At 37.4% G+C, this 72,089-nt stretch overlaps 4 gene segments (V, D, J or C); all 4 read right to left on the bottom strand.

The window, feature by feature from the left end:
- Positions 1–5,913: 5,913 nt before the first annotated feature.
- On the bottom strand, positions 5,914–6,359 carry LOC120529523. The segment is given in 2 exon segments: positions 5,914–6,230; positions 6,311–6,359. Coding segments are annotated over 2 exon segments (366 nt in total).
- A 20,638-nt stretch (positions 6,360–26,997) lies between these two features.
- Positions 26,998–27,590, bottom strand: LOC120536525. The segment is given in 2 exon segments: positions 26,998–27,314; positions 27,498–27,590. Coding segments are annotated over 2 exon segments (366 nt in total).
- A 27,462-nt stretch (positions 27,591–55,052) lies between these two features.
- On the bottom strand, positions 55,053–55,550 carry LOC120514185. The segment is given in 2 exon segments: positions 55,053–55,369; positions 55,479–55,550. Coding segments are annotated over 2 exon segments (363 nt in total).
- Positions 55,551–66,351: 10,801 nt separating this feature from the next.
- LOC120522842 lies at positions 66,352–67,685 on the bottom strand. The segment is given in 3 exon segments: positions 66,352–66,593; positions 67,139–67,507; positions 67,616–67,685. Coding segments are annotated over 3 exon segments (657 nt in total).
- Positions 67,686–72,089: the final 4,404 nt, after the last annotated feature.

Consider the following 72,089-nt stretch of genomic DNA (forward strand, 5'->3'; position numbering starts at 1 on the left):
CTTATTAAACATTCTCTTTTAGATGGGGGGAAATCCTGGATGGATTTTCACTGTGTATGCATTTTCCGAGATTTTGGGACTTAAGGATTACAAATTTAACCTTACTATTTGTCTTCAGAGCATTCTGAGAAAGTGTAATGCCATCTTTAATTTTCTATGGGCTCCACCATTTTGCATTTCCTAGTTGTAATTTTCACTGTTAAAGTGTCATGTGCTACTTACTTTTATCAAGAATAAATATTATGTTCAGGTCGGAGACCCCATTCCAGAGCTTTCAATTCACCAAAGAAGCTGCAGCAGCCACCAATGGCAGCAAAGACTCCACATGGTACTCACAGAGAAATCTCCCTCTTAGACATACTTAATACACCTTAAGAACAATATGATATCAGGCCCACTACAGCTTTAAACATTGTGTAAGACACACACAAATCTTCAAGACCAAGCAAGTGAAAAAAACGTGGGAGAGATAAATATCATGTCTATTGATGTCACCCATAGTCACTCAGGAAGGAGGAATTTGAAACCAAACTGTCTCTGGTCACTTTTACATCCTTTAAAACCTTTAAAACATCACAACCCAATGGGTGAAATCCTTTTGAAATCTCAACTTCCACAGATCCACAGATATGACTCCAACTACAAATAAATAAATGGGATTTTGCTAGAAACTCAAACATTTTCTTACATTATTTTGTCTTATTTTGCCATATGCTTCATCTAAGGACTATGAATTGACTGAATCCATTCATTGAATAACACAAATATTTGAAAATTTTTCAGAAGGAAATCTCACTCTGTACTTACCCAAACCCTTTAATCCAGTAGATCATCCACTTGTCAGAAAACAAAACTTCCGGGAAGAAGGGAAATCCTTAGAAATGTTCTGTAGATTTTGCTTTTTCTTTCCTTTATTTAAATAGATCTTAAGTTTTTAAACTTTTATTTGGTAAGGGTATGTAGCCACAAGCAGTGCTTTTCCAAGGGTTTTCTTTTACAACCACAAGGTCAACCATCCAAGTGCAATGTAAGATACTGTATTTTGCTGGAGACATCAAAATCCTAATTTGTTTGTACCTACAGCTGTTATTCTATTTCTTCTACAACCAAACACATATCACAACAGGTAGCAAAGGGAAAAATATTCAGACATTACAGATAAAAAGTTGTTAAGGTGTAGGAAGGCATCATGAGTTTGTACTCTCAGGGCAAATTTGACACCCACACTCAGTCTTGGTCTCATTCTGTACTCATCAAAGTGTTACCTGAATGGCTTCTGATGGCCCAGCTTAGGAAGAAATTATGCAAAGACTGGATGGTGAATAGACACTAATGAAATATTAAATCCTAGAAACTATCAAAAAGCCATGTGTCATAGCTGCTTTTTTATCACCTGTCTTTACTTACCTGTATAAACTGTGAGCATTAAGAATTTGCCCTCACTTTCACCTTGTCACATGTGTGTGTTTGGAGAATAACTTACAGGTTTAGATGATGACAATGTTACCCTGGATCAACTGAGGGTGCTAAGCAATAACGGTATCTCTTCTTCTTTCTCCACTACAGAGAGGACGAAATGTATCCATCTTTTCCTCCCAGAAACCATCATAAACGGAACCACCGCCATTTTGGGGCAGACTCAATGTCTTCAGTTTCAATACTACAGTAAAACATAGCAGAAGTAGTTTTGGTAAGTACAAACAGTACTGAAGGGATTGATTGTTAGAGACTGAATATGATACTGTATTTTTATACTGTTCTTTACTGTATTGTACAGAAATTTGTTACAGTAACATAGTTATAAAGAAAAAAATGCCATTTACAACAAAAAAATAGCATAAAGTTAAAAGTGCAAATGAACAGAGGAAACACTCCATAGAACGTAGTAATGTAGGCATAACTGCACATTTTTTTACAAATCCTGACATTCTTGTCTATCAGGCCACAATTTTTCATCCACATCACAGCAGATACTCTCTCTATCAATATTGATGATGGGATGTACTTTTTTGCATGTTGGCTTATTTTAGTTGAGCAAATAATAAAAAAAATATCTGTTATGTATTGTTAGCTGCCTACACTTATATTCGGTGTGGAGGAAATGATTGTTAGGTGTGCCAAGACAGTACATTGATTAGGGGCTGCTGCATCATGGATTCTGGGCTTAAATCCCATACTTGTTCGCTGTTCATCTGGAGTCTGTGCTGTCACACATGCAAAGGGTTACACAGGGAAGGATTCTGAGGTTGTACCACAGCTTTTGAGTTTTCCTATTACACCTGTAGTTAAGAATACATCCAGTTTGGAAGTCATCTAGAAGACTAGCAATGCTTTCATAAGTCCCACTCCCCTGCCCTCCTCTTCCGGGGCCCTCATGCATAATGCCGTGTGTAGAATTCACACTAAAACATGGTGTATGGACAAAAACGGAAATGTAGGTACGCACAAAAAATCCAAATGCATAAATCTGTGAGTACGCCAACTTCCACATTCTTCCACTACATTAATCCTGGTCTGCATGAAAAGTAAAGCACGTGTGCGCACCTGCCGCCACTCCCCAACTCCTCCCAGAATTCCACCTCTTTGAATATACAAATCAATATAAATAGCACCTTATGTTTTGCATGGGGGGAAAAAAGAATTTCAGCGAATACCAAATAGAGGCAAGGAAAAACGTACTAAATGTTGGTTTAAGCAGCGATATAATCAACAAAAGGAAGTTGATCGAGTGACAGAGTCCCAGAGAAACTCGAAATTTCAAGTTCAGAATGTCACGTAGTGTCCGAAATAAAAAGAAATGAAGTGGTCAGATATCAAAGTCACTGTGAAAAGGTGAGTTGTAGCCCACCATCTGAGTGTCATATGGAAGCGTATTAGGGTACAGAGAAAAGAATAACAAAATAGGGACACAGTTGAAAAAAATGTCCAAATGTCAACTTTAATCTCAAAATTTCCACTTTAATCACATAGTTTATTTTGTCACTAAAGTAGAACGTCATAAACATCATCTTTAAAAAGTTTAATTAACTAGTTTCTCAAACCCCATTGTAACTAAAGTAGCATGTTAAATGCTTCATATTGTATGTGTTCTTCTATTTGTGTGAATCACTACGTGCTTCTTAAACGGGTTTTCTCTTCCACCGACAGGACACAGAAAACATTACATTCACAATATTATAACTCTCTGAACAATTTAAATACTAAGATGTATATTTGATTCTTTCATAATGATAGGAATTAAAGCATGTATTAAACATGGGGACACGGTGGAGCAGCATTAGCAATTAGCTGGCGCCCTGTCCAGAAATTGTTCCTGCCTCTTGAAAGATGCTTGCTGCGCTGTGCGCGACCTTCGATTAAATAATTTATTGCAACAGCACTATCTCTTTCAAACGTACTTACCTCCAATGCCTGTCCTTCCTTTTCTTTCTTAAAGTAACCAATCGCCACACAATCAGCTCTGTAATAGATGCCAAGCCACCTGTAAGCTTAGAACGCCAATTCTTCTAAACTTTAATGGAACATTTAAACATCTTCATAGTACATGTTTAAGTATTCTATCCATCCATCCATCCATCCAGGGTCGCGCCAGTCCCAGCAAGCATACAGCGCGAGGAAGGTACAGTCCCTGAATGGGGCGCCAGCTAATCGCTACCGCTGTCCACCATGTCCTCATATTTTTAATTATTAACAATATACATTATTTTAATGAAGTTTAAAGCATATCTGTATAATGTAATACACATGCATTTCATCTTTAAAATGATATCAACAGATCCAAGAAGATAGCGCTTGGAAATTTAAATCGACTTAGAAGCCAGTTCCTATCATACATAAATACGCAATTTATAAAGTGGTTCACGCTGTGCAATATTACAACTGTAGTGCAAGTTTGTACTTATAAGTACAAACAGTTCTACTAGGAGCACTTGATGGACTGATTGAGTGTGTTTAGATTTCTTGGAATGAAACTGCTTCTTAACTACTAGGTCCCTACAGGAAAGGTGCTGAAGCATTTGCCGTATTGGGCAGTTCAAATAGCTCATGGCTGAGGCAGCGTGTGCTAGATGCTGTATACCGATCTTCCAATCAGCTACTGTACAGCTGTGATTCCACACTCAGATACAGTGGGTTAAATACTCTGAGTGGTGAACTGACACTGATAACGCTAAAGCAGCTATACTATTTGGAATAGTTTGGCCATTTTGTGCACCATTATATGGTTACAAGTTGATTACAATCAAATGTCTTAAACTAATAAATGATATGCGGTTAATTTCAGTGTATTTGATTAAGCCGCGTCAGGGATGTGAATCTAAAAAATAAAGGGAAACCACACAGGAACAGTAGCACTGCTTTGACGCTGGGTGCCGCCAGTTTCCCAAACTGAGTGGAGAGGTTGCATACGCCAGGGATTGAGCTAGCATGAAAATTTGTGTGGCTTTACGCCAATTGTAGTTATTATACTGTACATCGCTATGTGAGCGTGGAAACGGGCGTACACAACATTTTTGTGCGTACGCACTGTTTATACATGAGGCCCCTGGTCTGCCATCTTTAAAACATTGTCACAGTACATTTTCCTTCTGTCTCTGCTGCTTTTCCTCCCATTTCCCCAAGTTGCGCTGGTCTACTTGGTAATTCCAGATTCGCTTGCGGATGTGTGCATGAATGGACCCTATCAGAACTGGCATCCCATTAATGGTTGCTTGCTGCTATGCACCTGCCATTTTCTTTGCTGACCTCCATGTCCCAAAAAAAAAGAATTATATTAAATTGGCTTTAGAATATTATGTTTTTCACATTACTCTATGCTGAGAGCAGGTAGTGCAGCCGGCCTGTAAATTTACACTCAATTGTCATAGTCTGGCCTTGTCTGGACAATCTTTTCAGTGTCCTCAAGATACAGGGAATGATCAGCTGGTTTATATCTTATAGGCATTACTGCTACAGGAGTTCATCTGACTTCTGCCATTGGAAATTTAGTTTTTTAATTTTCCAATTTTGGAATTTATTGTCCCTTTTTAAGTTTTATTTATATCATTTTCTTTTTCTATAACTCTAGATTATTAGTAATGTTCATATCCATCTAGACTGGGGTATGTTTTCACTTTTACTGATGAATAATTTTAATTTTTCTTGGAGTATTAAATAGATTAAGTTACATCAGAAAGAAAATGGGATTAATTCATAAACTAATTAATAAATTAATAAACACATTTGATGTTTATGGGTACAAGTACAGATGTACACATGTAACACAAGAAACTTAAATGGCCTGATCAGAATTACAAAGTGAGTCAGATGTTGCAACTGAATAGGCAATATTATTTTTTAATGTGCCATTCTTTAGCAATACACAACAGTACGGGTCTATTACTTTGCAGCGTGGAGTCAGAGTTTATTTTCAAAGCCCTAGAATGAATGCAGGAATGACCCTTGGACAGGATACAGTTATAAACACACATTCACCAAGCTGATCTTCAGGTATCAATCAAGGTGTCAATCAGTCTAAAGTGGTCATCTTTGGGAGTGAATGTGTGAACTCCAACCAGCAGTAACCAGGCCAGAAACTCAACCAGAATTCTTGGAGTTACAAGGCAATAGTGCTAACCACTGCACTGCCATGCTGGTTTAGGAAGCAAAGCATTACTAAAACAAACATCTGTAAAACAATACTGTTATCTGTGTTTTCCCTGATGTAAAAGAAATCATTATAAAGATTGTGAAATTCCTAATTTTGAATTTCAGAACATACAGTAGTTATGAATAAATAAATAGAACTTTATGTATTTTGCTTGAGAAAAGCATAATCATGTGGTTTTCTGTTTTTCTTTTAGCTGATAAAAACAACTCTTGGTGATAGAAAAGACAAAAACAAGAGCTTTTGTAATGACAGACACTTCCCTTTGCTCACTGTGCATCTCTAGTACAGTAATACATAGCTGTGTCTGTAGTCTGCAGGCTGTTCATCTTTAAGTAGACCATGTTGTTGGAATTGTCTCTGGTGATGGTAAATCGTCCCTCAACAGATTTTGCATACCACTGGCTGCTGCCACCAGTATTGATTGCTGCCACCCATTCCAGTCCTTTACCAGGAGGTTGACGAAACCAGTGCATGTAGTAGCTACTGAAAGTGAACCCTGAGGCTTTACACGACAACTGGTGTGACTGTCCGGGCTGTAGAGTTACAGGATCAGATTCCTGCAGCTTAATTTCTGCAGAAACATCTAAAAAAATAATGAAGAAATGTAAAGACTGTTCAAACTCAAAACAAAGTTGTTGTAGACTTATTATATGAAGCACTTACCAAAGATATACAGTGTCATTAAAATCAGCATCAGGTCTATGAGCCCCATTTTGAAATAAGCTTTTGATTGTTAGACTAACATTTTTTTTTTTTTATTATTATTATTTATTAATTTTATTACAATCAATACATAGCAATCAAGTTTTACAAAAAAAAAAGAATTATGCTAAGAACAGATCGATCCCCACCCTTGAGAGAGAGAGCAAGCCAAACGTGTAAAATTTAAGGCTTTTAAAAATACCTAAATCAACAAATTCTCTGTGCTTTATAAAATCATTTCAAAATATTACTGATTAGATCCTGCCATGTTTTGAAAAAGTCTGCACAGATCCTCTAACTGAGTATTTGATTTTTTCCAATTTTAAATAATATAACACATCAGTTTCCCACTGACTTAAAAGAGGAGAGTTTGGGTTCTTCCAGTTTATCAGAATAAGTCTGCGTGCCAACAGTGTAGTGAATGCAATCACAATTTGTTTGTCTTTCTCCACTTTAAGACCCTCTGGAAGAACCCCAAACACAGCTGTTAATGGGTTAGGAGGGATTGTGAGTCCAAGACTGTCTGAGAGGTAATTAAAAATTTTTGTCCAGAATAATGTTAATTTGGAGCAGGCCCAGAACATGTGACCTAGTGAGGCTGGGGCTTGGTTGCAACGTTCGCAGGTTGGATCATGCCCTGGAAACATTTTGGAGAGTTTTAGTCGAGACAGATGTGCTCGATATATAATTTTGAGTTGTATAATTGTATGCTTTGCATATGGAGCTTGAGTGAATTCTCTGCATTGCTACTTTCCACTCCTTTTCTGATATATTAATTGAGAGGTCATTTTCCCAGTGTCCTCTTGGATCTTTGAAAGGAAGGGATTGTAAAAGGATTTTATATATTGTAGAGATGGAGTCTAACTCCTTGAAATTGAGCAATAATTTTTCCAGCGTGGATGAGGGTGCAAGATGAGGAAAATCTGGAAGGTTCTGTTTAACAAAGTTCCTGATTTGAAGATAGTGAAAGAAATTTGTAGCTGGAATGTTAAATTTGGAATGTAATTGTTCATAGGATGCAAAGACGTTGTCTATATAAAGATCTCTAAGCAAGTTAATTCCAAATTTTTCCAGATATTAAAACTGCATATGTTTGTGAGGGTTGAAAGAGGTGGTTCTTTTGCAGGGGTGCCACAGAAAGAAGCTTCTCCGTCTTAAAATGCTTTCTACATTGGTTCCAGATTCTAAGTGAGTGGAGCACAATTGGGTTATTAGTGTATTGCCGATAACGTGTGTTTATTGGAGCACAAAGCAAGGAATACAAAGAAGTACTGCAGGATTTTACTTCTATTGCGGTCCATGCCTGTGTATGTTCTTCTATTTGTGTCCAGGTTCTTATCGACTGTATATTTGCGCCCAGTAATAAAACTGGAAGTTAGGTAGAGCCATGCCGCCTTCTGCCTTTTGTCTTTGTAGGGTCGCTCTTTTGATGCGTGGATGTTTAGAATTCCAAATAAATGAGGTTATTGTTGAATCTAATTGCTTAAAGAACGATTTATTAATGTATATTGGTATGTTTTGAAATAAAAAGGAGCTTAGGAAGAATATTCATCTTAACAGTGTTAATTCTTCCAGCTAGTGTGAGATGAAGGGTTGACCATCTATGCAAGTCTTGTTTAATTTTTTCCATACAGACGACGAAATTTTGTTGATAAAGAGCTTTATGTTTACTTGTGATGTTTACCCGAGGTATTTAAACTGTTCTGCAATGATAAAAGGAAGGGTGTCTAATCTAATATTATATGCTTGCGAATTCACGGAAAGAGTACACTTTTATTCAGATTAATTCTGAGACCAGAGAGCTTTTGAAATTCTGTGAGTGCTGCTAAGACTGCAGGCACAGAATTTTCTGGGTCCGATATATACAGTACCATGTCATCTGCATATAATGAGATTTTCTGTTCCAGTCCTTCTCTGCTAATCCCCTTTATCTGATCAGTATTTCGACAATGTATTGCCAGTGGTTCAATGGCAATTGCAAACAGCAGTGGTGACAAAGGGCATCCTTGTCTTGTGCCACGTTCTAGTTTAAAGTAGTCTGAGCAAATGTTATTGATGCAAACTGAAGCTTCTGGGTTAGTATACAGTAATTTAATCCATGCACAAATGTTCGGGCCAAACCCAAACTTCTCCAAAATAGTAAAAGGTATTTCCATTCAATCATGTCGAATGCTTTTTCTGCATCCAATGATAATAATATTTCTGGGGTGTTTGATTTAGTTGGTGAGTATATTACATTAAACAGGCGTCGAAGATTTGAAGATAAGTGTCGGCCCCTAATAAATCCAGTTTGGTCTTGTGATATTACTGAGGGAGCACTTTCTCCATCCTTCTAGCTATGATTTTAGAGAGTATTTTAACGTCGTTATTCAGAAGTGAAATTGGTCTGTATGATGCACATTGTAATAAGTCCTTATTTTGTTTTGGAAAGACAGTGATTAGTGCTTGGCGAAAGGTTTGTGGAAGAGATTGGTTATCTCTGGCTTCTGTAAATGTTGCTAATAGGAGGGAGCTAGCTGAGCGGAGAATTTCTTGTAAAACTCTGCAGGGTAGCCATCAGGGCCTGCTGCTTTTCCACCTTGGAGTGACTTTATAGCATCCAGTAATTCTGATAATGACAGAGGTTTATCGAGCTCCTCCACACTAAAAGCGTCAATTTGTGGTATCTGTAATTTATCCAGAAATGCATTAGATTGTATATTGTCTTCTTTAAACTCAGTAGTATATAGGGATTTATAGTAGTCTCTAAAAGTGTACATTATATTTTTGTGTTCGATGATTTTATCTCCATTCGTGTTAGTAATTACGAGATTGCGTATGCATATCTTGCTTGTGAATTTGTTGCTAAAAGCTTATTAGCTTTCTCTCCATGTTCATAATAATGATGTCTGGATTTGTAAATTAGTTGTTCGGTTTCTTTAGTTGTCAAGAGGTTTAATTCTGAATGTAGAGCCTGCCTCCTCTTATGTAGAGTCTCGCTTGGTAGTCTGGCATGTTCTTCATCTATTTTAGTAATTTCGCTTTTATCTCTGCTACTTTCTTCGCTCGGATTTATTTCTGTGGGAAAGATATGAGATAATCTGTCCTCTTAAGAAGGCCTTAAGAGTTTCCCAGAGTATTCCTGCAGAGATCTCAGGGGATGTATTTGTCTCTAGAAAGAATTCAATTTGTTTGGATATAAATTCAGTACAATTCTCGTCAGCTAATAGAAGCGGATTGAGACGCCATCTGCGGGTGAGTGTATGGGGCTTAGTAATTTCAGCTCCAAGATCATCGGAGCATGGTCTGAAATAACAATAGCATCGTATTTACAAGATTTAATCTTAGGCAAGAAGTTATTATCTATAAAGAAGTAATCAATCCTTGAGTAGCAATGATGTACTGGTGAGTAGAAAGAATATGTTCTTGAATTTGGGTTTAAAACCTCCAGGGATCTGATAAGTTGTGATCAGTTATAAACTTTGTAATTATCTTTGCGGTGTTAGTTGCGTTCCCCTGTGGAGGAAGTCTTATCTAAAAGTGGATTTAGAACACAATTAAAGTCCCCAGCCATTATAAGTTTATGAGTGTTCAGATTGGGAATGGATGCAAATAAATTTTGTATAAATTCCTTATCATCAACATTAGGTGCATAAACATTTATCAAAATCATTTTACAGTTAGATAAGTCTCCCATGACCATCACATATCTCCCTTCAGGATCCAATACTACATCTGATGCTACAAATGGTACTGTTCTATGTATGAGAATTCCCACCCCTCTAGTTTTCTTTGTAAAACTAGAATGGAACATTTGGCCAGTCCAGTCTTTTGCAGCGGAACTGATCCTTACTTAGTAAGTGGGTTTCCTGTAAAAATACTATTTTAGCATTTAGACCTGTTAGGTGAGAAAGTACTTTCTTTCTCTTTAATTCGTGATTCAGGCCTTTAACATTCCAGCTTACGAAGTTAACTGTCCCATCATGGAGACACTGATTCTGAGTTTTTGGTGTCATATTATAGTCTTAACTGGAAGTGAAATAGTTTAGGTCTTAATTTCCTATTCCCCAAGAGTTGTTGCCATGCAGCTTATTATTACGTTGATAGTTATAATTATAAAGATTGAGATGATAGATTAGATATAGATCAAGCCTGCTCTCTTTCTCTTCCCCTTAACCCCCACCCTCCCTTTTTGCCTCCCCAGGTGAGGCTAAAACCCACTTCATGCAGTCCCAGTCCTCTGACATACCCAGAGACAGAGCACGTCCAAAGCACATCAAGCCCCCATGCAGTGGCGCTTTAAGGTTAAAAGATAGAGATATCTGTTACCAATATAGTCTTTAAAAGAGGGAAAAAAAAAAAGAAAAGAATTTTGCACTTAATATATATATATATATATACATACATATATATACATATATATATATATATATATATATATATATATATATATATACATACATATAATCTTCATCAATTTTAGTGCATTAAGATGATATCCCCAGATAATAAACCCAGGTGATGGTGTTAAAGATGTGTCCAAAACAAGCATAACAAGTCTTAATGCAGTAATAGCAATAACAGCAAACCAAGGGTATGATATTGAACAGTCTCATTTAGGGTACACATGAAATAATTAGAAAAAAAAAAGAGGAGGAAAACGTAATTAAGCACAATAAAACATAAACATTTAGCCCTAGTAATACTAAGTAATGATAAGTAATAAGTAAGTAATAATAATATAAGAATATGAGAATATATGCTGATAAAAACCCGTATTTTAAAACAAATAGATCAGACAGTAGATTATTAATCCTAGCTTTATCATTTACCGCCATGACTCACAATTATGTATCAGAATAGTCCCGGGATCAGCTTTCTTAACTCATTTTCTGCCTCCTCCTTGCTAGCGAAAACATAGAAATGACCCTGCCATTCCACTTTCAGTTTTGCGGATACAGGAGGCCGATTTGACATTGGCTTGCCGTAGCCGCTGTTTAATATTATAGAAGGCAGCGCGTTTGATAGCTGTTGCTGGAGAGAAGTCAGGGAAGACGCGAATGTGGCAATCTTCATATATAATATCTTCCTTTTTTCCTGAGGAGTTCCATCACCTCTAACTTAAATGATAATCGTTCAAAACGGACTATAAAAGATCTTGGTCGGGTCTGACGGTGTTTGATCAGCAGACGCTGTAAGCGCTGCTATCTCAGATTCTGCTTTAAAGTCGCCCGATTATTTTAGAAAAAGTTCAGTTGCGAATTTCACCGGGTTTAAACTTTCTCGATTCTCCGGCAAGCCTTCAATTCTGACATTATACCTTCTATTCCCATCTTCTAAAGCAGCCAGTCTGTCTCCAAGTTTTTCTCCGAGTTTTTTACATTCAACTGACATTTACTGCTCTTTCCTCGGCACTGGCAGCTAGATGTTCGGCTATTTAGATCCGATTCGTGAATGTCTCACTAAGAAGCTCCAATCCACGAGCAAGCGCGCTCAGTTTACCGAAGTTTTTCTCAATGCGCTCTTCAATTTTACCCAGCACCTGTCGAAGTTCAAGTTGTACCTCTTGACGCAGCCTTTCATTTGCCTGTTGGATTTCCTGTCGCAGACATTCATTGGCCTGTTTCATCTCCTGTTTTAATTCCTGTTTCAGTCTCTCATGTGCCTTTGCCGTTGCTTTCTCATTAGCCTTCTCGCTTTTCTTTATATCTTGCCTGAGCTCAGCGAGCAACACTTTCAGTTCAGATAGCTCAAATGTGCCTTCTTGTACCGTAGATGAAGCAGCAGACTCTGCTGAAGCGGTGTCCCGCTGCTCCAGTCAGCGTGATTGCGTAACTGAAGCCGCGGACCTCCCGGCCTTTTCCAGTTTCAGGTAATCCTCTCCAATCGGCGAGCTATCCACATCTGCACTCACGATCGCACCTTCGCTCCCCTTTTCGCTCTCAGCCGGCGACGATGTAGCGGACCGTGGTCCCGAGGAGTCTGTACTTTCGCCCATCTGATCCAGGTCGGTCTCTGAGAGGCCGTATCTCGAACTAGGGCTTGCTGATCGCAGCTTGGATGTAGCTTTAGTCTTCGATTCTTTCGGACCCCCCTTCTTGTTGGCCATGTTTATATGTGTTTACATATACTGTAGCGGTCCCTCTCGGGTTGAATAAATACAGGATATCTCAGAATAATAAGCAAATAATATGAAAAATAGCACCACTGCTAGCGGAGCTCCACTTCAGACGTCCATCTCTCGCATCGGACGAGACTAACATTTAAAGCACTGAAATGCGGTACCTATTATAGGAGCTGTTGAGATCAGATAGGAAGAAGCAGTAGAGTCAACTTTGCATAAATCTCAGAATGGGAGGTGCAGATACAGTAAATCACACAGAATTGTTCTTCAGCTGTATAAGCTTTTCAGAGATGCTGTTTAATTTTTGAAAAACTGAATTCACTGGTGTTGAAGATTCTCTACAAATTTACATCACAACAGTCATATCACCACTGAATGTACTTAAATGTGCTAAACTTTTGCTTGATATTTAGTCTGACTTTTGTACTAACTTATGAATCTAAAAAATGCCGCTATTCTGTGTGTCAGTACTGCTAGACATGGATACATTTAGGATATCCATTCTTAGTATTTCTAAAAACATTATCATTACAATTACATCTGCTGATACACATCAAACATTAGAGAATTATTTTAAATTTAAAATCTAACGAGTATTTGTATAATATCCAGCAAGTAATTTTATTAGTTTAATAACAATCATAATAATGTGAAAATGGCTGGTACCCTGTCCAGGGATTGTTCATGCCAAGAACCTAATGCTTGCTGGGTTATGCTCCAACTTCCCCTTGACCCATCTCAGGATAAGCAGGTTTAGAAGATGGATGGACAGATGGGCAGCTGATTTTATGGGGGAATACCATAGAGGATTGCACTGTTCAATGATAAACATAAAATGACATGACTGAACTTTGCCTAGACCTACTGAGAGAAACCAAAATCCTTCTGGAAAAATGTTGATGAAACTAAAGTAGGTCTGTTTAGCAATGCATACCACTAATTAGTTTATAGTATATGAAATTAAGCTTACCAAGTAAAGTATACAATTAAAAATAGTGTGGGATCCATAAAGTAGGAGAGAGTGGGCATTACCCATTCTTTTAAGCTTTAGTGGCACACCAGACATGTTAAGGCAGCAGATATATCAGACATCCAGCTGTGAAAATGCCCCATTTGATTTCCAAACTAAGTGACTAAACTCCAGTTTATACCAGGATCTGTTTATATGTCATTTAATAAGAAAAGTGTACATCAGAGTTGAACAAACATCTTTCTCAAGTCCCCTCTGCAGACTCTGTGAGCCAGAATGTACAAAGTGGACTCAAGCAAGAACAAAGAAATGTAAAACAATGAATGACAACTCGTATATGAGGAAACACTAATTTTGTAACTGGAAGTGAGTCTAATTTAATCAGTACAAGTTATTCATTCCCTTTAAATTCTCTGCACTATCCTGAAGAATCTCTCTGAGGATATTGTCTGATTCTCTCTGGTTGACTTCTCTTGAGAACTCTGAAGGAACTCCCACAGGAGCTCTTCCTTCATTCTCCAAAATGACTGAAAACCTCTGAAACCTACTTTCTTCCTTGGGAGCATGCAATAAGTGTATACGTTTAATATGTCACTGTACTCTGTGCAAATGTAGTTTATAAATCTGCCTTTTTCTACTCACATGTACAGAGCCAGTTTTAGCACAGGGGTTTACCATTTAAGAACTGCTAGGCAAAGTAAAAGACAGCTGGGGAAACGTGCACTATTTTACGTCTGTCAGAGTCAGAATGAAATTGTATCCTCTTTGCACTGTTTGGAATGGCATGATTCACCTAAGTGGGGGGCCTGCACATAAAGAAAGAGTATAAAGCCTTGGAACATTGCCCGGCACACCTTTGAAGCCGACAGACGGATGAGAGATAACATCATCCGATACTGAAAATCCTTTCAAAGCAGCAACGAAAATGGCAGACTCTACATATCGGGCCCCCACTCCCAAAGGTCTTGCTATTGGCTTCCTTCATCTGTTATGCAGCATATGCCGTCATTAAAGAAAGCTAAGTTATTTCTCCTATGTGATTTCTTACTGTCATATCACTAAGGGAGGGGTATTGCCTTTTTATATTATATCTATATAGTTTTGGGTAATGTAACACGCAGCAATTACAAAAGAACTCATTCCCTCTGCTGGATACAAATAGCAACAAGGGTGGGATTGTGGCTAAATTACTAACCACATCATATTTATAATATATCATATATATATAAAATACGCTTCTGATAATGACGGCGCGGAGGGTCTTGATCAAGTACTAAGATTACTGGGATGGTCGCGCACAGTCATGGACTCCCGTGGCCGATTTATACTGCTCCAAATGCCTGGCCCAAATTTGAAGGGAATATTAATCCCATGAACGTGCAAGAGGTGGTCTTGGAACATGGGCTACAGTGCAGGGGCAAGAAAGAACAGATAGCTGCCGCTGAATTATAACTTAAAAGTCCAAAGTATGATTATAGAATGTGAGGACTTAAACAAGAAACAGAAAACTTAGAAGAGAAACAAATTATCTCTTGAGCGTGCATGGAAAATGCCATGTCCTGAGACGAACAAGTGGAAAATAAAATAAAATAAAATCTTAGCAGTATGCTTAGTGCAGGATCAACAAAAAAATAAAAACAACACCCGTGTCCTGAATATGTCTAAACAACTTCTGCCTTAGCCAAGTAAACTACTTGGGCATGATGTGGGATAAAATCTAATAAAGAAAAATAAAAGATTAAATACTGTTGTTCAGAGTCTGGGGTGGCAGATGCTGTCATTTGTCATTATTTGTAAGTCTGTCTATTATTTGTCTGTCAGCTGACTAATCAATAATGTGAAGCAGATCCTAAAAGTGGGGGACACCCCACATAATATAATAATAGGGGATCATATCCAAATTTTATACATTGTAATACATGTGAATGTTTAAAAAAAACTGAGCTTGGAATGTCATTGATGAAGCCTAGAAACAGAGACAGTGATAAATAAAGCCATGACCTACTGACCCTGTCTGAGGTTTTTATGAAACCAGAAGGACAGCTTGTACCATGGTCAGTTAAGAATTGAAACATCTGAATTTCAATAAAGTATTGTAAGCATAAAAATAATGTAACTTCAAAACTATAGTTGTTCTTTTTCTCCAGATTCAGCAAACACCCTGTGATCAATGGATGAAACACACAGGATATTCATATACAAGCTGCAAGAAATAGTTTAACAGCAAGTTTGGGCAGAGAAATTAGATGTAATCTTACCAACGGGTGGTAAATGTTTGCTTATCAATCACAGATTAATGAACAGCAATTATTGGAATTATTTCCTTGCATGCTGATTTGTTGTGCAAGTATAAGGGTATAATATAACATCCTGTATAATAAAATATTTAAATGATAAAATAATTGTAAGGTGCAAACAGGCTAAATGTTGCTATATTAAACTAAAGTAGACTCTTTCTCTAGTCTTATCCAATACAGTAAAGAGGTCTTACTTATTTTGATGTATGGGAAAGGATTATTATTAATACTTCAGTAATAATGAAATGTATTAGAACTGAAATGCATGCATTCATTTGTATCTGTTAGCGATTAATTTTATGAAGATTTGTTGTTACATCAATGTATCAAGGTTAGTGCTCAGTAATAATGCACATAACTGAATGGATTGTTAAGTCAGTTATACATCAGGAAATTTATGTTACATGGAAATAATTCAAATGTTCAATATTAAATATGTAACATCTTGTTATAATTTAAGACACCTGTGATGGATAACTGATGCAATGTGTTTATTTTGAAGAAACTTTTTCACTAGCCGGATTAAAATGTAATAAATTGACATATTCATTTATCTCTAACTGTGGTTGTCTATTTTGTCCAAATTCTTTTCATTCTGATGCTCTGATGCTTTGATTTTTGATAACTAACCTGAATGCTGTTACATGTAATGTAAGCACACTCTCACCTCCTCAGAGACATTTTATTTCACAAGGAAATGCACCTGCTCTTTGTGCAAGAAGCACATTAAGAATTTGTTTGGTGCCTTTTTGAGATGCTGTGTCAAGATTTCTGCTTTTACTATATCCTCAGAGTCGAAAATCATCTTGTGGGGCAATGATGGGGGCTGATTTTGTTATGTGTTGTTAAAGCTGTCTGGCAGGAAAGTTACCTGCCCTTCAACTCCCGACAAAAATGAATTTTATCTCACAATGACAAATAAAATTTTGCCTTCTTTCTGAATATAACCTTATAATTGGTATGGATATGAATGCCTTTATTCATCTATCTTTAGATCAATCCCCTCCCTTGAAAATTCAATGCATCCCTCCATCTTCATCTTCGCTAGTGCAAGTTATGGCTGACCTTAATTTGTTTAATTACTCTTGTTTTTTTAAACAACAATGTAAAGGATTGTTTTTTCTTTTCCTTCTCTCACTACAAATCTTTATCTGGGATTGATTATATTTTTACTGTATATCTAAATATCGTGCATCCTTGTGCGTCAATTCTTTCACATCCTCTTCCATCATTATGACATCACAGACAAACACATCTTCTACTTTATTTACTTACAGTATTTTAATTTTGAAGGCTTGGAATGGCATTATAATCTCTCACTCTTACAAAACAGCAAATTTAAAGATCAGGTATCCACTAAACTGGACAAGTTCACAACCTGTAATGTTAGCTCTGTTCAAGACTCCAGTTTTGTTTGAATGCTCATTAAGGTGTTTATTCTTGGTTTTTCTATTTCTTTCACTTCTAATGTTGCCACATTATGCACAAGGAAGCTTCTGAGTTCAAGTTACAGCTGAATAATTTGGAATCAATCTAGGCCTAGCGTATCATGTTCAGTACATGAAGCTTGTATTTCTCAATCCAGAACAGAAACCAATGGGCCTCATTTATGTGAATTTCACATACTATGGAGCAATATTGTACTTAAGGTCAATTTTTAGCTCTCAGGATGTGCAAATGAGATTCTTCTTCATCTATTTCTAACAAATCAAAATGTTTAAATAATACCAAAACACTCTTGAAATTAGTGATCATTTTGTGAATTTCTATAATGATCTTTCTCTTCTTTAGCTATACCTAAACTTTCTTTGGATGATGCTTTGTGACTGGAAGCTCCAGTTACTATCAGTAAGTTTACTGATGCTCTCAAATCTTTTTCTAAAGGGAAGGAAGTCTCTGGGGACCAAACAGAATTCAATCAGAAGTAATGCAAACCTTTTGGCCTCAACTGGCTCAACGTTTATTTTAGATTCTTTTCTCTGTAGCAAATTCAGAGCTTCACCCTTGTATAAACTCCTTATCTCTCTTATTTTAAAGCAGCCTAAGGACTCAACTGTGTATTTTAATTACTGGTCCCTGTCATTGTTGAATACATATATGAGATTACTAGCAAAAGCGTTAGCTTATTATTTGAAATAGTCATTATTAAACAAATAAATCCTATCCAACAGGTTTTATTCCATTTTTCCACGCTGCTATTTGCACACCTCTTTTTTCTTACTGTTAACAATGATTCTTCTATAGGCCTCCCTGCATTTATATTGTCTGGACAATCTTTTCAGTGTCCTCAAGATACAGGGTATGATCAACTGGTTTATATCTGATAGGCATTACTGCTAATTTTTAAAAAATGATGATCCTGCAGGAGTTCATCTGACTTGTGCACTGGATATTTGCAGTTTTTTCATTTTTCAATTTTGGAATTTATTGTCCCTTTGTACGTTTTACGTATATCATTTCAAAAATAACTTATTTCATTGTGTTTTTCTATATCTTCATATTATTAGTAATGTTCGTATCCATCTAGGCTGGGATGTGTTTTCACTTTTACTGATCAATAATTTTCCTTTTTCTTGGAGTATTAAATAGATTAAGATACATCAGAAAGAAAGTGCGATTAATTCAAACCTTTCACGAACGCGAGTTATAAGAACACATTTGATATTTATGGGTCACATTTTCCAAGCTCAGAGGGCTTTACAAGTACAGATGCACACATGTAGCACAAGAAACTTAACACTAGAATTACCAGAGCCTACGAAAAAACTTGTAGATCCGTCCCAGCTTAAAACACTTCACATCTCTCCGTCACGTCTTTTGTCTTCTAAATTTGTAGCTAAGCAGCAAACAGCAAGCAGCCTGCTATCACATCCCCCACCAGCGCACAGTTTTCTCAGCTCAAGTCTGTTTACCTGCGTGTCAGTTGCTTGGAGTTGTATAAAGTGAGAAGTCAAGCAAAATGACACCTTTTATAAATACTATATCGTTATTTGGAACACTTGCATTTCATGTGTGTTCCGTGTCTACAATGATCTATGTAAACACATCATTAAAAAAGGTACATTTTTCATGTTTTAGTCATAATTGACAAAATGTAGCCATGTAGTTTATAATGTGTGAAGTCTGCAGTCCAAATATCAAAGAAATAGTTTCACAAAAAGTACAAATATAATGGAACAAGTACGCTTTTATTCAAAAATATAATTACAGAAAAACAACCCGCATTAGAATGCGATATTGACATGCATTTGCTAAGAGCGCTGTGGAGGCGCAACGTTATCAGCTCTTGACTAGAAGTCTGAACTTTACGGGTTCGACTCCAGATAATTCCATTTTGAAAAGTGAGCTGCACATATTCTGACTATTTTAAAATAAACACATACATTTGATTCCAGTCTGTAACAGCCAGTGTAATTTATGATACTTGTAAAGGTTCATTTTTTTTTTTAATTTTGTTATTTTCTCAGCCGCATTCACAATCCCAACTCAAACCCAAACCCCAGCCCCAAAAGCCGCCGCATTTGACACTACTACAGTATTTTCTCAGATGGGTAACTTAAATCATGATGACTGTTCTACATTGAATCAAGAATGCACTTTTGCCATCGCTGTATTTTGTATATGTACATGGGAAGCACTGCATTCGTGACTTTATGCTGTAGGAAGTAAGTAAATAAATAATATCTATATAGTAATAACAATAATTTTATTATTATATAGCAGCTTCCCTGTCTGCCTATCATATAGTGCCTTTTCTTCCTATCTATCTATATATCTATCCCCTTAGCTGTTTTTTTATATATCTACTATACAGTGCCCTATGGGGTGCCAAACAGGAAATTGTAATGATTTTCAGAATATATAAATTCATTCCTGAATATATAAATTCAAAACTTGAATATACTGTATAAAGTAATTCCTGAATATATAAAGTCGTCATCAGAATATATAAAGTCATTCCTGAATATATATAGTCAGAGTTAGAATATATAAAGTCACTCCCGAATATGTAAAGTCAAAGCCGGATTATATAAAGTCAGCGTCAGAATATATAAAGTCATTACCGAATATATAAAGTCAGCGTTGGAATATATAACCTTATTCCTGAATATATAAGTTTAAAGTCAGATTATATTGATATTGATTGAAATGACTCAGGCACATTTTTAGTAAACTCAATGAATTCCTACTACAACGCAATGAACTAAGTTAACAAAAACATCTTCAGAAAAATACTTAAAAAAAAACCCACTGTTCAGTTAATTCATTCAAAATGATGTATGTGCCTGACATTTTGAACACTATATTTATTTATTCTTTTTGTATGGGTGCATTTTTGGACGAACCTCACAAGCCCGATCGACTCTGAGTGGCTTCTGTCGAAGTTTACCTTTCACTAGTACAAGTGAAATGACAAGCACGGAAATTTTATAATTATAAATATAAAATAATAAAATAATATTTATTTATAGTATAATAATAATAAAATTACTGTTATTACTATATAAATAGAAAGGGGGTTCAGGCGGGCGGAACGGCAAAAGTTAAAAAAAAAAAAAAAACATTTTCTCCTCAGCGGGGAATCGAACTCTGGTCTCTGAGGTATGGTAAATCTGCTGCGCTCTGAGTGAGAGAATCTTCCTGATACCCCACAGAAGCTGTTGTGACATTCTTGAACCTTTTGTGAAAGTGTTTATTTGATCTTTGGCCTTCAGACTTCTTTTGTAACATTTATTACTAAAATATGAAAAAGTTTCTGTTTTACCAATATGTTTACACAGAATTACTGTAGAAATGGAACAAACATGAAATGTGTGTGTTCCAAATAACGATCTATTATTTCCACTCTAAAACTCCACTTCACTCCCAGATACTCAATCAAGATATGAGCTAGGAGAAGTTCGCGTACGTTCTGTCGGTGGGGGGATGGAATAGCCGGCTGCTTTCGGCTTGTATTTATCAGCACATTTAGATGAACAAAAGACACTGGTGGAGAGGTGAGAACGGTTTTAAAAAGCGATTTGAGGTGGGACGGATCTATTAGTTTTTTCGTAGGCTCTGGTAATTCTAGTGTTAAATGACCTGATCAGAGTTACAAAGTGAGTCAGATGTTGCAACTGAATCGGCAAAAGTATGTTTTAATGTGCCATTCTTTAGCAATGCACAACACTACAGGTCTGTTACTGAACTGTACCGAGTCACAGCTTATCTAGACAGGGTGAATGAAGTAATGACCCTTGGACAGGATACAGTTATGAACACACAGTCACGGAGCTGATCTTCAGGGGCCTCATGTATAAACGGTGTGTACGCACAGAAATGTTGCGTAAGACCTTTTCCATGTTCAAATCGCGATGTATAAAACCTACACTTGGCGTAAAGCCACGCACTTTTCCACGGTACCTCATACCTTGTCGTACGCAAGTTCTCCGCTCGGTTTTGCAGACTGGCGGCACCTAGCGTCAAAGCAATGCTACTGTTCCTGTGTGGTTACACCTTATTTTCCTGACGCGGCTTTATAAATACACAGAAACTAACCGCATATTGTTTATTAATGTAACGCATCTGATTGTAGTTAACTTGTAACAATATAATGGTCCAGGGAATAGCCATAGTAATCCAAATACCATAACTGCTTTAGTGTTGTTACTTTCACTCTCCCTCTTCTTCTTCTTTCAGCTCCTCCTGTTAGGAGTTGCCATAGCGGATCATCTTTTTCCATATTATTCTCACTGCACTACTCGGAGTATTTATATCACTGTATCTGAGTGTGAATCACAGAAGCAGCTGATCAGAAAGAGAATTATCGGTATACAGCTTTAAGGACACGCTGACTCAGCCACGGCAAAACGTTTCAAAGCCTTTCCTGACCTTGCGGTTCAAAAACAGTTTCATCCCAAGAACTATAAACGCACTCAATCAATTGCACCTTGTAGAACTGTTTGTACTTATAAGTACAATTACCCCACTGTAAACTTGCACTACAGTTATAATATCGCACAACCTGAGCCACTTTATAAAGCGCGTATTTACATATGATGACGATATCATATTTAAGGTGAAATGCAGCAAAATATGTTTATTATATTATACAGATAAAACTTTAACTTCATTTAAATCTATACTAATAAACGGCAAAGCCCTCACTGACTCACTTACTGACTGACTGACTGACTCATCACTAATTCTCCAACTTCCCGTGTAAGTAGAAGGCTGAAATTTGGTAGGGTAATTCCTTACAGCTTCCTTACAAAAGTTGGGCAGGTTTCATATCGAAATTCTACGCGTAATGGTCATAACTGGAAGCTGTTTTTCTCATTTACTGTAATGGAGATGAGCTTGAAACCCGTGGGGGCGGAGTTTCGTGTGACATCATCACGCCTTCCACGTAATCACGCAGTACGTAGAAAACCAGGAAGAGGCCCAAAAAGCACTGAAGAAAACATGCATTATATAATTGAGAAGGCTGCGAAACAATAAGAAGCGAGCGAGTGACATATACAACCATATTTATGAGTTCTGCTACTTCGGAAACAAAGCACGATGTAAACCTAAACTTTAAATTAATTTCATAGACAGGCTGCCACTGGCGTTTGTAATTTAGTGCCTACCCATATAAGGCCGTCCGTCAGCGGCAATCCAATAGCAAACTGCCACGGGTAAATATTCACGGGTGAAGGACTGTGCTTATGCAGAGGAAGATGAGATGGTCAGGGTGGTGTTTGGCACAAACTCAGCGAAACTGCAAGAGAAAGTTTTAAGTGCCGGGACTTCGGTAACATTAGATACAGCCATGGACATAGCACGACATGGCACCAGCACAGCTGGGAAACTTCGATGCATGTACACCGAGCGGCTCACGTGAACTGACGCAGTGCACAGACAAAAAGGAACAGTTCCAAAGAGCGCTGAACAAAAAACAAATTACACAATTGAAAAGGCAGCAAAAAAATATGAAGCGTCTGATACATACAAGCATATTCATAAATGCAGCTACTGTGAAAACAAAGCACACGGTGGAAAAAGTCAATGTCCCACTAAAGGAAGACAGTGTAAAAAAAAAACCTGTGCATGCAGTGTGTCGGGTCTCAGATAAAGAAGAAGACGAGCTGTTTATTGATGCAGTAAGAAACGAATCGATGAATGAAACCTGTCATCTTTACAACGATTGACAAACACGGAATGTAACTTGAACACAACACATCCTACAAATACAAACCTGATTGAAAGAAATAATGAGAATCAAATCCTTGATGACAGCAACACTCATTAAAACTCACAAAACAATTACTGTATATTGACAGTCATGTTACGTTATTTTTAAAATGTTCCCTTTTCTTTTTCATAGCTTTTAACACACTACGTCTCACTATGATACGCGGGTATATATATATGTATATATATACCCCAATCTACATACTCGAATAATGGATACTTTATTCGCCATCAATGATTGTTTTGGTAAAGCCATACTCAGTGTATTCATTAGATGAACGGTAAAAAAGTAAGAGCGAGGGGAGGATGACTTATTGAGGCATGCAGGCTGTAGTGCTGCGCCAACTCTATCTGAATTGCGCGATCACATTTGAAAAAATATATCTTTTCAAGTTCTATTTAGTCCATATGTGTCAAACTCAAGGGTCATGGCCACATCCGCCCGGCGGTAATTATATCCGGCCCGAGATCATTTTATATACTGTATTATTGTTACTAATGGCCCGGGTATATGAAGCGCTGGTAACACAATAAACTACAGATCCCATAATGCAGCGCTTCAGCTGCCTTGCCAACACTTACTGCGTTAATCAAGTCTAGCTTATGATGCTGCAAGTTATTGCGAAGCTAGCTCACACGATGCTGAAGAGAAAAGTTGATTCTGAAAATAGAGCCTTTAAAAACCGATGGGAGGCTGAGTATATGTTTAATGAACCTGTGTGTCTCATTTGTGAAGCTAATGTGGCTGTAATTACAGAATTTAATCTAAGACGGCACTATGAGACAAAACATCAGGGTAACCTGAAAGACCTGAATGCAATGCAGAAGATACAGAAAGCAGAAGAATTAAATAAGAATCTGACACTTCAGCGGACGTTTTTACCCGTGCACAATCACAAAGTGATTTCAAGTGAAGCTGCTTTTATGGGAGACACAAATGCAACAGTGCAACTTGCCCCACTTTCCCTGTTGCCAAGTAATGTTGAACCAAGTCGTCACTACGGTGTTCCCAAAATACGCACTTTGCTGATAAACTGAGCGCACTGAGTTTGCACGGCGCTTTGGTGTCTTTGAAGAACAAAAAAAGTCCATCTACATGCGGCTCGAACCTTGTGCATGTTTGGTAGTACATATCTGTGTGAGAAGCTCTTCTCAGTGATAAAAACTAACAAAACAGCACACAGGAGTCGCCTCACTGATGAGCACCTGCAGTCCATCCTGAGAATCTCCACAACACAGAACCTCACACCAAACAGAAACAAACTTGTTGCCAAAAAAAGATGCCAGGCGTCCAGCTCTAAAATGAATTATGTGAGCAAAGACAACTGAATGATTTGATTTGTTATTGCTGAAAGGAACACATTTTATTTATATTTCCAGGTTTTGTTATGCAGCATGTTCATATTTGAATTTGTATAATTTTGACAGGATATATTTTTATGGAGAGCAAAATCTTTTGGGATATTTAAAATCTAAGTTTATTTTTTATATAAAATTACATAAGAGTAAAGAAATTTGAATGTTTGTTCTTTTAACGTTTACTTTATTTCTAACTTGTATAATTTAGACAGGATATATTTTTATGGAGAGCAAAATATTATAAGTTGTTTAAGGTTTGAGTTGATTTATTCAGGAATAATATTCCTGTCTGTTTTTACCATTCCTACCAAAGATATTTCTGTCGACTAAATAAAAATTCCTTCTATTTAAAATTTAAATAGAACTTGAAGAAATACGATAGTTCATAATATCCACGCAGACTTGCACGTAAGAGCGGAGTTATCCGTTTTAACAAGCAGCGTATTGCACTGATACGAAATAGCTGTGTGTGTATATATGTAGATATGTATGTATATGTATATATATGTTTATATATGTGTGTGTGTGTATGTATATATATATATATGTATTTGTGTGTATATATGTGTGTGTATGTATGTATGTGTGTATGTATATGTATGTGTATATGTGTGTTTGTTTATATATGTGTATATGTATAGATATGTATATATATATGTTTATGTGTGTGTGTGTAAATATATATATATATTTATTTATATATATACATATATATATATATATATATATATATATATATATATATATATATATATATATATATGACAGCAACACTCATCACTCACAACAGTGACAAAACAATTACATTGACAATCATGTTACGTTATTTTCAAAATGTTTCCTTTTCTTTTTCATTGCTTCTTTAACACACTACATCTCCTCTGCGAAGCGCGGGTATTTTGCTAGTAATCTATATTCTTCACTGGGAGTGCCGTGAAGGATAGAATAATTAAACATGTACTACGAAGATATTTCAATGTTCCTTAAACGTTTTGAAGAATCGGCGTTAAGCTTACAGATGGCTTAACTTCTATTACAGAGCTGATTGTGTGGTGATTGGGTATTTGGGGAAAGAAAAGCAAGGACTGCAGTGGCGGCTACGCCAATATATACTGAATATAAAACAGAAAGAGAAAATAACAACACAGCTAAAAGCGCAGCGGCAAACTTTGGCAAAAGTTAAATGCTTGTGTCATGAGCCTGAGGCGGCTATGCAGTGTCTGCAACGGACGTGGCCATCCACCGTGCATAAGCTACCTTACTGACATTGGCGGGCAAAGGAGCCACCGATTCTTCCTCTGCCCAGTGCCATCACAAGCCTATAGCCGCCCCAGAGTACTGCTGCAATAAATTATTTCATCGAAGGTCGCACACAATCACTCATGTTTAATAATGTGCTTTAACTCCTATCATCATAAAAATGATATCACGTATACATCTCAGTATTTTAGTTATTCAGAGAGCTGTAATATCACAAATGTAATGGACTCTGTGTCCAGTTGGAGGAAGAGAGCCGGTTTAAGAAGCAAGTAGTGATTTACACACATAGAACACATAGAAGATCAAATACAAAACAAAGCATTTAACGTGCTACTTTAATTACGATGTTATTTGAGAAACTGGTTAATTAAACGATTTTAAGATGAAGTTTATGATGTTCTACTTTAATGACAAAATAAACTACGTGATTAAAGTGGAAATGTCGAGATTGAAGTTGACATTTCGTGCTTTTTCCCCACTGTGTGCCTTTTTTTCTCTGTACCCTAATAAGCTTTCATATGACACTCAGACAGTGGACTACAACTCGGCTTTTCACGGTGACTTTGATATGTGACTTCTTTTTTATTTCCGGCGCTGTGCGATTTTGTGAACGTGAGCTTTCAAGTTTCTCCAACACGCTATGTCACTCGATCAACTTCCTTTTGTTGATTATACCACGGTTTATTTGAACAAATAGTATGTTTTTCCTTTGCCTCCACTTGGTATTCGCTGAAATTCTTATATTTTCCCCCGTGCTTTTCCCATTGTCTTTTCACAGAAGGCTGAGCTTAAGGGCGATTTATATTGATTTGCATATTCAAAGTGGCGTAATTCTGGAAGGAACTGGGGCATTACATAATTGTGTGCATGAGCGTTAGTTTTCACGCTGATCGGGATTTATGTAGCAGAAGAATGTGGAAGTTGAAGTACGTACGGACTCCTGCATCTGGATTTTTCTGTGCGTAAGCACATTTCGGCTTTTGTGCTTACGCCATGTTATAGTGCGAGTTCTACGCACGGCGTTATACATGAGGCCCCTGGTGTCAATCAAGGTGTCAATCAGTCTAAATTGCTTATCTTTGGGAGTGAATGTGTGAACTCTAGCCAGCAGTAACAAGGCCAGAAGCTCAACCAGGATTCTTGGAGTTACAAGACAATAGTGCTAACCACTGCACCACCGTGCTTGCTTAGAAAGCCAAAGAAACATCTGCAAAAACAATACTGTTATCTATGTTTTACTGATCATTATAAAGCTTGTGAAATTTCTAATTTTAGGAAATTTAACCTACTGTAAAAAACTGCATTTTGAATTTCAGAATGTACTTTGCATGAGAAAAAGCATAATCATGTGGTTTTCTCTTTTTCTTTTAGCTGATAAAAACAATTTTTGGTGATAAAAAAGACAAAAATAAGAGTTTTTGTAATGACTGGCACTTCCCTTTGCTCACTGTGTATCTCTAGTACAGTAATACACGGCTGTGTCTGTAGTCTGCAGGCTGTTCATCTTTAAGTACAGCATGTTGTTAGAATTGTCTCTGGTGATGGTAAATCGTCCCTCAACAGATTTTGCATACCACTGGTTGCTAGCATCAGGTCTTATTGTTGCCACCCATTCCAGTCCTTTACCAGGAGGTTGACGAACCCAGCTCATGTAGTAGCTACTGAAAGTGAACCCTGAGGCTTTACATGATAACTGGTTTGACTGTCCGGGCTGTAGAGTTACAGGATCAGATTCCTGCAGCTTTATTTCTGCAGAAACATCTAAAAAATAATGAAGAAATTTAAAGTCTGTTCAAACTCAAAACATTTTTGCTATAAATTAATTATACAGTATATATATATATATATATATATATATATATATATATATATATATATATATATATATATATATATATATATATATGTATATATATATATATACAGTATATATGAAGTACTTACCAAATATATATAATGTCTTTAAAATCAACATCAGGTCTATGAGCCTCATTTTGAAGTAAGCTGTTGTTTGTTACACTAATATTAACAGCATTGAGCTGCTGTACGTTTTATAGCTGCTGTTGAGATCAGATAGGAAGAAGTATTAGAGGCAACTTTGCATAAATCTTAGAATGGGAGGGTTAGGCTTAGGGCAGGGGATATGGCCAGAAATGGCAGGCACAGGTACATATATTTCCAAAATTAAAAAATTCTTAAAGAGACACACACCCTGTATGTTTAAGTCACTAAAAGCACTATAGAATCCTATTAAAATGTCCTTTCACAATTCTATACTTTATATGTCCTGATAAAATTTCATTCATTGTGTGTTAAAAAATCTGACTCAAAAGGAGGATTTAAAAAATAGCACCCCCTATTGGTCAACTATAAAATTCCACTAAAATTTGAAATAAAAGTCAGTACTAAAATTTAAGTATAAAATCTTAAAAGGACACATAAAAGAAGTAAAAAAAGTGCTTAAATAATAACTCAGTCTGGGTACTAAATTTAAAGCGCAAAAAATAGTTAAAATTCAACATCCCCAGGCACTCGTAATTTTTTGTAGATATTCAAGGGATATGCTATTAAATTAGGGTTAAATAATCTTTAAAATAGGATTTAAAATCAAAAATATTTTAAGATTAGAGATGTAAGAAAGAGATAGAAAAGAAGGGTTAGGGTTAAAATTTAAACCTCAGGGCCCTGAGGTAGGAATGCTTTCTAACCCCAGGGCTCGAGTCATACCAATTTTTAGAATAAGGGTTGTAGAAAGGAAATGAAAATAGATCAGAAGAAAGGGTTTGAATTTTAACCTCAGGGTCCTGGGGTAAGAATACTTTTTAACCTCAGGGCCTGAGTTACCCAGATTTTAGGGTTCGAGGTGTGGGTAGGGGATGGGGATAGATAAGAAGAAAGTGTTTGAATTTTAAGCTCAGAGCCCTGGGGTAGGAATACCTTAACCTCAGTGCTCGAGTTCCACCAATTTTAAGATTAAGGTAATCTGGGTCAAGTATCCACATGCACTCCTCATTTCTTAGAGGAGTACATTGTGGATTGTCCAGCACTTTAATATTTAGTATTTTGAACATATATTCATTGAACTTATTTATTCTTTCATTTACCTTCGGGTCAGATTTAAGTGGGATTTGAGAAAAGATGGATGATGGAAATACTTTGGACAGGAGTGTAGCCAATAAATGTAAATTGATTTTATTAGATTTTTTAATAATGTCCCAATACCCAACAAAAATAATTATTTTTTGTGGCATGGGATTCGGTTTCATTCTTTGTAATATCATAATTAAATACTGTACTGTTAAACTTTTAACTATTTCAAATGGATAAATTTGTAATCATTGAAAAATAGTTCTGCAATGTTATCATCTGCAATAATGACACAGGGTTCATCAATCAAAGGGACCCAATTCTTACTATCCTTATAAAATCTACATTTATCAACTGGTGTGAGAGGGAAAGGAGAATCAGCTTTAAACACATCAAATTTTGCTTTTAGAGCTGTGTTTATCATCATCTTTCTCCTCTCTTGTGATGAATCAACCTTAGGTGGAATCTGTTTTAGATTATTGGGCTCAGAATGAATTTGATTTAAAATATTGGGTTCTATGTTTACAGTTTCCTGTTGTAAGGCCAAAGGAAAACTGTGTTCATCATTACCCCGGTCATTGGAGCAGGATGGATCCAAAGGTAAATGAGAATTAACAGGTAAGAGCACCGGCTGAGGGAGAAATTCCGTTTGTATTTTTATCTCTTCAGGATTATCATCAGCAAACTCCTTAGTCAACAACAGGGCACTGGATGCCATGTGACAGTTTCTCACCCTAAAGAGCTCTTGATTTAGGTTGAGTTGATCGATGTGCTGATTTTAATCAGAGCATTGTTATTCAAGTTTACATTAAAATTATGGCCTAAAATTTGTTTCCTTCAGGTTACTAATGTGCTAAAGTAGTTTATTGTTGTCTAGCATTCTTTACTGAGATGGTTTTAATGCATTAAAATGTCAATGATCTCAATGTCTTCTACAACAGGTTCAACTACCCTCCTCCTGTCTTAACTCCCACTAACTCACCAGCCACCATGCCTTCCCTCATAGCTGCTCATCCACTCCACCCCACAAGCTGTCAGCCTAGATCATGCATTCCTCTCCTCACCACCAACAAAGCAGCATGTCTGATAATAATTACAGCCTCTCCTCCACCTGTTTCTCACACCATCACTGCTGATCAGGTTAGAGGAAAGCCGAGGAGACTGGCAGAACCCATTCAGCATATTTTCAACCATGAGCCTGTGACTGGGGAGGGCCCCCACACTTTAGAAGACCTCATTTCTAATCCCAAGATAGTGAGATCCAGTGAACTCAAAGGCCTTAAAATCTCATATTATGAAGACTCTGGAGCGACTACTTCTTCATTTCCTCAGACCACAGGTGAATCACGCACTAGACCCCCTACAGTTTACCTATCAAGAGAATGTGGTTGTTTATGATGCCATTCTCTGCCTTCTCCACTGGACCCAATCACATCTAGACAAAGGATGTAGTGCTGTGAGGATTATGTTCTTTGACTTTTCCAGCGTTGATGGTTGCCAGTACTCTTTTTTTATGCGGTGGTGTACTGGGGGTGGTAGCTTAGAAAAGAGAAACAACAGAGTGTGTTGACAAGCTGATCAGGTGTGCAGGATCTGTGGTTGGTATAGAAATGATCTCTCTGGTGACAGTTGCAGAGAGAAGGAGACTAGGCAATCTGCTATCTATTATGGACAATGAACATCACCCAATATACACCACCATAATTAAGCAGAGGAGTTTGTTTAGTGGTAAGCTGCCATCACAGAACTGTAATACTGACAAATACAAGAGTTCTTTTGTGCCCAGAGCCATTAAACTCTTTAACCCATCCTAAAACGGGCAGGGGTGGTTAAGTTCTGGGAATGATGTTCCTTCTCTGCTCATAAGCTATATTAGCTGTATTAGCTATGCACTACATCTGATATCTCACTTCTTGGTCACTACTGTATAACCTTTTTTCATAATGTGTCACTTTAAACATGTTACCCTGTCAGCTTAAGCCATGTCACTTTGTTTTTATTTTATTTTTACTTTAATATTAATGTCACTGGTATCTGTCGCTTTGGCAGTGTAGTATTATTTGCATTGCACTGGCATTATTGTATGCACCAGCTTGTGACTGCATTATTTATACAGCATTGGTTATTTGTATAGTGTGTACTTAAATGTTTGTATTTAACTTGGTATAATTTTGGGTATTGGTACTTAAATTTCCCTCGGGATCAATAAAATCTATCTATCTATCTATCTATTTAACTATTGTGGCATACAACCAGGAATCTTGCCCCACCGGGATGTCTGGAAGAAGGATGGACTGGGAAAGGGGCACTATTTTTCCCTGGGCACAAGAGAGCAGCCCCCCTTGGATGTTATCGGGGCCACAATCGTGGAACACCGGAGCTCATGCCTTTTGAGCTCTGTGGCCACCGCCAAGGGGAGCGGAACGACTTAACGAGCCCGTTTGGGCTGTGATGCAGCCACACCCAGAAGTTTAGGCTAATTAGGCTGATTACCACCTGAAGCACTTCCAGATGAGCTATAAGAGGAGCCACCACTCAAGGAGCCCGAGTTGGGTAGAAGATGATGGAGCTTACGAGAGAGGAGGAGTGGAGGCAGCCGGAAGAAAGAGAAAGGACTGAGTAGAGTGTGGTATTTTTGTGCACGGTGTTGGTGTTGTGTGTCTTGTCTGTAAATAAATGGTGCATGTTTTGTACATTTGGAGTCCGTGTCTGTCTGTGCCGAGGCTGATCTATCTATCTATCATGAGGTTGAGGATTGGTGGTTGTTTTGGGCCTTCTTGCCTGTTGTCATTTTATGTTAGTAAAATATTGTTGGGGGTTAACCTCTGGGGGTGGTTTCTGGATTTGTTGAGTCTTAAATTATGGATTGGGAGGTTTTGTGTGAAATCTAGTGGGACATCCATTTTATGTGTTTCAAAGTTTAATGATCTCTGCACAACAGTGTTTTTAGTTTTGCTTTTCTTGCAGCTTTATTTTGTCTTCCGTCAAGCTCTTTTTCTCAAACTACTCATAGCATAGTTTAATATTCCATGGAATGTCAAGGCCTTAAACCAGTGGCGGACCGTGCATTTCACACCTAGGCCTTCAGTAGTGCTCCGTCTGAATCAACCCGCCCCTCAAAAACTCATTTATGGTTATAAAAACCATCTTAATATGCAGAAATACAGTATAAAGTATCTATCTATCTATCTAAAGAGCTGTTGTATCGCAGATAACTCCTGTAGCCACAATAAATGCCTTTATTGAATAGACAAACCAGAGGTGAACAAGTTCCTTTCTACTGCAGCTACAGCCGCGACACATATTAAAAACATCAATATTAACTCATAAACTTGCAATATTATTTAGGAAAATCGCAACATTTAACTCACCAAAAATTTGGATTATTTGTAAACAAAATCCATCCTTCTCTGTTTCCTTAAAAACAGTTCCATTACTCTGTCGTACAGATTATCCGTGTGCTTCAGTTTCATCAGGAAGTCCCTTTCTATCGCCATCAAAGCTAATGCTGAAATTTGAACCTGCCCTGTCGTATTTCTGGCATAAGTTTTAATTCGCTTTAGGGCAGTGTACACAGGAATGCTCACCGCCAAATATACCAAAGTGAACAGGTAGCCCATGCTCTCATTTAGATTTTTCTGATGAAGGAAGTCAAGGAGATCAGTGGGAGATTCTCCTGCAAAATCATCCATGGCATACATTACATTCAGTTCTGTTTTTAGCCGAGACAGATCAAAAAGTGCTCCGTGGCTCTGTGTTAAACTGGAGAAGGCTGCATGCGGGAAATTTTTCTTGTATTCCCGAACTTCTGGGGGTCAAGAAGCGTGACAAACATCAGTTTTTCGTGGTCTTGAAATCTGGTCTGGCAAATAATATTGTCCAGAATCCTGCCATGGAGTTGCCGGTAGTGCGCGCGAGGATCTTGCGCTTGACCTTTTTGCACGCTTGGAGCGCCTGCAGTGTGTTCAGTGGCCTCGTAGAGTCCCTCATATCGGCTTCTATCTCGCTCAACGGTGTCACAGAACTCCTTTACCCTAGCCAGACAAAACTGCACATCCAGTTTTTTGTCCCGTAGTATTTGAAAAAAAGCATGTCTGAATACTCAAAAACTCCATTGAATGTGTGAAGAAAAAAACAAAACTCAAAATCATCCAGACGTGCTTTAAATCCATCAGCACAGCGCACTGTGTCCTCATCATACTCGGCATGATGCTCCAGAATGTGATGAAACATTTCTTTTAGAGCATCTCTCTTCTCAAAGACCATATTGACCACTCTGGATGTGTACTGCCACCGTGATGGTGCCACACGAGGGAGACGCCGCTGGCAGATTTCGTCCAGTAGTTGCGTGCGCCGAGGCGATCTAGAAAAAAATGCAGCAAGGCCATTGAGGTGGCCGAAAAAGATCTTGCATTCTTTAAGCTTTGAGGCCCCTTGAGTCAGTACTAAATTGAGCCGATGTGCATAGCAGTGTATGAATAAAGCCAAAGGTGCTCTCTCTTTAACTTTAGCTTGCACCCCATTTAATCCAGAAGACATGACCGCTACGCCGTCAAGACACTGTGCCACAACTTTACCCAGACATTCATTTTCCAACAAAAATCTGATGATAAGACCTGCAATGTCCTCGGCTCGCTTCCCACTGGTAACATCTTCAAATCTGACAAATCGCTCCTTGAAACCTGTGCCCGTTATATAACGCAGGACCAGTGCTAGCTGCGCTGCGTTACTCGCGTCTGTCGTCTCATCCACCATAATGGAGACGAACAGTTCTTTTTTAACGTCACTTCTTATCTCTTCTCCCATCACTTCAGCAATAGCAGTGATCAGGTCGTTTTGTATTTTACCCGACGTCCCACTAAACACTTTATTGGTGGATAGGTGGTAATGTAAATCCGTGTTGCTCTCAGCAATGAGAGAAAGAAGCTCCACATAGTTCCCTCTGTTATTGGATCCCACGCTTTCATCGTGTCCCCGAAATGAAAGTTCTTGTTTGCCCAGAAAAATGGCACAGTCTATCAGTCTTTTTAAGATTTCTCTGTTGTTCTTCACCTTTTCATTGTGGAGCTCCGTTTCCCTGCGCACTTGCTCGTTCAGCTGTTGATCCACTCTGGTTTCCCCAAAAGTTTTGGAAAGCACCGTTGCTTGTAAGTGTCCGGCAGTGCTTTGATGTCTCGTTGCTGCCTTGGTTAGGCAAGTCAAATTTACAAACCCAGTGTGGCTCCAAACACCATGTCGATCAGTGGCAAATAACAAGCACTCCCAGCAATACAATTTGCAGTGTTCCTCAGACCCTGTGAGCCAGGGGTACCGCTCGTAGTTGGCAACCTGAAAGTGGCGGACAAATCCTTCTCCTGGTTGTGACAGGCTAGCTAGCTTCGGAGTTGTCCGACCTTTCTTAACAATGTCAAGATTTTCTTGAAAAGTCCGTCTTGAAAATGGCCTTGAAAGTAAATCTGCCAGCAAATCTATTTCTTCTCCTCCTTCAGCCATTGTGGGGTGACAAAATAGCTATTACACCATCCTATCCAATCAATGGGTCTGAATACGGTGACGTTGCCGTACGCCTGCTAGAGGGCCCTACTGACACCAACTCAAAATCTGATTGGTTGAAGCAACAGTTTAATCGACATTTATTTGTGTTAGAGGGCCTCTGAGCAGACTTCTTTGACTTTGACCCTGCCTGGCAACAAATGATGGCTGAAATGTGATTGGTTAAATGCTTTAATACGAAAATACATGCCTGGAAGCAGCATAACCATCGGGAAAGCTATGAAAGGACTATTTGGAATTATTTAATAAGTATTCATGGACAAAATATAATTAACATCATCAGTTTGTGATTCAGATATTTTTTTAGGCCAGCAGAGAAGGCCTTGCAGGCCCTGACGACCCACCACTGCCTTAAACTCAGTTAGATACAGTCTTGCCTGTTAGATCGACTTTATTATCAGCACATGAAGCACACTTTAATTCAGGTGTCACCTCTGCTGGCTGCTGATGACTTGAATTGAAGCAACAAATATTATAGGTTTATTGTATCTTTTTCAGCTCATTCAAAAAGGTGTGATGTTCTTATTCTACTGTGATGTAGTCTACAAATTAGAGATCTCCTCTTGGGTGGTGACAACCTTAGTTGATTTTATTTGCCTGCCATTGCTGGGAGGTCATACATCACTCTTTTTCTCTGCTTATGACAGATGCAGGATGTGCTCACAGTTCTGTCAAAGTCAAATCACAAAGCCAGTCCAAGATGAGAATACCTTTATTGACACATATGTGGAGTTACTCAGTACATGGAAAGATATGACTGATTTACAGATGCTGGTTACACTTCTTAAATACACTTGTCAATTACAGAAGTATGTGATTAGTTTCAGTTGTCAAGTCCTTACTAGTTACTGATAAACAGGACCCTTGGAGTCAGGATTCTGTAAAATTCAACTCTCAAATACTTCTTCATTCTTCCTTAACCTCACTAGCCATCTGCTTAAATTCTCTAAATATGTGCTCCTGGTTGGCATTAACACAAGTGCTGCTTTAAATCCATTGTTAGATAGATTGCTGTTGACAAGTGCACTCACCACTCAACATTTTAATCAAGTAATTTTACTGGTAATCTTAATTTCATTGATTTATTTCATTTACTTCATCCACATGCCAGAATTCTTTTTTTCTCTTCCTGCCACAATTCACACTTGATTATATTTTCATTTCTCCTACTCTTGATTTGATGCCTCCTTTTTTTCTTTATCAGATTACAAATGTAACTATTTGTGTTTGCATCTTCCAGTTCTTGCATCCAGTGCTATGAGATGGAAATTCAATACAGCTTTTCCTAAAAACAAAGTTTCTAGGATTCAATGTTGGCTCTGTGGATAATGCTGATGCGCTTTGGGAGGTAATTAAAGTTTTTTGCTGTCTCTTTTTCCTCACATTTGGCATGCACTAAACTTAGAATAAAGGACCCTGAATCTAAGCTTTCATCACTGGAAAGAGCTCGCCCTCTTCTGGTCAACAAAGATCATGAACTTATAATTGCTAACATGAGAACTGAGGTCAATATTATTTTAGTTCAAAGAGTCAAATTCGTAATTCTTTGCACTTGGTCTTACTACTATGTCTTAGGGGCCATGCCAAGCAGGATGTTTACTTTCCAAATCAAGAAAAATGCCTCTTTTGCTCCAATACCATCAATCCTAACTAAATCGAATTCACTTTTTCAAGTAATCCCCAGATAATCAATAAAGAATTTGAAGATTACTACTCCAAACTGTTTACTGACACCTCTAGTGCCACTCTCCCTAATATGAAACCATTCCTTGATTACCTTTCAATTCCAGATCTTACAGAGGAATAGGCTTCTCTTCTAGAAGATCCCATTTCATTAGCTCAACTTAAAAAGGTGTTGGACTCTAAGTACTGGGAAGGCCCCAGGCATGGATCCGAGGTAATGTCTGTGACTTTTTGAAATAATTCTCATTCCATCTCTTTAACATAATTAATAAAGCTGTCTCTTCTGGTCATATAAACCCTAATGGTTAACATGGCAGTTATTACCTGTCAATCATGTGTGCGAGAAGATCACCTTCCAGGCTCACCTAAGGTATGTGGTAACACCCTGGGAAGAGAGGGGGCACTGTCATTAACAATTTTGTCACCTTTTTCCACACACAGCCCTGAAAACCAGCCATTCAGGGCAAAAAAGCAAAGGAGGCCTCTCCCCTTTAGGTCTGCTCAGTATTTCAGACCCGACTGATATAGAGAGCGAGAGAGAGAAAGAGTGCGTCCTGCATAAAGATCACTATATCAAGGGAATCTTCCCAATGAGAGAGTGCCATCGAGCATGTGTTTTATTTAAAATTTTATAATACTTGGCACCCCAAGTATTTAGAATTTGCCCTGCTTCATCATTTGCCCCAATACATTTTTTACATTTAAAACAAGGTAAGGACCTAATGTTTAGTCACAATCCCCCCATCTCTCTTATAACTCTAACATAAAGTTCTGGACCGCTGCTTATGCAAAGTCATTAATACATTAATCCATCCTAACAGGTCTGGCTTCATATGCTCACAGTTAGACTCAGATATCGTGCACAGACTTCTGCAAATTATTGATTCAATTCCTTTTCCTTCGAGCTCTTCTTTCCCTTGATACCAAGAAGGCTTTAGACTGCATGAAGCGGCTGTTCTTTTGGCAAATTATAGACAGAATGGGCTTTGGAACGAGTTTTGTAAATTTAGTTAAGATTCTTTATTGTTCCCCTTTCCTTGATCCTCCTGTCCAATTCTTATATCGCTTTTCACTTCCCTGTTAGTAGGGGAGCAAGAAAGGGATTAGCCCTTGTCCCCAATTTCTTTTCAATTTGTATCTCAACTTCTCTCAATTTCTATCTATAACTCACAGCTACCAACCCCCATTAACAGTCTTAAATTCTAGTCTGATAATATCCTTATGTTCTGATGATGTCCTTCTCTACTTAGGTAATGCCCCGACTTACATCCACTGTGTGTTCAAGCAGTTCCAGTCATTTGAAGCTTTACCTCATTACCAGATAAAATGGACTAAACCTTCTCTTTTTTACATTTTAATGATATGTGCCATCAGGCCCTCCTCACCCTGCTCTGTTGAAGGGAGACAATCAAAACAAGAACAGAGGGTGAATAAGTTTTCAAGGCTCTCACCATTAACACCAACACTTGCCAGTCACTTGCCTCTGACAGAAATGCCTGGAAGCAGAAGCTTGAGAAAGCTCTCTCCAGGTATTAAACCAACCTCACTCAGCATGTGGAAAAGAACGGAACCAACAGACACGGCTACCCCAAGTAGTATAGTATAGTATAGTATAGTATAGTATAGTATAGTATAGTATAGTATAGTATAGTATAGTATATGTGGAACGAGCCCCGGACACAGGCAAACAGACATGGTATTAAGCACCACCACACGTTTATTTACAATTAATATTTACAAAAGTGCTCCACAAACCTCAAGATACTCCCCCAAAGTCCAGGTCTCTCACACTCTGCCTCCCTCTTGAGACCCCCTCCACTACTCTCCATCAAGCTCTGTCCTTCTCCTCACCCTACTCCAGCCTTGAATGAAGGGAGACGGCCCCTTTTATAGTCACCCGGATGTGCTCCAGGTGCTTCCCAGCTATCTTCCACCAGCACCCCCCAGTGTGGCGGAAGTGCTGACCATGGGCACCTACAGGGCTGAGCTTCAATGCTCTCTACCCGTGGTCCCCAAAGCAACCAGGGCGGTTGTCCCCTTGTGGTCTGGAGGAGGCGCAAGCCCTCCTCCGGTCCTCCTGGCCGTCCCAGCTGAGTACCACACCCAGCCGCGTGCCACATATAGTATAGAATTCTTATTTTGTTCTCCGTTGTCCATTCATATTTATGACTCTGACCATCCTATAAATGCCAAGTGAACATCAAATTGAAATAAAATTATTTGTGCTTGCTAAGTTTAGTAAATATAGTTTTATCATTAACAACAAGGCTTTAAATTGCAGTGTCAATGTCAAATTTCTTTATATAGCATATTTAAAACAACATAGGTATGCTGTGGCCAAAGTGCTTTACAATAAAAGAAGAAAACACATACAATTAACATAAAAAACATAAATAGAAATAAAATAAATGAAAATAAAATAAATAATAAATAGAAGTAAGATTACGTAATTACAATGAGGAATCCATCAGTATTACTTGTAGGTCACGGAAAGCAAGTGAATAGAAATGAGTCTTTAATCTTGCTTTGAACAGTTGAATTGTAGACGACTCCTTTATGTAAAGAAGTAAAGAGTTTTACATGCGAGGAGCAGCAGCTGCAAAGGGCCTGTCCCCCTTAGTTTTACACTTGGTACGAGGGACAACAAGAGACAACTCACCAGAAGATCTAAGCACTCTAGATGACTGGTGTAAAACACGCAATTCGGATAAATAGGCAGGAGCAAGCCCATGTAAAGATTTAAAAACTAGCAACAAAATCTTAAAATCAATTCAAAAACAATGTACTGAGTATCATACTGAACAAGTGTCATGTCTACGTTTAATTGTTTGTTGCACATTTCCTGCAGTGCCCTAACAAGCAGAAGATGATTCCTTAGGCCGGAGACCCCAAGATGTCATGAACCAATGTGATGAGTGGTTAAAGGCTACAAAGATACACACAGTTGTAAGCAGGGATCAGAAGAAAAGAATTCAAGAAACTAAACACCTACATGTTTTATTATCTTTAAGGCAGGATTGTTATTTGAAAGACTGATATTAATTTTGTACACAAACTAGAAGTGAAAAAAAGGAAAAACTAAAATAATGAGAAAATCAAATCATTTAACCATTACAATAGCAAAAGAGAGGAAAACAAGGACTCAGTAAAAGTACAGTAGAATAAAGAGCATGATTGGTGAATGTCTAGTTTTATAAACTGTGTGTAATGAATCAGCTCTATTCTGAATGCAGAATTACAGAGGCACTTTTTTTAGAGAAAAGAAGAATTTCCTTGTTGGTTTAAAATTTTAGTTATTTGAAAGGCTGAGGAAGTACTGTATGTATTTATGTATTAACAGTTGTATGTGCTGCAGCACTGTGACACTCGGGCACAATAATATGTGGCAGTGTCTTCTAATTGTAAGTTAGTGAGCTGCATTGAAGACTGGCTGTTGGAGTTATCCAGCTGGAGAGTGAGGCGTCCTTTCACGCTTTCAGCATAAGTGCTGCTTCCAGTGTAACCCAAATATTCCAGTCTTTTGCCGGGTGCTTGGCGAACCCAGCCAATGTTACAACAGGAAAAAGTGTAACCAGAACCTCGGCATGTAATGCTGAGAGTTTCTCCAGGTTTCTTCTGCTCTGACATAGAAGATGGGGTCAACACTGGACTGCAATGAATAACTAGAAAAGAAAATATAGACATTTATGTATTTACAGTCTAAGGATGTATTAGCCATGTTTAAGTTTTTACACACAATCAAAAAATAATGGCATACCCTTCCAGCAGCATATTAGGCATAAAACCCCAATAACATTCATGTCTAAGGTATCTGTGATATCCTTTAATAAGTTGCTTTAGGCTTTTGTTTCATTGAATATATAGGGATTACATTGATTTCATTTGCATATAATTTAAATATCTGTTTTAGATTTAGAGCATTTTGCAAATTCTCTGATTTTAATCTTGTCTGAGGTTAATAGCTGTTTGCTAAAGGTCTAATGCATATGGATGTTTAAGAACTTTTTAAGAATAATAAAATATGACATGCCACTTTCAGATCCACTTAACGCAGTTTAGGATCATAAAGTGCCAAGTGCCTGTCCAGGCAGTGTAGGGTGCATGACAGACACAGCTTTGGATGGCACCACAGTTCACTGCAGGACCATTCATGCACTCACACTGAGCTGATCTGGAATCGACTCTCAACCATGTTTTGGGGATGTGCAAGAGAAACCAGAATACTTGGAGTGAAACCAATTCAAGCAGTAATCGGGTATATACATTTCCAGCTGAAGACACTAGATCAACGAGACAAAAGCTCTCCCACCATACAATGCTCTTCTCTGAAATATAGGATAAATTGAGAGGGATTGTGTACATTTAGGGTGGCATGCCGGCATAGTGTTAATGCTGCTGCCTTGTTATAAGGAGAAGGGTTTTGGGTCAAGGATGCTCCTCAAATGGAGTTTGCAAATTTTCCCTGTGTCTATGTGGTTTCCTTTTTACTTTTATTTATGTTAGTTGTATAAAGAAAATTATTTAAATGTTCCTTTTTCAAAGCCACTTAAACAAAGATTAGGGATGCAAAGAGCCTTATCCTATGCTGGCAACATCAGCTTCTAGGCAGGAATCAGCTCAGATACACACTAAGTAACATGTACTGAAAGTGAAAAATTACAGTTGATAATACTGATGCTAAATTTTCCTCAGAATGGGAAAAAATCAAAGTCCCATAAGGAAACGCAGGCAAAGACGCAAGAATAAAAAATGTTTCAAAGCAGTCTTTCAGTTGGATTTTACAACAGTTTTTATTTTCTAATATCTTGAATGTTGCATCAGAGGGAGGTTTTTCAGTGCGAGGCTAGGATTGGTAAGGTACTTCAGCTTAAATTTCATGCCATTTAACATCTTCTCTAATCGACGAGACATCACTTTAATAACCTCACTCAATGTGACAAAAATGTCAAAGCCCTGGAGCCCCATTTATAAAGCTTGCATACACACACAAAGAGGCTTGAAATGTGCTTACACAACTTCCCACTCAAATGCTTGGATTAATAAAATAAAAAATGATGGGAGATGTGCATAGATTTATAGCAATTAAATGTAGTTTTGCCCAGTTGGCACCCCAAGTATTTAGAATTTGCCCTGCTTCATCATTTGCCTCAATACTTATTAAAAATAATTACAATTGTTAAGCTACATTATATCTGAAGGAATGTTGCTGTAATTATTGCAAATGTCATTCACATTGTGTGTTTGAAAAACTGTGAAATTATTGAAAAGTATATAGAAAGTAACCATGAAAAAACATAAGTAGAATCATATCTGAAACATAATCGTCTCTCTGTGATTTATGGGTGAATCTGACATCAGGGTGAACTGGATATGCGCTCCAGATCCTTGTAATATGTAAGAAAAAAAGTAATGCAGGTGTACCAAATTCATTTCCCCATACTAAGTCATCCCCACCTTAGCGTGCACTGGACATTACCTAAAACAAACACTGGCATTTTTCTGTTTCAGCGTTACTTCACTCTGCTCTGTGCAACACACTTACATGGTTACTCGTAGATTTTATTGCCACTACTTGATCTAGCATATGAATGACTGCTTTCTTAAAACTCTTATTGAGAGTGTAAATATAATCATGTGGTGCTCTGGGCATGTGAGGGTCTTAATCTGGTTTAACTATAACTCATTTCCCAAATACACAGATAATACAGGAGGTCCAAAAACTTGCTATTCATTCTGCAGATCCAAAATAATGCAAAGCATATAAAATACCTAGTCAGTGAGGAGTAATATTCATAAAGAACGTCTTATCATAGCACAGACTTCACAGTAAAGCACTGGTGCTATATAATCCATATTGTGAAAAAGCTCATATCAGATATGGAGAACACTTGCAAAGATACCCTCATGATGCTTTGAAGGAATAAAGTATGGAAGAAACTGACAGCATCTTTTAATGCTCACTTCCCAAAATCTGCTTGGCAGCCAAGAGATTTCTTGAATAGAGACTCCAACCATGCAACTTTTAACTAAAGATTAATGGTTAAATAGATTTGACACATTGCAATTATTACATAATATAAATACTTCTATTCATTGCTTTTTCTCTAGTATTGAATTAAATATATTTGTTTCAGTATCACACTATACATCACTCCAAAAATTAAAATATAATATGGTTTTGATATTTTAATGGTATATGTGTGCTCTTTCCTGTCTGTAACAGCCTGTCTGACATATGGGGAATTCATTTTGTAATATTATCCACCATTTTAAGTTTGTCAAACCTGCTGAAAAGGTGGTTAGTATACAATTTTGCTTCCCTTCTCCTACTCCAAGAAGAACAATGCAACTGCACTTAGACTTGGCCTTGGTCTGCTGCTAGTCCACAGTTTTGGGGCACATTGCAACTGCGCTAATTCCCAAAGTTAGTCTTGTTACTGTTAACACATACTAAGATGAGATAAACACGGGATTATTTCATGCTGATAGCACAGTGCCACTTTACTTATATCTATTTAAATACTGCATATCATTATTTCTACCTTTGTGTGGATCTGGCAAGTTGCTTGTCATTATTTTTACAATTGGAAAAGGTTGGCAGGGAGGGCATGGAGAAGTGCTTTCTGTAGAGGATACTGCAATTCTAGATTCAATCAACATAATCTTCTCTGCTGATTGGAACTGATAGCATTTAGTCAGTTCTCTTTTCCACTAATTCAAACATAAATGATATATTTGGTAGTTTGGCAATGGCTTATTATGCCAATTGATTGCTAACAAAATTTTGAGAGTGCTAAAGTATTTCTTTTTCTTATGATGATGGCAAGAGACCTTGTATTTGGCTGTAATATGCATCACTGTATTGTGTGCCTTTAATTTTCTCACGCAGTAATACAGTGGAACCTCATTTCACGACCATAATTCGTTCCAAAACTCTGGTCGAAACCCGATTTGGTTGTGAACCAAAGTAATTTCCCCCATAGGATTGTATATACAGTAAATAAAATTAATCCATTCCAGACCGTACGAACTGTATGTAAATATATATATATTTTTAAGTTTTTAAGCACAAATATAGTTAATTACACCATAGAATGCACAGCGTAATAGTAAACTAAATGTAAAAACATTGAATAACACTGAGAAAACCTTGAACAACAGAGAAAACTATCACTGCAAGAGTTTGCGCTATAGCGCTACGAACCAGTCGCTAAAAACACTTTTTTTAATGAGGTTTTAAGCACCAATAAAAGTAACATTGCAACAATGAATGCGCGTGCCTGTGTGTTTGTGTGTCTCTCTCTTGCGAGCCTGTGTGTATGTGTGTGTGTCTCTCTCTCTCACGCGCCTGTGTGTGTTTCTCTCATGCGCCTGTGTCTCTCTCTCACGCGCCTGTGTGTCTCTCTCTCTCTCTCACGCGCCTGTGTGTGTGTGTGTGTGTCTCGTGCGCCTGTGTGTGTGTGTCTCTCTCTCTCTCTCTCTGCACAGGAAATGCACAGGGAGAGACAGAACACGTGTGGCCCCGCGCATGCGCACTTCACCAGAAGACACACATACACGGACACCTGGACACACACAGGGGTTTTATTAAAGAGGATATTTTCAAAAATTAAATATATATTTTTGTGGTTGGGTTTGTGGAGTTCTCATCAGGAAGACCTTTGGGCTTGAAGCTGCACCCCATCCTTAGAAGGGTTATAGGGGCATTCCCTACTCCAATGCCTGATTAAAATAAGGTTTGGTTCTTGTCACTAAATTGCTTGCTGTATGTGTGATAATTTTCTGTCCTACTCATTATTAGTCATCAAAAGACAAAACCAGATGCCTACATAAAGGTACAAATGACAAGCAGGCAAAACCTTTAAGAAATAACATGGTATTTTTTATGAAATAAACGTAATTGTAATTAAATATTGCACTAAATTTTTTTCTAGTACAAATGAGCTGGAATTAGCTTCTGTCCAATTCTGACCGCACTGCCAATGAATACCTACTGTATGCCAATTGATATTGTTATGGAGTACAGAGTTCCTAAGCACTCAATGACCAAGTGATTACTCACAAAAACCACTTGGGGGTGTAAAACAATCAAAACCCCTCTGGGCACAAAAAGGGCACAGAACAATCTTTATAAATACACAAGTTTATTATCCCCAAAAATGCTCCGTAACAAAATAATCTAAAAGGAACAAAAGAAAAAAAAAAAAGACACAGAAGGAATTGTCTTCAAAATAGGCAATACAAATAGCAATTACAATCCTAATATGAAGTCAAGAGGCAAACTGAAAAACAGCAAAAGATCACAAAAATTCAGAATATCACAAAACCACAGAATAACACTAGAGAACTCATCACACCACAAGCGCATTCACATTGAACCAGAAAGGACTGTGGGCTTTCCAACAGGCTCTTGTCTCTTATGGGACCACTCACAAAACACACGGAATGTAAAGGAATATACATAGAAACTAAATGCCCAAAAATATTAACGTAAAAAATGAAGATACCAGACGTGAAAGGGACATTAGCTGAAATATAACAGATTTTATATTACATAGGCAAGAAGAGAAGTAGATGCCAAAAGAAATCCATAAGGTTCTAATGATAAGTGATAGAGAATATGAAAATGGCAGATTAGGTGGACTTTTTTCAAACAAGCAAAGTGGCAGAGCTTACTATACTGTAATTGTAGCCATTTCCCTCTGCAGGGTGTTGTGCTGTGCAAAAATGAACTCAAACACATGGTAGGTGTGAAAAAACAAAGGCACATCTGGAATTTGTCTCCATTTTCATGTGTGTTTGTTTTCCTTCAGATATTTCAGATTTCAAATTTGCCACTATTATTTGAACTTGGTTGGCTTTCCTGCCATGGACATGACAACATTTGGCTGTAAATATTATAATACCAGTCACGGTGTACTGCATGATAATATGCAGTGAATACACTTGACTTGAGCATTCATAGTTTTCTTACTTTATCTCTGTCTCTGTTTAGCATTTGTTTGCTCAAAGATTGATGCGCTTACTGCTTTCTGAGCAGCTCTTCTTTTCTCCACCCTAGTGGCCAGCTGCTTCTCCACTTTCATCTGCATCCTTTTGTGTTAAAACTGATTGTTAGTTTTTGTGTTGCAATTACTTAGTACGTTATCTTTAATTTTTCACTTAAGCTGGCACTTAAGTCTTCAATCTGCCTCAAGAATGATTAAAGATATGAAGAGGTAGGGGAAGTGAGTGCAAAGGTGGTAGGGAATGAGAATGGCGCCCGTACGTATGCGTCACACCCTGCTGCGCACTGCAGAGAGTTGATTCTACAATAAAATAAAATAAAAATAAAAAAAAGAGTAATAAAAATCATTATCCCGAAAGCGAATAGTAGATGTCACGTAGTATATGTGTACCAAATTTCAAGTCAATAGGTGAAACGGTTTGCTACAGGTGATTTAAACTCTTGGACAGACAAACGAACAGCCATGGTAGCATATTATATAAGAAGACCACTGAAATTAAATAAAACCTAAAATGAAAATGCTATGAAAGGAGGCTCAGATTTGTGTCCATGATACACTAATCTAATATAACAAACTCTGCCTGGAAGTGCTCCTTCTCTAGTTTTGAAGCACCAGTCATCCAAAGGCTTCTGTCTCCCACTGTGTGTTACTCCTGGATTTACTGGTCCATTTCAAGGAATCTGGGTCCAAATCTACAGTGTCCGAATTTACACCTTTGCAGGCCTATTTCATAACATGGCATAATCTTGTTTAAGTATGTTCATGTTACTAGAGCTCCCAATCATAAGGGCAATAATATTTCTATTTTTTCAGCATGAGAGTTATTCTGACATTTGCATCATCATGCAGTATACCATTAGAATTGCAAAGGACCAGGAAGTCATTAATAAATTGATAATAACAGACCTGCTTCTTGTTTTATTATACACTAGCAAAATACCCGCGCTTCATAGCGGAGAAGTAGTGTGTTAAAGAAGAAATGAAAAAGAAAAGGAAACATTTTGAAAATAACGTAACATGATTGTCAATGTAATTGTTTTGTCACTGTTATGAGTGTTTCTGTCATATATATATATATATATATATACACACACACATATAAATATATATATATACATATCCATACATATATACATATAAACATATACACATATATATATACACACACATATATACATACAAATACATATATATATATATAAACATATATATACATACATATCTACATATATACATATACACACACACACACATAAACATATATATAACTACATATATACATATACACACACACACACACATATATATATATATATATATATATATATATGTACACACACACATATATACAGTCTTTGGGGTGCGAGCAACTGTTGCTGGGGGTGGCAGAATCCATGAAAGAAGAAAAATGAAAAACATTATTTGTACAAAATCTTAATTTATTTATTCATTCCTAAATAATTAAATGGGCAGGCTATTTCGTATCAGTACAATACGCTGCTTGTTAAAACGGATGACTCCCGCTGTTACGTGCAAGTCTGCGTGGATATTATGAACTATCGTTTCTGTTCAAGTTCTATTTAAATTTTAAATAGAAGGAATTTTTATTTAGTCAACAGAATATTATTCCAGAATAAATCAACTCAAACCTTAAATAACATAATATTTTGCTCTCCATAAAAATATATCCTGTCTAAATTATACAAGTTAGAAATAAAGTAAACGTAAATAGAACAAACATTCAAATTTCTTTACTCTTATGTAATTTTATTTAAGAAATAAACTTAAATTTTATATATCCCAAAAGATTTTGCTCTCCATAAAAATATATCCTGTCAAAATTATACAAATTCAAATATGAACATGGTGCATAACAAAACCTGGAAATATAAATAAAATTTGTTCTTTTCAGCAATAACAAATCAAATCATTCAGTTGTCTTTGCTCTTATGTCATTTTATCAGAGCTGGACGCGTGGCATCTTTTTTTGGCAACAAGTTTGTTTCTGTTTGGTGTGAGGTTCTGTGTTGTGGAGATTCTCAGGATGGACTGCAGGTGCTCATCAGTGAGGCGACTCCTGTGTGCTGTTTTGTTAGTCTTCATCACTGAGAAGAGCTTTTCACACAGATATGTGGTACCAAACATACACAAGGTTCGAGCCACATGTAGACAGAGCTGGAGCATTTGTGCGGGAATGGAGTGAATAAACTGTGCGGGCCGTGCAGTATCGTACTTTGCCTTCAGTGTGCCATTACACTGCAGCTCAATCACCTCCATCTGAATCTGCACAAGTGCAGTTTCCACATGACGGCAAATGGGTTGAAACAACTCAAAATTCTTTTTTTGTTCTTCAAAGTCACCAAAGCGCCGTGCGAACTCAGTGCGCAGTGCGCTCAGTTTATCAGCAAAGTGCGTATTTGGGAACACCGTTGTGCCGACTTGGTTCAACATTACTTAGCAACAGGGAAAGTGGGGCAAGTTGCACTGGTGCATTTGTGTCTCCCATAAAAGTAGCTTCACTTGAAATCACTTTGTGATTTTGTACGGGCAAAAACGTCTGCTGAAGTGTCAGATTCTTCTTTAACTCTTCTGCTTTCTGTATCTTGTGCATTGCATTCAGGTCTTTCAGGTTATCTTGATGTTTTGTCTCATAGTGCCGTCTTAGATTAAATTCTGTAATTACAGCCACATTAGCTCCACAAATGAGACACACGGGTTTACCGGCAATGTCAGTAAACATATACTAAGCCTCCCATCGGTTTTTAAAGGCTCTATGTTCAGAATCACCTTTTCTCTTCGGCATCGTGGGGGCTAGCTTTGCAATAACTTGCAGCATCATAAGCTAGACTTGATTAACGCGGTAAGTGTTCGGCAAGGCAGCTGAAGCGCTGCATTATGGGATCTGTAGTTTATTGTGTTACCAGCGCTTCATATCCCCGGGCCATTAATAACAATAATACAGTATATAAAATGATCTCGGGCGGATATAATTACACGCCGGGCCGGATGTGGCCGTCGGCCTTGAGTTTGACACATATGGACTAAATAGAACTTGAAAAGAAATATTTTTTCAAATGTGATCGCGCAATTCAGATCGAATTGACGCGCACTACAGTACATCGAGCCCGCGTGCTATTGTGGTTTTGCTTGTGTGCCTCAGTAAGTTACCGTCCCCTCGCTCTTACTTTTTTACCGTTAATCTAATGAATACACTGAGTATGGCTTTACCAAAACAATCATTGATCGCGAATAAAGTATCCATTATTCATGAAGCTTCAATTGGTGATCTGTCTTTCTGCGTTAATCGCATATTTTTTCATACGTCTCAAACCAATGGGATGCAAAGGTAAAATGAATCGAGAAGCGCGCGTACATACTTAGTGCATCCCGTCTCGGGAATCGAACCTCAGCGCTAGAGGCGAAGGCTCTACTATTGCGCCATGACGTGTGGTTTGTCTATTTGAGCATAGCAGTGTAATTCGGTTTTTGTTCAGCACTCTTTGGAACTGTTGGTTTTTGTCTGCGCACTGCGTCAGTTCACGTGAGCCGCTGAATATGGTTTTATATGTCACTCGCTCGCTTCTAATTGTTTCGCTGCCTTCTTAATTATATAATGCATGTTTTCTTCAGTGCTTTTTGTAGCTCTTCCTGGTTTTCTACGTAATGCGTGATTACGTGAGAGGTGTGATGTCACACGAAACTCCGCCCCCCACGGCTTTTGAGCTCAACTCCATTACAGTAAATGGAGAAAAATAGCTTCTAGTTATGACCATTATGCGTAGAATTTCGATATGAAACCTGCTCAACTTTTGTAAGGAAGCTGTAAGGAATGAGCCTGTCAAATTTCAGCCTTCTACCTACACGGGAAGTTGGAGAATTAGTGATGAGTCAGTGAGTCAGTCTGTGAGTCAGTCAGTCAGTGAGGGCTTTGCCTTTTATTAGTATAGATAGACAATTTAGTTAAAAATATACCTAAGAAATTACTTAAATATGCAGTGACATTAAATTAATGCAATTAATTAAAGCAATCGCTAACTGCAGACAAAATGACAGATGAAAGCCTAGATTGTATCATGAAGCTGTGTAGTTGAGATACAGAGTGCAAGCAGGACTTTTGTTTTTCTTTGATTTATTTTTCGACTTTGCATTCTCTCTTTTCTGCATTGTTCAGTAGTCACACCATTTTTATATTTGTTTAACTGGCTTAGCATTACTTTGTGATTGATGTATCAACTCCTGTTACATGAGCAATTCAAAACAAGAAAGAGGAGGCAGTCTGATCATTTGGCCATCTGTATGGCCAGAAGTCAATCAAATCCCGCCTATCACCTGAAACCAGCAGTTACAGACAGGGTTAAGGACTTCTTCTCAAAGATGTGCTAGGCTGCAGTGTATGAGAGTAAGTCAATAATGTGTCCACACTTTTCTGATAATTTTGTTTGTGTTTGCTGTACGCCATACACATATGGAAATGTATGTCTAAGGTCACAATGATAACATTTTGACCATGATAAGCAATTTCTCTTGTTGTTTTCTATGATTAAACATGGCCCCAGCACTCTCAATTAGAACTCAACAAGAACATCGAGGAGTAATCCGCTTTTTATTGCTGAAGGCATACATTGGCTGAAATTCTCACTGTTTTTTTCAGAATCATGGCAAGGTTTTTATCAATGTTGTTGTCGGTAGTGGACATAGATGGGCACCCCATTCCTTCTTTTTGCTTAACACTGGAATTACCAGAGCCTACGAAAAAACTCATAGATCTGCCCCACCTTAAATTGCTTCTTAAATCCGTTCGCACCTCTCCGCCAGCGTCTTTTGTCCTCTAAATGTGCCGATAAAGACAAGCTGCAAGCCACCTGCATGTTCTGGCATGCACTGAATAAGCGCTCTGAATAAGAGACAAATATATGTGACATTTTGAAGAAATCACTTTATGACGTGATTTACCTTTATTTATTTATTTACTTACTTCCTACAGCCTAAAGTCACAAGTAGTGTGCAGCGGGCATGCTCAAAAAATATGTGTAATGCCACGAAAAGTGCCTGCTGACACATTTAGTACACAAGCAATGGTATGAGAATGCAGTTAGACTTTTTTTGGGGGCACATACACCGTCCAGATGTAAACACTAGTGTGTAGAGTCGCTTACGCTCTACATCAGAGCATTGCTTTCGAATGTTATTTACCTATTTACCTTTATTTATTTACTTACTTCCTACAGTAAAGTCACAAGTGAAATGCAGAGCTTTCCATATACATATACAAAGTACAGCGATGGCAAAAATGCAATGTGCATTCTTGCTCCGATGTAGAAGAGTTGTCATGATCAGAGTTTACCTCTGTTATAGTGCGTCTATGTGAAAACAGCAGTGTCAAATGCGGTGGGGGTTTTTGGGCTCGTGAACATGGCTGAGATAATAAAACTGAATAATAAAAAAAAACAAACCTAACCTTTACAAGTATCATAAATTACACCGGCTGTTACAGACTGAAATCAAATGTATGTTTTTATTCTAAAATAGTAGAAAAGAGCAGTTCACTTCTCAAAACGGAGCCATGCAGGATCGAACTTGTGATTCCCAGTCAGCAGCTGATACTGTTGCACCACGGAGGCAGTTATAGTAAATGCGTGTCAATGTCGCATGCTAAGGCGGCTTTTATTTCTGGAGTTATATTTTTGAATAAAAGCACACTTGTTCAGTTATATTTGTACCTTTTGTGAAAGTGTTTCTTTGATATTTGGACTTCAGGCTTCATATATTATATAGTTTATGCTTACATTTTGTCATTTACTACTAGAATATGAAAACGTTTCTGTTTTATAAATGTGTTTACACAGATTAGTGTAGAAACGAAACACACATGAAATGAGTGTGTTCCAAATAACAATCTATTATTTCCACTCTAAAACTCCACTTCACTCCTAAATAATCAATCAAGGCATGAGCTGGGAGAAGTTTGTGTACGTTCTAAGTCGGTGGGAGGATGGAATAGCTGGCTGCTTGCAGCTTGTGTTTATCAGCACATTTAGATGAACAAAACACACTGGCGGAGAGGTGAGAACAGTTTTAAGAAGCGATTTAAGGTGGGACGGATCTGCAAGTTTTTTCGTAGGCTCTGGTAATTCTAGTGTTAACATTTGTCCAACTGTTTTTGAACTTCTCAATACATTTGTAAACACTCCACCGTGGAAAAACACTGTCTCCATATTTTGCAGAAAGCCTTCTACAGATTTGGCCCCGGTACACTTTCAACACAAAAAAAAGCTCTGATTTAGAAGAAAAAGAGAACCAAGTGGCTATGTTTACTCCTAGAAAACAAGAGAAACTGACTGATGAGGGGCAAAACTTTGACTACAAACACACCATGTTCCCAGATGTACACAGGGAAAGCTGTACAACTAATCCAAACAAAATTATTATAAAAGAGCAGATACTTATTGCCTTCTCCTTGTTTCTGTAAAAAATACAGTAAAACCTTGATTATCCATCACTTGATTAACCATCAGTCTTCGTTAACAATCAAGGGCAAATAAAAAAATTGCACACGCCAATGCCTACCTGTTAATATACTGCTACTGCCATGCACATTGGATAAACTCTCCACATAGTGTTCTTCCCCAGCACCACATCATGCCGCATTTTGAAATCATTAATTATTAAACATTTACAAAGCGACAAAAGTGCTTTGAGCATTGCTTGAGTATATAGAATAGGAAGAACAACAGTGCATGAAATAAAGCATGATGCAGACAAATTAGAAAAACGTGTCAAAAATGAAAACTACTGACTGTAATGTTAAAAACTGCAAAACAAGGAAACATGCTAAAAATGAACAATTGGATACTGTCATGTATCAGTGGTTTGTTAAAAAAAAAAGCCAAGGAATTCCACTATCGGGACCTTTAATAATTGCCAAAATTATTGAGATGAATAGAAAACTTGATGGGGATCACTCACTAAAAGCAAGAACTGCATGTTTGGAAAAATATAAGTTCCATCATGATATTCAGCAATTGGACATTATGGGAGAAAAGCTGAGTGCAGATAGTATAGTGATTGTTGATTAATGCGAGAAACTACACAAGGAAATAGCTAACCAAGGTCTGGTTAGAGACCAAGTGTATAATTGCAAAGAGACTGGCCTTAATTGGAAGGGACTACCTCGAGACTTTGTCTCGGATGTCTGAAAAATCATCACCTGGATTTAAGCTGCAAAAAGGTCATATCACTGTAATGGTGTGTGCTAACGCAAGCGGCAGCCATAAATTTCCATTACTTGTCATAAGAAAATCGGAAAAGCCTAGGTAATTTAAAAATATAAATCTAAATACTGTTGCTGTTAAGTACTATGCACAGAAAAATGCATGGATGAGCCAAGAAATATTCCAAGATTGGTTCCTTAAAATATTTGTACCAGGTATAAAATCACACATGTTATCGCTGGGATTATCGCATGAAGTGATGCTACTGATGGTCTGTGTGCCTACTGTGACAGATAGGGGGCGCTGTCATCCCCTTGAACCCTCAGACCAGTCACCAGACACCAGGTAAAAGTCCAAATATTTATTTTCAGACAATAATACAGTGCACAAAGCACCCTCCACTCCATAATACTCTTACACTAACCAATTAATAAACAATACACAATCCTCCACTCTCCCAGATGCGTTACCACCCTGCCACCCAGCTCAAAGTCTGGGATCTCCCACAGTCCTTTTATAGTCTGTGACCTGGAAGTGCTTCTGAACCCACAGTCCATGTGACTTTCCAGCACTTCCGGGTCAGATGAAAACTCCTCTTCTTCAACCCAGAAGCATGTCATTCCCTTTATCCATGTGACTAGGACGCACTTCCGGGTTGTAAGCAAAATAGTCATTGTCCTCCCTGCAGCATCTTCTAGTGGCCCCTGTGGTATCCAGCTGGGTTGTGGATAAAAACTCCATTGTCCATAATTCCCTGCTGGCATTCGGGGCACCTCCATGCTGCAGGAAGGGCTCCACCTGGCGGCCTGGAAGTATTGGCCGGGATAACTGTCCGCCATATTCCACACTACTCATCCTATATGTGATTTGAAGAGCGATGATGGCAAAATAACATGTCACTTTCTGCTGGCTAGTACAACACTGCTCATCCAGCCAGTTGATCAAGGCATAATTGATAGTATGAAACGCCATTATAGGAGGGGTTTTATTCAAAAACATTTCTTTAGACGATTAATCAGGAGTAAAAGTTTCCTGGAAAAAGTACATGATTAAAAGACACAATTTTTAATGTTGCGGAAGCCTGGAGCTATCTGCTAGTTAAAACTTTACAAAGAGTCTGGAGTAAGTTATGGCCCATATCGGGTTCAGCAGAAAGTGAACCAAATTCTGATTCAGTTAAAAATGAGAATGAAATGTTGAATCTGTGTTTAAAAGTTCCAGGTTGTGAATGATTGGTTGCAAATTGACAAAACTGGCGCTAGTTTTGAAATCTTGGATGATAATGAACTAATTAAAAATGTAACTGCCGTGGACTCTGAATGCGAAAAGGAAGAGTAAGTTTCTACCGATAGAACATCAAAAGTAATCAGTCACAGTGAAGCTGAAATTATGTTGTCGAAGTGTACAGAGTGGTTTGAGGTGCAAGAAGAGGCAGATGTTACACAAGTATTACTCTTATGCAAAGTCCCAAGCATTGCTTCTAAAAAAGCACATGGAGTAATGAAACAGCAAAAAATTACAGACTTTAAAAAAAATGTATATATTTAAGTATCTATACATATATTGCTTGTTGTTTCTTTTTGCTTGCTTCTGCACTGTAATTTTATTATTAGATTCTGTTATATTATTTTTTATTAATATATTATATGAATTCATTTTGTTAATATTATATTTTGTTAATAAAGTCATGTTTTGTAAATAAATGCAAATTATTCACTAAACTAATCTACTATATACCATTTTTAAAGTTACTGGTCTGTTTATCTGTCTTTTCCCTTTTCCGTCACGGCCTCTGTCCCAAACCCTGACGTATAATAGAGGTTTTGCTGTACATATATAAATATTTTAATAAAAAAATATAGCAAGGCCACAAAGCATTGCAGTACAGTTTTACAAAAGTTTACCCCAGAAGCAAAGTCACCCTATGGCACAGGAATGAGACAGAAGGATCAGAGAGCTGACACCAATCCATTTGAAGTCTTCTAGCCGAACAAATGTCATTGACAGAATACCCAAGACTTCTGGTATTTCAAACCCTTTATGTAATGCAGGCTGCCAAGATTGTAGCCATCAGTCACCCTTTAAAAGATAGATAGATAGATCTGAAAGGTGCTATATAACGTGCTCTTCACAATCACTGCTCCTCACAATTCCTCTCCTTTCACCACCACACTGCCCTCCTCCAGTTTAGTACTGCTCCACGTCCTCCCAGCCTCAACTTGTCTGGATAAGGGTATGCAGTCCCTTTTATTACAGTCCAGGGAGTACTTCCAGGTCATACAGAAGTCCAACGTCTCATGGAGCACTCCTCTTGCAGCACCCATGAACCCCAGCAGGGCTGTTCTGCCGGACGACATCTCCCAGCTTGCCCTACTGGCACCAATATCCGGGCTGCTGCCATCTAATGTCCTTGGGGAACATAGAGTCCCTAGCGACATCTGTTTTCGGCGGGCTTTCTGTCCATCCTCTCCTTCCATCACTTCTGGGTCTGGAACCTTTGTCTCCCCTGGCCAGGATGCTTGTCTGCCTGCTTGGAGCCTCCCATCTCGGTAAGGAACCATCCCCTCTTCTTGTTGGGATGCCTGTCCAACCCATGTGGCATTTACAATAGACAGATAGATAGATCAGATTTTTTTCAGTGAGTGCATACTAAAAACAGCCCATCAAAAATCTTTGCTGCAATTAGATGCTTATCAACAGCATCTCCTTCTGACAAGCCAACCCTTCTAATACTATAGTTTATGTCACATGATATGCTTTATCTGAATGTAATTACTTTTTTGTATCATATATCACCTTAACTTATGATTAATATTTATACTAATTTTCTTAAAAATGTTACTGTTGTATAAATCATATCTAAAGCTTCTTATTGTGGTATGTTTTTAATGGTTCAAGCCCCTTTAAAAGCAGAAATAGAAATATTTTGTTTTTGTCAGACAGGAAAGTGCTTTGCTTCACTGTGAGTCTCGGGCACAATAATACACCGCAGAATCCTGTGTCTGAAGATTGTTTATTTGTAGGAAGAATGTGCTGCTGGAAATATCCATTGAAGCAACTGAACGTCCATTGATAGTGGAGGAATAGTACTTGGAGTTACTTTCATCATAATAGCTGGCTAGCCATTCCAGCCCTTTACCAGATGGTTGTCGGATCCAGCTTTTCCACCAGCTTTGGATTGTAAACCCAGACATCTGGCAGGAGAGCTTGATGCTTTCACCTGGCTTAGCAAATACACTGCTGGGCTGAGTCAGCGTAATGCTGGATTGAGCGCCTGTGAAAGAAACAGAAGACATTAGTGGATATAAAAAAGAGGAGATGTTAGCAGGTAAGAAATAAACAGGCATAAGAAATGTTAATGTTGAAAAAAAAAATTGTTTTACCTGAAAATATAAAAATCAGGCATAGTAAGGTTAACAAATGCTTCATTGTGTGAAGTTATCTAATTAGCTCACTTTGAAATACATTTGCGTCTGCACACCAATGCATGTTTTATCCACAGCAAAATCATTTTGCATATTTTTTACATTATGCAAACTAACAAAGTGATGCTCATATTTAAACTTTGACAGTGCTATGGGATTTTAATACATTGATTTTTTGATAAGGTATAAAAGAACGATATTCATTTAAGTAATTTTTACATCTAGTGTACTTTATTTACTTATAAATGAATTCCTTCATTCCACTTTCTAATCAGCCTGTCCAGGAAATATGGAAAATTCCAAACCCATCACTCACACACACATGAATACACATGCATACATACACACTCACGCGCATTCAAACTGGGCCAGTTTTCAGTCACCAATTCACATGTGGTTGGGTTCGTGGGAGGATAACCAAATTACCTGGTGCACAAACCACACAGATACAGGGAGAACATGCAAACTCTGCACAGCAGGACTTTGACTGAGTCATGAATTGTGAGGCAGCACCTTTAGCTTCCATATTCTAAAGCTTCTCTAGGTTTATATTTTTTATGTTGAAATATAAAAATAATTTTTATATTTTTTATGTGCAGGAAAAAGGAAACAATATGTGGGTTTAGTAATTGAGAGTTTTCTGTCATAATCTGCTGTGTTACAACACATGTTATTATGTTAGATTATATTTTAGATAGATAGATAGATAGATACTTTATTAATCCCCAAGCGGAAATTCTCATACTCCAGCAGCAGCATACTGATAAAAACAATATTAAACTAAAGAGTGATAAAAATGCAGGTACAACCGACAATAACTTTGTATAATGTTAACGTTTACCCCCCTGGGTGGAACTGAAGAGTCAGTGGAGTAGGACGGTGACAGCAGTTTGTCGCTGAAGCTGCTCCTCTGTCTGGAGATGATACTGTTCAGTGGATTCTCCATGATTGAAAGGAGCCTGCTAAGTGCCAGTCGCTCTGCCACGGATGTCAAACTGTCCAGCTCCGTGCCTACAATAGAGCCAGCCTTCCTCACCAGTTTGTCCAGGCATGAGGCATCCCTCTTTTTTATGCTGCCTCCCCAGCACACCACCGCGTAGAAGAGGGCACTCGCCACAACCATCTGATAGAACATCTGCAGCATCTTATTTTGCATGGTAACAAAAGTGTCTTCATATTTTGATGGCCATAATCACTGTTTTTGTAAAATAAAAATGCTAAAAAAATCCAACATTGAAAAGTATTCACCCCCCTATATATCTGCCCACTCTTCATTAAATGACTGTTCTGGCTGTTGCAGGCTACTCCCAAATATTTTCTTTATGCTTTTAAATGGTATCAAATACCATGGCTGTGAATACTTTCTATTGGGAATTCTTGAAACAGTACAGAGAATAAAATTAAACAGTCTCAATGATTTTAACTAAACATGGCTGCAACCTACCATCCATCCATTATCCAACTGCTGGAACCAATCCTAGCAAGCACAGGGTGCAAGGCAGGAACAAACCCCAGGCAGGGCACCAGTCCACCACAGGGCACACACAAAACACTAGGGACAATTTAGGATTGCTTTGCTTTCTATTAAATCATGAATGTAATGGTGTCTGGCATCAATATGCTTTGTTCTTGCATTGATCTTTTTACCGGTTGCAAGCTTAATGCATCCTTGATTGTCCTCATATAAGACTGTAGGATGGGACATTGGCTCTCCAAGATCTTCTACTAACTGGCGCAACCAAACAACTTCTTGATTGGCATAGGAAGCCAAGATGTATTCTGCCTCTGTAGAAGATAAAGGCACTGAAATTTGCTTTTTGCTGGACTAGGATATAGGACTCTTTACTAACTTGAATAAGTAACCACTTGTAGATTTGCAAATGTTGAGGTCACTTGCCCAATCAGAGTCCATATATATTGTTGCAGACAATTTAAAACTCAAGTCCTTTGTTTGCATGAGATACCTCATGACTGTCTTGACTGAGTTCCAGTCTATTTGATGGGGTTTACTTACGTGTCTGCAGAGTAGCGACATTGCAGCTGCGATGTGTTTGCAAAATACAGAAATGCCCCCCACTACTTGTCTATACTGTTCATTAGTAGGGAGAAGATCTTCTCCTTTCAACTTTGGATATGCTGTGTCAATGGGTGTGCTTGCTCCTTTGGCTTCAGTCATGTTGAACTGCTGAAGAATTACATCAATTTTTTCACTTTGTTTCAACAGGAAGGTGCCATCCTCTTCATGCTTTATGTTGATTCCTAGGTAATATGTCACGCTCCCAAGGTCTTTAATATCAAAGTGTTGGTTGAGTACTGCAGTAAATTTTGCAACGTTCTCATCCTTTTTGTGAGCAATTATCAAATCATCCACATAGAGCAAAAGATACATCCATTCTTCATTTATACATTTAGAGTATAAACATGGATCAGCTTTGCTTCGTGTGAATCCTTCATCTATCAGAACTTTGTTTATTTTTGAGTTCCACGCTCGAGCTGATTGCTTAAGTCCATAGAAGGATTTTTGCAAACAAGGTGCTCTTCTCCATTTGTAATATATCTTTCTGGTTGTGTCATATACATATACAGTGGGATGCAAAAGTTTGGGCAACCTTGTTAATAGTCATTATTTTCCTGTATAAATCGTTGGATGTTATGATAAAAAATGTCAGTTAAATATATCATATAGAAGACACACACACAGTGATATTTGAGAAGTGAAATGAAGTTTATTGGATTTACAGAAAGTGTGCAATAATTGTTCAAACAAAATCAGGCAGGTGCATAAATTTGGGCACCACAGAAAATAAATGAAATCAATATTTAGTAGAGCCGCCTTTTGCAGAAATTACAGCCTTTAAACGCTTCCTGTAGGTTCCAATGAGAGTCTGGATTGTGGTTGAAGGTATTTTGGACCATTCCTCTTTACAAAACATCTCTAGTTCATTCAGGTTTGATGGCCTCCGAGCATGGACAGCTCTCTTTAACTCACACCACAGATTTTCAATTATATTCAGGTCTGGGGACTGAGATGGCCATTCCAGAACGTTGTACTTGTTCCTCTGCATGAATGCCTTAGTGGATTTTGAGCAGTGTTTCGGGTCGTTGTCTTGTTGAAAGATCCAGCCCCGGCGCAGCTTCAACTTTGTCACTGATTCCTGGACATTGGTCTCCAGAATCTGCTGATACTGAGTGGAATCCATGCGTCCCTTAACTTTGACAAGATTCCCAGTCCCTGCACTGGCCACACAGCCCCACAGCGTGATGGAACCACCACCATATTTTACTGTAGGTAGCAGGCGTTTTTCTTGGAATGCTGTGTACTTTTTCCTCCATGCATAACGCCCCTTGTTATGCCCAAATAACTCTATTTTAGTTTCATCAGTCCAGAGCACCTTATTCCAAAATGAAGCTGGCTTGTCCAAATGTGCTTGAGCATACCTCAAGCGGCTCTGTTTGTGCTGTGGGCGGAGAAAAGGCTTCCTCTGCATCACTCTCGCATACAGCATCTCCTTGTGTAAAGTGCGCGAATGGTTGAACGATGCACAGTGACTCCATCTGCTGCAAGATGATGTTGTAGGTCTTTGGTGCTGGTCTGTGGGTTGACTCTGACTGTTCTCACCATTCGTCGCTTCTGTCTATCTGATATCTTTCTTGGTCTGCCACTTTGAGCCTTAACTTGAACTGAGCCTGTGGTCTTCCATTTCCTCAATATGTTCCTAACTGTGGAAACAGACATCTTAAATCTCTGAGACAGTTTTCTGTATCCTTCCCCTAAACCATGATGGTGAACAATCTTTGTCTTCAGGTCATTTGAGAGTTGTTTTGTGACCCCATCTTGCTACTCTTCAGAGAAAATTAAAGGAGGAGGGAAACTTACAATTGACCCCCTTAAATACTCTTTCTCATTATAGGATTCACCTGTGTATGTAGGTCAGGGGTCACTGAGCTTACAAAGCCAATTTGAGTTCCAATAATTAGTTCTAAAAGTTTTGGAATCAATAAAATGACAGCGGTGCCCAAATGTATGCACCTGCCTGATTTTGTTTGAACAATTATTCCACACTTTCTGTAAATCCAATAAACTTCATTTCACTTCTCAAATATCACTGTGTGTGTCTTCTATATGATATATTTAACTGACATTTTTTATTGTAACATTCAGCGATTTATACTGGAAAATAATGACTATTAACAAGGTTGCCCAAAATTTTGCATCTCACTGTATCTCCTCTTTAATATTGCCATTAAGAAAGTCTGTCTTGATATCATGATGTTTCGCAATCATTTTCCTTTGTGCTGCCACTGTCATCAAAGTTCTAACAGTACTGGAGCAAAAGTAGCATCATAATCCTCGACAATTGTTTATGATTTCCCTTTAGCAGCTAATCTTGCCTTGTGCCTAACATTGCCTGCAGAGCTATATTTTGCTATGAAAACCCATTTAGATCCAATTGCATACTTGCCTTGAAGTAGCTCTGACAGTTGCCATGTCTGAAGATCAATAAGAGATTCCATTTCTTCATCGGTAGCTCTAATCCACATTTGTATCTCATGTGCTGGTAGTTTTTGCAATGCATCTCATGAACATTGCTCAAACTGTAGTGTTGTGCGAGCTACATATGAAAGATGTTTAGCTGGAATACCTTTATTACTCCGTGAGGATGTTCTAACTGAAGTCACTTGTGGTTCAGCATCTTCTTTTTCCATATAGGAACATTCTGCATTAATTTCTATTTCTGTTATTTTGTTCTTGTAGCACTGATGTGAGTTTTTCCACAGTATGAACTGTACAGAGAGGTTTCATCAATAATTATACTTCTGCTGACTGTTATCTTGTTTGTGTCTTGATGTAGTATTCTGTACCCCTTTTGGACTCACTGTACCCCACAAGTATACCTTCTTTTCCACAAGCATCCCATTTGTACGTTTTTCCTTTGCAATATGCACATAGGCTTTACTTCCAAAAATTCTGAAATGGCTCAAATCTGGTTTCATTCTGTTTCAAACTTCATATGGGGTTTTCTCAGGTGATTTTCCTGGTAAGCGGTTTTAGAGGTTGCACGCTGTCATAATTGTCTCTCCCTAAAATGTTTTTGGCATGTCAGCATCAAAAAGCATGCACTTTCCACTCTGATTTCCATGCTGATTTTTCCACTTTCCATGCTGATTTTGTCACCTATCAATGTTTTTTATACATCACAGCAGTTTTTCAAATTGTAATAACTCCTTTATAACTCCACTTTTTCATGCAATTATTTACTTCATAATTAACTTTATTTAATTTGGCATAAATGTGCTTACCATCAAGACTACCAGTCTAGTTCATATTCTAAACTCCAATATTTAATGTTCTTCCTGAATCAGGAGGAACACAAACCTGACTTTTAGTTCAAGATAAGATTCTAACAATAACCGGCTAATGTTAATTAGCCTCATACTAGCAGATGTTAAATAATGTTTTCCCCAACTCTTTGCAACCCCGTGGTACTGACTAAATAGATGATAGCTTAGCTGATAATATACTGCAGAATACGTAGGTTCTGTTGTAGTGTGCTGCAAGCTTGGGGTGATCCCTTGTTGATCCAGTCTTAATATATTTTTGAATCTCCTCTGTGACTTAGTATTTGTAAACTTTAGTTTTTACTGCCTTATATTTGTCATATGGTCGAGTCAATGTTACATTTTGTAATAATAATGTCTAGCTTAACTCTGACCCTGACTATGATCCCTACACAAACCCTGGTCCTTTGACTCGTATTCAAGAAGATTGCAGACACTTGTTGACTCTTGGAATCACAGTTTAAACTTACATCCCCTTCACCCTGAATGCTACTAAAACAAAGGGTGCTTTTTCACAAACAGAGGGGAAAAGCAGTTTTCAATGACAGCTGTCCTATGTAACCTGGACTACCTAAAAAAAAGAATAAACCACAAAGTTTTAGTAAAATTTTAATCCTTGTGCTAACACATATATTATGTAACTATTCACTAAAAATTTTCCATCCTGATTTGCCTAACATGTCCAGCATAAGCCTAATCATCAGCTCTGTAGTGTATAGGCTCCTATAACATACTATAACCGTTCTTCTTTTCAGGGGCTCATAACTGATGTAAATGGAAGGCTGTTACCAAGCATTAACAGAAATTTCTAAAACTTTGTATTATACAAAGCATCCTGAGTACCAAAGAGCCTGTTGATGAAAATGCGGTTTTAACCTGAACAAGATAACTGTTTTCTATTCAACATAAAATGTTTAGTAAAGAGAGACTAAATACAATTTATAACAAAAATGGAATACCGATGGACGGCTGAATAACCAAGGAAATCCAATTTACCTTGAAGTGCCACAGAGTGTTTTACAAATAATCTCCTACAACCGTAGTTCTCAAACTGTGGGGATGGCGAAGTAACAAAAAGGGGGCGCGAAGATGTGAAAAAAAAGAAAAGAATCAAAAATATGAAAAATACATCTATTGAACCCAAAACAAAATAACTTAAACTACATTCTGATACTAGAAAAATAAATATTTAGTTAGATAAAAGTTGATAAAAGTTAAGTAGTTATAATAAAATATGCATCTATGGTATATCATTAATTTTAAAAAAAGGACATATCGGTATTAGTGGGATGCTTTCAAAAAAACGTTAGGGAGTGCTATTAAAACTTATGAAAACTCTGTTCGCAAAAAAAAAAAAAGATATGATAGAAGATATCAGATGTCTCCAGTTCCTACCCAGTTCCTTTAGGGGCTATTATCATTTAAAATGAGTACAGAAATTAAAGCTATATGCTATGTTTGGGGTGGATGTGATCAGAAAGGCTAGGATGATTCTAAAGATCATTCAGGAAAACTTTTGGAAAAAATGGGCAGAACTCTTTTGGAAACAAGGATTTTTCTTATGTTTTAAAATTGGACCTTTACAAAGATGCTTTTAGATGCTTTATTTTCTAAAGATGCTTTATTTTCATGTTAAAGCAACTGGTCATTTTATGTGGCTACTGAAAATGTTTCGTTTGTTTTCCCAGGTAACAAAATACATCTAGCAATACCAGGTTGTGTGGCGTTCAGTGCTTTTGTTTTATGGCACTGTGTATTTGACCTATAATACTTTTCTCATGCCTGTTATGGAGCTCTGTCTAATTACCTGAAGTTACAGGAATTGGGAAGTGATGAACTATTTTGGTAAGAATATGTGTTAAGGTCTACATAAGAGAGAGTATAAAGGGCAAAAGTGTCACCCTAGGGCCCTAGCATGACAAAACAAAAATCATAACTGGGCTTTTCTGTTTTTAACTTTTTAATTAAAAATAGTGAAATGTTTTCCAGTTATCACCTGTGTTAATAGAAATAGTTTTTTGAGTAGACAGAAAATCTCAATTTTGTGCTAGTGTAACAACAGTGAGTGCTTTTACATGCACGTACAAAACAGGGATAAGGTGAGTAACCTGTCTAAAGTAGAAACCTGCTTTCTTAAATCTCCGTTTAAATGCACAAGTGTATTTACAGAGTTTTCCTTTGTCAAAAAGCTCCTATGTTATAAAAATGAGCTAAGGAAAAAAATTTAATTATCACTGTCCGCAGCAAATCCTAAAACACACGTGGAATCTGTCTATCTTGTGCAGTGTGGGATTACTTTTAAAAATAACTTAATTATATTACTCACACGTCTAAAATCACCCGGCCTTTGGGAGTCTACTATTCCGTATTAAAATAATTACTTTTCATTTAGAGAAATGAATGAAAACACAGTTGCCTTATGTCTATTAAGCATTCGCTTCGATATATGCTCCTGGATCCCGTTCATCATTGGAGGCTATCTCCAACCGGTTGTAACAAATGAGAGTTTATAAAAAACGGCACCCTTCTGTACGTAGTTCAGAATACCGACCTCTTACTACGCCAAAGCTGATACACAACCGGCCTGCGCTTTTAAACCATGCCTGAATATTCTCAGAGAAGAGGCTCCGTTTGAATTTTCAGACGCTGAGACAAAAACTACTTGATTGTAAAGCCCGTTTCGGTATGAAAAAGCTAATATTGTTTGCTTCAGTCCTATGAATTTGTACATTAATCGTCGTTCACGCAGATACATATAAATGCTGCATCTTATATTATTCGCACTCGTGCGCCTACACACGAGTGCGCGCACGCACGCACTTGAGAATAAACTTGGAAATTATTCATAGTAAGGATAAAATATAAGGGTTCATCCAACCGTTTTCTAAAAACATACTTGTTTGGCGCATATAATAATCAAAAATATGCCATACCGTGATCCTTGATGTTTCCGACGAGATTCGGTGTCCTCTTTCAGTATTAAAGGCCTGCTGAGTAATGGACCGGTCTGAACACTTATTTATATACCCAAAAAAGCGGTATTCAGATCCTATTAGCAAATTTCACTTTCCGTCATGTGCACTTGCATCACCCAAGCCAAAATAGAGGGATGAATTTGGCACAACACTGGGATTTTTCTGTTTCCGTGGTACTTCTGTGCAACACACATATGCCGTTACTCATACATTATATCGATCCAAAAATTGAGTTAAATAGTTATTTCTGTTTTTAGAAATTAAGAAAATGTTTTTGTGGCTGGGTTTGTGGAGATCTCACGAAGGAGTCTTTGGGTTTGAAGGCCAATGCCTGATTAAAACTAAATGTTTTCCTATAAGAATTCTTGTCACTTAACTGGCCACTATATATGTGCTGATTTACTCTCTCTCTCATTATTAGTCACCAGAAGACAAAAGCACATGCCAACACAAAGATACAAATGGCAAGCATACAAAATCTTTAACGAAATAAAACAATACTGTTATAAAATAATGCAATCACAATTGCAATAAAATATTGCATTTAAATATTTTGGAGCACAAAGCTGGAATGAGCTTCTGTTCAATTCTGTCTACAATGTCAATGAATGCCTATGCCAATTGATATTGTTATGAAGTAAAGAGTTCCTAAGCACGCAAAGACTAAATGATTATTCAAAAAGCCCACTAGAGGCGGTAAAATCATTAAAACCCACCTGGTCACACAATGAAAACAAAGTACTTTTATATATAAAAAGTTAATATCCTCAAAAAATGCTCTGTAACCAAATAAACTAAGAGGAGCACAAAAGGCAAAGAAGGCAATGCCATCAAAATAGGTAATCCAAAAAAACAATTATAATCCTAATACAAATCCAAGTCAAAAACAGAGCAACAGAATAATACTACACACAGAACATAAAAAAAGATACATAGAAACTAAATGCACAATAATATTAATATAAAAAATGAACACAACAGACATGAAAGGGACATTTGAACTCCAGCCCGTGGAAGAACCCTGGCTAAAATATACCAGATATAATACCACATCTTTCTTTCTTTCTTACAATGGACTATAGGCAAGAATAGAAGCAGTTATGAAAAGAGATCAATAAAGTAAATTATTGTTAAGTGATAAAGAAAAAGAAAATGGCTGATTAAGTGGACTTTTTTCTTCCCTGCTTTTATGAATAAGCAAATTGGCAGAGATTACTATAACTTTAGCCATCTCCTTCTGCATGTTGTTGTGCTGTGTATAAATGAACTCAAACACATGGTAGGTGTGAAGAACAAATCTTCTTCTGAAAACTGTCTCCTTGTGTGTACGTGTGTTTAGTTTCCCTCACATATTTCAAATTTTCCACTATTCTTTGGACTTGTTTGGCTTTCATTTCATGGTCATGTCAATGTTTGGTTGTAAATATTATAATGCCACTGAAGTTAAATGCAAAATAAAATGAAAATGCTATACAAGGAGGCACAGACATGACATTTTAATCTAATATAACAAACTATACCTGGAAGTTCACCTTCTCCACTTTTGAGGCACCACTCATCCAAAGCCTTTTTCCTGTCACTGCGTGCTACTCCTGGGATTACTGGTCCATTAAAAAGAATCTCGGTCCAAATCTGTGTCCGAATTAACACTTTTGCAAGCCTACTTCCTAACATGACATAGTCTTGTTTAAGTATGGCCATGTTACTTGTGGTCCCAATTGTCAAGGCAATAATATTTTTACTTTTTAAACATAGGAGTTACACCGGCATGTACATCATCATGTACAGTAGTATACCATTATAATTGCATAGGACCAGAAAGTCATTCATAAATTGATAACAGAGTTACTTCTTGTTTTATTTTACATAAATGATTTAGTTTAAAAAATATACCTAGGAAATGAATTACAATCTGCAGAGACAGTAAATTAGCAAAGGTTAACTTCAAACAAAAGGAAAGGTGAAAGCCTAGATGGTATGATGACACTGTGTAGTTGAGACACCGAATGAAAGCAAGGTTTATGCTTTTCTTGTATTTATTTTTCTACTTTGCATTCACTCTTTTCTGTATCCTTCAATAGTCACACCATTTTTGAATTTGTTTAAGCTCCTTGGCATCTTTCTGAGGTTTATGTATCACTTTCTGGTCATATGAGCAATTCAAAACAACAAAGAGAATGCGGCCAGAAGCCAATCAGATCAATGCAACCAATAGCTGTAGGCAGGGTTAAGGTCACATGTCAGCATTCTTCTGTAGTTGACAAGAGGATAAGATATGTTTGGCTGCAATGTTTGAGAGCAAGACAATCATTTATCCAAATTTTTGTGAATTTTTTTTGGGGGTTTGCTGTACATCTTACATATGTAGAAATGTGTGTCTGTGGTAACAATGATAAAGTTTCTCATTTTGTTTTCTAGTAGTAAACATGGCCACACCATGATTAGCATCAAACAAGAGCAGTGAGCAGTGATCTACTTTCAATGGGCTGTAGGTTTATCAGGTACTGAAACCTTCTTCAGTTCATCAGAGAAATGGTATGGACTTGCACAGTGTTGTCGTCAGTAGTGGATGTTGATGGGTGCCACACTCCTTCTTCTGGTTTAACACTTGTCAAACCATTTTTGAACTTCTCTAACCATTTGTAAATGCTCAACCGTGGTAAAACACTGTCTCTATATTGTGCAGAAGACCTTCTATAGATTTCGGCCCCTGGTACACATTCAACCCATAAAAAGTGGTTCACTGCTCCCTGTTCTTCTTTGGAACAAACAAGAGAGCAGAATGGCCAAGTTTACACCAAGAAAATAACAAGAGAAACTGACTGATCAAGGTCGAAACTTTACCACCTTGACAGATATATGATGTTCCCATATGTACACGAGAAAAGCTATACAGCCAACCCAAACAAAATTATTATAAAAAATCAGATAGTTATTGACTTACCCTCATGTCAATAAAAAATACATATGTATTCTTTTGATTAAAAAATTAGCATGGCCACAAAACAGTACACTTTTATAAAAGTTTACCCCAGAAGCAAAATCACCCTGTGGCACTGCAATGAGAGAGAAGGAATAGGGAGCTGACAGTAAGCCACTTGAAGTCTTCTAGCCAAACAAATGTCATTGACTGAATACCCCAAGAGACTGCTGGTATTTGAAACTTCTTATGTAAGGCAGGCCATCAAGACTGTTGCCTTGGCCATCAGTTGTCCTTGAATAGATAGATATTTCTGAAGTTCATTACTTTTCTAGTATCACTTGTTGCCTTAAGAATAATATTCATTTTAGTTACAAAAGTACCTTTTAACAGCAGAAACAAAAATGTTCTATTTTTGTCAGACAGGAAAGTGCTTTGCCTCACTGTGCGTGCACAATAATACACCGCAGAATCCTGTGTCTGAAGATTGTTTATTTGTAAGAAGAATGTGCTGCTGGAAATATCCATTGAGGCTACAGAACGTCCACTGATAGTGGAGGAATAGTACTTTGAGCTACTTTCATCATAATAGCTGGCCAGCCATTCCAGTCCTTTACCAGGTGGTTGTCGGATCCAGCCTTTCCACCAGCTTTGGATTGTAAACCCAGACACCTGGCAGGAGAGCCTGATGCTTTCACCTGGCTTAGCAAATACAGTGCTGGGCTGAGTCAGCGTAATGCTGGATTGAGCTCCTGTGAAAGAAACAGAAGACATTAGTGGGTATAAAATAAAGAAGACACATTAGTAGATAAGAAATAAGCAGGCGTAAGAAATTGTTGAAAAATAAGATCTTACTTTACCTGAAAATATAAAAATCAGGCACAGTAAGGTTAGTGAATGCTTCATTGTGTGAAGTTATCTAATTAGCTCACTTTGAAATACATTTGGCTCCCCAGACCAATGCATGTTTTATTCACAGCTAAAACCTTTTGCATACTTTTACATTATGCAAAATAACAAAGTGATTGCACACATTTAAACTTTTCCAGTACTAAGGGTTTTTAATACATTGACTTTTGATAAGATTTAAAAGAAACATATTGTTTTAAGTAACCTTTTCAACTACTTTATTTACTGATTTATGAATTCCACCATTCCACTTTCTAGTTAGCTTATCCAATTAAGCGGGAAAACTCCAGTCAATTACAGATCCCACTCACACACACACAAACAAACACCCATTAAGACTGGGACAGTTATGGGTCACCAATTCATACATGTTTAAATTTGTGGGAGGAAAGCAAATTTACTTGTTGCACAAACCATGCAGATACTGGGAGAACAAACACACTCTGACTGAGTCAGGAATTGTGAGGCAACAGCCTTAACTCTGCACTATACTCTAATGGCTTCCTCTGGTTTATATTTTTTATGTTTTAATTAATTATGTTTTATTTTAATATTTTTTAAGAGCAGGAAAAGGAAACAATATGTGGGTGTAGTAATTGACAGTTTTCTATTGCACTCCGCTATGGTAAAACACATTAAAATTATATTATATTTTACATGACTAACAAAAGCAACTTCACATTTTGATGGGGCATAATTACTTTTATTGTAATATAAATAAAATATAAATAAAAATACTGAAAAATCCAAAATTCAAAAGTACCTCCCGCCCCTTTAGTCTTTAGGTATTTATTTGGTAGCTAACCCTTTTGCAGCAACTTCAGCCCCGAGTTTGCATGTTCCAATTTCCATATTATATATCTTCCCAATCTTCATTGCTCAGTTGTTCTGGCTGTTGCAGGCTACTCCCATATATTTTCTTTATGCTTTTAAATGACATGAAAAGCCATGGATGTGAATACTTTCAAATACCTGTATACATTTTTCTATTTTGCATTTTTATTTTATTTTCTTTTACAATAAAAATCATTTCCCATGGAATTGTTAACTAAGCTTTGATAACCATTCATAAAATGCAGTTTTGCTGTAAATGTTTTGATACAGCAAATTATTGTAGCTGTATACGTTTCAGGTGACTGTTGTCTATACCCAAAGTGTGTCACTATAACATATGTGCAAGGAAGAAGTTAACTTCAGTGTGTGACCAGTTCATCCATCCATCCTGCTATATCCTAACTACAGGGTCACAGGGGTCTGCTGGAGCCAATCCCAATCAACACAGGGTGCAAGGCAGGTAACAAACCCTGGGTGGGGTGCCAGCCCACCGCAGGGCACACACACCCCAAACACACACTAGGGACAATTTAGAATCACCAATGCACCTAACCTGCATGTTTTTGGACTGTGGGAGGAAACCTCACACAGACATGAGGAGAACATGCAAACTCCACGCAGGGAGGACACGGGAAGTGAACCCAGGCCTCCTAACTGCGAGGCAGCAGCGCTACCCACTGCACCACCGTGCCGCCCCGTGACCATAGGCTTAATGTTTTATGTATTTGCCAAAATGTACTTAATATGAATTAGGAGTAAAGAGGTATATTGTACATTGTATTTTTATTTTTTCTCTCAAAAAGATAATTTGTAACGATAAAAGTTCTATATTCAGTCCCTGTACCTGTTACAATTTTGTCAATTTTTTCCTGAAGCATAGCCTTTTGTTTTTTGGACTTCCTCATTTTTTCTAAGGTTTTGAATGCTGCTATTTCTTCTTTGTATTTATTTACTTGGCTGCCACCTTTATCCAAGGTGAAACATTTGATATACAATTGGATACATTTCTTTCAGGTTTATGGATATATTCTGTTTCTTTGGTAGTGACATCTGGCATATGATCTAAGCACTTCTTTGTAAAGGTAGCACTGGGATACAAGAAAGTTGTTAAGGAATCAACAAAATTCAACCAAATTGAGTGGAATGACCAGGAGAGGAGTCACTTAAAGAGAAAAGAGATTGTAGCCAGAAAATTAAAAGAGTTTCAAAACAAAATCATGCCAAAGAACTGTAATCAAAAACAGGAATAATAAGTCATAAGCCATGAAGTCAAAAAAGTAAATAAAGCAAGCAAATGTCCAAAGTTTTTATTTAAATCCATCAAATTTGTATAATTATGTGTCTTTTGCAGAAGTCTTTATACTGTATTGCCAATGAGGTAATTTGCACAACCTCCTGGACTGCAAAATGACTACTGTGACACAAAATGGCGACAACTAGAAGTAAACAAAAACATGGATGAACCATTTAAAAATAAATGTTTTATATTTATACAAAACAAATATGCAAACATAAGGAGTAAAACAGAGAAATAATCGTGATACTGTTTACTTGACTGATATTTTACTGTATATAGTCACATAAACACTGTCACAGTGAGTCTCTTATGCGGATTATGTTACAGGGGAGTGGAATAGTTATTCATGCAGTCTCTCTGTAGAGTAGAGGAACAACATCTGGAAGAAACCTGATGTCACTTCCATTCCAAACACTGACCTCCAAAGATGAAGAACAGACAACAGGAACTGTCATTTGACCAAGGGAGCAAGAGATGGACACTCATGTTGTTTCTCTTGGCTCAATTAGAGAACATCAACACGTTAAAAACTACATACTTTGAAACAACCCGTTTGTGAAAAAAAAGTAATCTCTGGTTGGTGCATTCTTATTTTATTTTTGTTCATATATTTACTATATATGTATATAGTAAATTTTTACCTCTAAAAAGATCTTTTTTTTCATGGAGGAGCAGACAACGAGAGTTTGGAACTGTATAAATGAAATACCACTTCACATAAAACAAATGTAGACAATCAAAACATTCTTAGGCGAGTTCAATGTAGTGTGATTCTGTAAAGGAGACCTTATATTTGGCTTAACATCTGAGATATATAACTTAGATCATATACAGGAAGGCACAGTTCTTCAAAAGAAGCTGGATTTAAAATTGTGAATTTAATTAGATTTTTTGCAAAGGGGTGTAACATTTTGATTTTTTTCTAAGAAATCTTTTAATATGTTTTTATAATAAAGGCAGTGCTTGGATTAGATGTATCTAAATTTCCTGTAAATATACTTTAAGCTAGTCAACTGCAGTTTTTTTTTCAGGAGTGTCCTTAATTTCCATTCAGTGCACACAGGGAAACCCGAAGAGAGATAGATTAAATTAATCATGTTACTTTTATAATAATTTTGACATGGATGAACATGAAAAGAGGGACTGGTAAATTTAAAAGTAGTCTTTGTAAATTGTGATTTATGATGCAGTGAAATTTTTTCTGCATTTTTTACTGATGTAATGACAGTGCAGGAGCAATTAATTCAACCAAAGTCTTATTGCATTGGTGGTTAAGTCCGTTATAACTTAGGGAAGGGTAAGCAATTAAGAAAAATGTGTAACTGAAAGTTAGTGTACCCATACAAATTGAGCAATCAAACCATTGCTGTGTTTCTTTACTGAGAAAACAGAGTTGGAATGGGTGTATTCAGAAATAAATGAAAATATCCTCTACAAACCAGCAAATATTTAACAAAAGTGGCTGTGATCATCTCCCTCTGAAATTGTAATGTTGATTGGAAAACTTTGTTCAATTCATATACAATAACTGTGACACAAATCTTTTAGCAAAATGTGTCAGCTTGGTAGCATTTATTAGTGGGCTTTGGCACATTTTATAGTTTATGAAGAGACTCCTGTAAAAAAAAATAATACCCCTATTCGTACTCTGTAGAATGTTGAGGCAGCACATATAAAGGAATGGTGAATTTAAATGATCACTTCATTAAAATGATCAATACAGGGTGAAGGATATAAGATATAGTTGAATAAGGTGGAGCATTGATGTGACATTAATAAAATAATCAGTAATGAAGGGCATTAAAAAATTATGATTCTTTCTTAGAAAGCTTTTAAAGTAGAAAAATGTACACTCATTTATGCTTTATAAGCATTTTCTTACTCTATTGTGTAAAGTCTTTTGGCAGAAAAAGGCTTGGGGATGGCCACCCTGTATACTGAAAAATAGGCAGCAAAAATAAAGAACATATTTCTTTACAATCAGATTTCAAAATGGAACTTACTAACAAGGACGTTCTGTCATATATATAATTGCAGAAGCAGGAAAAGGTGGAGTCAGGGAGGCCGGAAAAGGAAGTGATGTCTGTAGAGGTGGGTTCAGGACTGGATAGGACATCATTAAGGGGTGCTGGAGGTGACGTCATCAGTAGGAGTATCAGAGGTGAAGCTACTGGAAGGTACAGTCTTCAGTCAGTCTGCAGAGGGACAAAAGTAGAGATCCAACTGAGAAATTATACTATTTGAGCATGTAAACTATCTCCCATAGCTCACTCTTCACACATTTTTAGAAGAAG

This window comes from Polypterus senegalus, chromosome 1, assembly GCF_016835505.1.
Source record: "Polypterus senegalus isolate Bchr_013 chromosome 1, ASM1683550v1, whole genome shotgun sequence".
Lineage (NCBI taxonomy): Eukaryota > Metazoa > Chordata > Cladistia > Polypteriformes > Polypteridae > Polypterus > Polypterus senegalus.